The 72,089-nt window shown below is 36.5% G+C and overlaps 6 protein-coding genes, 2 long non-coding RNA genes and 1 pseudogene across 9 annotated transcripts in view; 5 read left to right on the top strand and 4 right to left on the bottom strand.

The window, feature by feature from the left end:
* The first annotated feature begins 7,455 nt into the window (after positions 1 to 7,455).
* On the top strand, positions 7,456 to 23,026 carry LOC135694963 (uncharacterized; annotated as a pseudogene). Its single transcript, XR_016144085.1, has 8 exons — positions 7,456 to 14,263; positions 14,380 to 14,646; positions 15,089 to 15,330; positions 15,567 to 16,108; positions 21,515 to 21,960; positions 22,182 to 22,353; positions 22,462 to 22,610; positions 22,851 to 23,026. The product of XR_016144085.1 is annotated as an uncharacterized LOC135694963 (transcript).
* Positions 20,056 to 21,170, bottom strand: LOC148959636 (uncharacterized). The gene has a single exon (XM_089110209.1). The coding sequence runs from the start codon at positions 21,153 to 21,155 to the stop codon at positions 20,124 to 20,126; it is 1,032 nt and encodes a 343-aa protein (XP_088966335.1). The 5' UTR covers positions 21,156 to 21,170; the 3' UTR covers positions 20,056 to 20,123.
* On the bottom strand, positions 22,531 to 24,199 carry LOC148959635 (uncharacterized). Its single transcript, XR_016144075.1, has 2 exons — positions 24,080 to 24,199; positions 22,531 to 23,831 (listed from the first exon to the last, which is right to left on the bottom strand). It is a non-coding gene; the product is annotated as an uncharacterized LOC148959635 (long non-coding RNA).
* A 13,705-nt stretch (positions 24,200 to 37,904) lies between these two features.
* LOC135687938 (uncharacterized) lies at positions 37,905 to 43,682 on the bottom strand. Its single transcript, XM_065204571.2, has one exon. It carries the CDS (start codon positions 43,680 to 43,682, stop codon positions 42,354 to 42,356), a length of 1,329 nt encoding a protein of 442 aa, XP_065060643.2. The 3' UTR covers positions 37,905 to 42,353.
* On the top strand, positions 39,967 to 40,677 carry LOC135684090 (uncharacterized). Its single transcript, XM_089110227.1, has one exon. The coding sequence runs from the start codon at positions 39,967 to 39,969 to the stop codon at positions 40,675 to 40,677; it is 711 nt and encodes a 236-aa protein (XP_088966353.1).
* A 3,815-nt stretch (positions 43,683 to 47,497) lies between the features above and the next one.
* LOC148959634 (uncharacterized) lies at positions 47,498 to 55,107 on the top strand. Its single transcript, XR_016144068.1, has 5 exons — positions 47,498 to 47,852; positions 48,188 to 48,224; positions 48,940 to 51,618; positions 51,826 to 51,950; positions 52,098 to 55,107. It is a non-coding gene; the product is annotated as an uncharacterized LOC148959634 (long non-coding RNA).
* A 51-nt stretch (positions 55,108 to 55,158) lies between these two features.
* LOC148959633 (uncharacterized) lies at positions 55,159 to 59,106 on the top strand. Its single transcript, XM_089110143.1, has 2 exons — positions 55,159 to 55,780; positions 58,109 to 59,106. The coding sequence occupies exons 1-2, from the start codon at positions 55,159 to 55,161 to the stop codon at positions 59,104 to 59,106; spliced, it is 1,620 nt and encodes a 539-aa protein (XP_088966269.1).
* Positions 59,107 to 69,009: 9,903 nt separating this feature from the next.
* On the top strand, positions 69,010 to 70,714 carry LOC148959632 (uncharacterized). The gene is made up of 3 exons (XM_089110226.1): positions 69,010 to 69,148; positions 69,261 to 69,318; positions 69,940 to 70,714. The coding sequence occupies exons 2-3, from the start codon at positions 69,281 to 69,283 to the stop codon at positions 70,712 to 70,714; spliced, it is 813 nt and encodes a 270-aa protein (XP_088966352.1). The 5' UTR covers positions 69,010 to 69,148; positions 69,261 to 69,280.
* A 1,206-nt stretch (positions 70,715 to 71,920) lies between these two features.
* Positions 71,921 to 72,089, bottom strand: part of LOC148959631 (uncharacterized) — a 1,071-nt gene continuing 902 nt past the window's right edge. The window contains exon 1 of the mRNA XM_089110204.1: positions 71,921 to 72,089. This exon is cut by the window's right edge and continues 902 nt beyond it. Within this exon, the coding sequence (XP_088966330.1) occupies positions 71,921 to 72,089 (169 nt within the window).

Raw genomic sequence — 72,089 nt, 5'->3', positions numbered from 1 at the left:
TAATTTTTTGTTTTCCTAGTGATATTTCCTATGTTTTATGTAAGTTCAAAGGATGTGCTGCAAAGCAATTTTTAAAACGATTTTTTGTCAAAAATGAATGTTTTCTCGAACCTTCCCTAGCATTAGTCACCCCTAATGGGCAGAAAGTCAGTATCAAATTAACGAGAAACCATAAATGTAAGTTTTCAAAAAGGGTCGTTTTCCAACATTTTGTGAAATGAAAAGCTTTCTGGCACGGGATTCGACACAGGTTAGGAAGTAGAGAAAGGGGGGGGGGGGCAAGAGAAAATTTAACATTCACATCAAAAGATTTTGTGAAAAGTTATATTATTCTGCAAATAGTGGTAAGGCCATAGCCCCCTGGCCCCCTTCGTTGGAGGCCCTGTGACACAAAAATTTCCAGAGGAAAAGCCCTATGACCCCCACCTGAAACCCAGGCTCAACTCCCCCTGCCCCCTCCAATCTTGCTTTATTGGCTTTGTAACTATTTCTTGGGTTTGCGATTTTTTGAAGAAGGCCCGTATCCATCAAACTCTCTCGAAGATTGAAGATAGGAAGTTGCCTTTCTCTTTTAGAACAATCCTTGCTATTCGACCAGTCAATGCTATTCGATCAGTCACCGCCATAGAGTTATGGTCACGGCTATTTGATCAGTCACGGTTATTTGAATAGTAAACGCTATTCGATCAGTCACGGTTATTCGAATAGTCCCAGCTATTCGATCAGTCACGCTTATTCGAATAGTCAACGCTATTCGATCAGTCACGGCTATTCAAACAACCATTGTGGACCTCCAGCAGTGAGGTTATTCGCACTATTCGTCTCCAACCGAATAATTGTACTATTCGAACTAATTTCCTTGACAATAAAGGGTGCAAAAGACATAATTTCTACCAAAATTCTGCAGAAATATAAGATGCCTATTATAAATGATTTTTAATTCAATGCTAACCCCTGTTTTGGAAGAGCTTGTAACAACATATGTTGAAAATTTTATCCAATAAGTCTGACAACTTTTCCCTACATGCATTCAGTGGAGGGATCCCAGTTGAACCTCAATAAATCTTTTGTCTTTTTCTGCCAATTAGAGCTGGGTGCTGGCCTCAGAACTACCTGATGGCTCTGTAAGTTTTTACTGTGTTAGAGCTTATGTTCAAAAAGGTTCAGATGGTTCAAAAAGGCCAGTGTTATGCTGGTTTTTGAATATTTCAGTCATTGCTAATGTGAAATGATATCATTTGATTCTGAAATGTTGGATTTCTGGAATATTACATTCAGATCTTGCATATTTGTAATTTTTTCTATAGGTTCATCCAAGTAAGAAAGGGAAGTAGCAGTTTTGCATTGCAGCAGAAGCAAAGAGAGCAAAGGGGCTGCTTGCTTCCAGGCCTAAAAAATGTCATGAAGAAAGCAAAAAGAAGTCTGCTTCTCAAGTTAACATAATTATTAATAAAGATGATCCCAATGAACCCACTATTTATTGGGCAAATATAGGTAACATACAACTCACCTTTGAACTGAAAGGAATTTTGTTGAGCCCAGCAGGATTTTATAGCGCTGCACAGAACTTGACGCCATAGAAAACATGGTTAGAAATGTATTAACTAGGCAAATAAATTTAAAATAAAAACCATGCCTAAAAAGGAAGAGTTAACAAATGAGAAGCGAGTCGCTATAAAATATGTGTGGGAAAGTGGACTGTCTTATTGTAAAATTGCTGAACAAGTTGGATGTAGCCACACAACAGCTGTTAGAATTTTTAAAAGTTTTATTGAGAGTGGTTCAATGGCAAAGAAACCAAGAAGTGGACGGCCAAAAAAATTTGATGGTAAAGGGGAAATAATTATCTGTTTCACTGCATGACAGTTACCTCTTGCGACACTAAAGCCCATAAAATTTGACGTTCAGCAGGGTTTGGCAGGTAAAAATCGGTCCAAACAAATTATAAGAAGGGTTTTACAAAAATATCAAATCAAAAGTTACCTTAGAAAGAGGAAACAATTTGTTTCATTAAAAAACAAAGATGACTTTGGAAGAAGATCACTAGCCTCGTGAGAGAGGGCCATGCAGAACATTGCTTCAAAAGATATAGGAATCTTATTTTTGGCAGCAACAGAGAAAAAGTGTTGATGTAAAGCATAATATTCTGCATTGCAATAGAGGTCAGTAGATGCCAAAGCTCTCAAAAGAGTTTGCATGTTTTCACTTCCTGTAACTGCCAGTGAGCAAGCTGTGTATTCCAGCTTCCATCAGCTTTAACCCTAAACCAAAATAAATATGCCATAATAAACCTAAGCAATTTTGGAAAGTATTAGTCCAAACACAATCAAACAAATTGATTTAGCCAAAACAAGTGTCAGATTCATGTTGATAGGAAAAGTAGCTAGTTCAAGGTAGGCAAAAATTTACAAATGAAGAATATTATATGTTCACTTTGATGTAAGTCACCATACAGAGTTACTACCTTTAATAATTTTTGAAAAATTATGCATCTCCTTGATAATAAGGTGACATCAAATTTAATTGCAAGGGCTTCTTGATAAAAAGGAAGGCTGCTGATCAAGTATTTTCAGTAGAATTTCTGTAGAATCAGTGGTCCCTTACTGACTCAAGTGGAGCGGGTCTAAAAACCAGCAAGGCCTTTTGTTCTGCTGGAAAATTAAACATTGCCATTGTGCATCAGGTCTTCCACGAGTTTTAGGAAATCCATTTTACCAGATTCAATTGCTTGGGTTGAAACTACCATACTCGCTTTTTCTGAGAAGAGCAAGGCTGTTGTTGTCAGATTCTTTTTAAGGATTCCTGCTGCGATGGACAGGGGACAGCCTCTGCGTAGTTACTGACGCACAACTGTCGCACTGTATAGAACAAGTCATGTTTGGCACAGTGCAATGAGCTACCTCTGCGTTGCAAATGGCACACTCAAACAATAGCTGTACTGGTTGGGTCTCAAAAACAATGCAAAAACGATGTCCACGCAGTCCGATAATGTTATGCAACTGGCACACCTTATTTTCTATAATTTATGCAACCAGATAAACAGAGGAGATGACAATAGAGACAGGCAGGAGAATTTACTTTTTAATCAACCTTTACTAAAAATACGGTTTACAGTTGATAACAGGAAAACAGCTGTGAAAGATTGTCTCTACAAGCTTCTGTCAAGCAGTTTGGGCAAATATCTATAAAATACTGAAAATTTTTATTTTTACTGGATTTCGCTAGAAAAAATCTGACCTTGAAATTCTGACTGTCGACTGTACGTCCTGTGCCACAGTCTAAATCCGTGCCTGATCACCTATCTCTTTCATGAAGAACTTTTGGTATTTTGGGACAAGCTGAAGTCTTTCATGCCAGGAACCTCTGAAGCAGCCTTTCTTAAGAGCCTCGAGCACTTGTCTAAGAGAAAAGCAGGGTGAGCTAAACATTTTTTGCATTAATGAAGGGAATGAAAAATTGTCGTTTGTTCAGCCTATGAAAAAAACTATAGGTATGTTGACAACTCACAATAACTCTTGACCATTATATTGGCCATAATCGTTTCATCTGTACATTTCCAATGTCTTCCAAATATAAGACAGTTCCCGACAGTTTAGGAAATTGAAAGCAGCCTGTGTGGATCTACGTTATGGAAAGCTGCTTAGTAACGGTCACACAAGTTTGCCAAATTGGACGAGACAGATATCGTGATGATCTCATGCGGGCATCTCATTGCACAGAAAGCACTAAGCATGTTCAGGGGTGAGCTGTTCGGATACAGTTATTACCTACAAAAGAACTTTATAGTGGAGCGTGGCTTGACAATGCTTTATACCAATGTGGCCTGCAAATATTCCAAGTGGGTGCAAAAAATGACCTGGACCTCTGCCGAAAGACAAATTTCGCCATTGGAATAATGCTTGTTGAGGGACATCCTGCTAATTGTGAGGTGAACTTGATTTCATTCTGAAATTTATTTTTCAAACATATCAAGACAAGACATTAAAGATAGCCAAGAACTATTAGCTCTTGCAAACACCCAAAGAGAAGAGGGCAGGCTTGAACTTGCCAATTTTGTACTGGGCAGATCTGCTAAAGCCTTGAACGAGCTCATAGCTACGACTTGGAAAATGCATGGTGCATCAGCATCGATAGCAAAGGCAAAAATGTCGCGAATGGAAATGGTTAAAGAAGAGGCGGCAAAAGAATGCAAGGGCAGCCGTAATGGGCTCTGGTTTGAAATGTGCTGTGGACGTGTTGCACAACAATAAAGTAAACAAATATGTTTTTGCCGATTCAATGCGTAATCTTTTGGAGAAGGGGAGAGGAAAGTTTAGAAACATAATGATCACTGGCCCTGCAAACTGTGGGAAAACATTTTTATTGAATCCTCTGAATGACCTCTTCGAAACGTTCACAAACCCTGCTAATACTAGCTATGCTTGGTTGGCAGCTGAGAAAGCCCAAGTTATATTGCTCAATGACTTACGTATAGCACCGAAACAATGGCCTGGAATGACTTTCTATGTTTTTTGGAGGGACAAACTGTGCACTTGGCTGCTCCAAAGTCTACATATGCCCAAGACATCCTTTTCGACAAGGGCACTCTGATTTTTGCTACTGGCATATAACGGTAATTATTATTTTAATTATCAATATAATTATCATTATGATTGTTAATTTAATTAATACTAATCAATTTACAATCACATATTGATTGCTCTATGCTGTTATGTTTATTCCCATGGTACAGTTGTATATAGCCAAGTATTGAGGTACACAGGTTCCAACGGGCTCCAACTTATAAAATGAAAATTATACTTTATATTTTTAATTTATCAGTGGGACCTGTTGGAACCCATGCATATCCATACTTAGTCATATGCAGTTGTAGTGGGACCTGTGTGGAACCCGAGTGGGACCCGTCATTTTTTATGCATATGAAAATAAACTCTTATCAGAACTTGAATTTTCTTTAAAACTTTCACATTGTAACTCTTTAATGATTTCGAATGATTGAGAGACTTTGTTATTATATTTTACTTATGTTATTATAACATTACGATAAAGATTTGTTCCCTTTTTACTACCTATGATAAGTCAATACTTTATTTGTTCGCTATTAGAATTGACAATCATCTGCATTCTGTGATTCATCAAATAAATAATTTTGTCAATTTTATCAACTGGAATTCCATGTACTACATTTATTATTCTCTCATGATACTCCTCTATTGTTTCACAGCAAATATTTTTCTCTATGGCCCCATCGTTAAATATTTTCTTTGTGATTGAGAATATATTCTCGATCGGATTCATGTCCGGGCTTCTTGCTGGAATGGAAAATAGCTCTGCATTAACTTGCATCATGGCTTTTTTGCCTTGGCACTGTTTTGAGATGGGTCGCCATCTTGGACCCAAATTCGTGACAACGTTTCTCCTGCTTTCATGATGTTTTCAAAGTTCTCAACTATAAACCCAGCAAATAACTCCCCATTCATTCTCTCGTAGTGTTTGGCACATGTAACCCCTCTTCCATAACTTATGGTACCAATCAGCTTGACATATTTACCTCCTGTACCCAGGGACGTCCCAACTGGAGTGGGGGGGAGGTTGGGGTGTGTGGGGGGACGTGTCACACCCACCTCAACTCTGTTGTCCAGCAATTTTTGAGGTAAAACTTACTCATACATTGGTAAAATTCAAATCAGATAGACTAAGGAGCAAATGAACCAAATTTAAAAGACATGGCAAAGATTTCTTTTTTGCGTAGCAACAAATAGCTCGAAGCTTTGAGGAGCATTCAAATTCAGAAATACAATAGGATTACCATCGACCGGGGCTTTTTTGCTGCAAACAGAAACAACCAAACGGCTTATTACTGTCATTAATGGACGTAACACGATGACACCTTTTAAAGAAAATTTCAAAGGGCACTCTATCTAGCAACTCACCATGTGGGACTATCTTCGGACAGACATGCGGGACTTCATATAGGTTATATAAAAACAGTCGTCATTTGTCACTTGCAGATCCCCCAGTCAAGTGAAGAAAAGTTGAGCGGTCAAATGGGCTTAGGATCAGCAAACAACATTATCAAGTGTCTTAACCTTTCAGATATACCACTGGAAGAAGTAGTGTTTCAAACATATGATTCAGCTACAAATATGTGTGGAAATTCAATGGTGCCATAGGTAATACGTAGGTCATAGGTCAACAATCTGCTTCGAAGGGAAATACAAAGGGAAATACGTAGAAGGGAAATGCACCCCACATGGCGTTAATCTTGTGGTAGAGCATGGCTGTAAGGATTCTTTGCTCATTGGAAAGGTGTTTGCTGTTCTAGAAAGAATATTCGTAATATTTACAAAGAGCACTAATAGAAATGTGTTCTTGAGAGAACATACAAAGGATGTGGAAAACAGCTGAAAATTGAAAAACCCGTCAAAAACAAGATGGTCAGCAAGAGCAGGATTGGTAGCAGCAGTATGGAGGAGCCTAGCGGCAGTTATTTGTCCTCTTGATGACGTAAAAGAGTCCAATGATAAAGAGGCAAAGTTGAGAACATCAGCACTTCTGAATGGCATTGTAAACATTGATTTTGTCTGCGGCTGATGTTCCTCAAGAACATAATGCCGCAAACAAAGACCTTAAGTGATAATTTGCAAAGAAAAAGCGTCAATGTTGCCAGTGCCTTGGTCGTACTGACCTCAACTCAAGACTGCCTGAAGAGGATGCAATCGGAGGATAAAAATGTTAATAACCAAATTGAAGCCGCCATCAGAGTTGCAAAATATCTCGGCACCAACCCTATTGCAGATTTTGCAAGACTCCACAAAAAGAGACGTCGTCCAGAAGAGAATTTCAAACTGCAACAAATTGGCACCTTCTACAGAACAGAGTTCTTTAAGTTTATTGACAGCCTTTCTGCTACTCTTGCTGAAAAGGAAAAGTGTCTCAGAGGTATGTTTGAATCCTTCCTAAAAGTATTGAACCCAGAAATGCCGGGCACTGTGGAGGAAATGCCCAGTCTTTTTTCAATGTTTCCGACAGTGTTCTCTCGTGAAAGCAGGTGTTCACTCTACACAGCGAGCTGGCAGTTTTCTTTGAACACGCAAAGAGAGTGTACAAAGAATGACAAAAGAGGGATCTAGAGAACAGGAAAAAAGTGGCACAGTTGAGCTGCAACGTAGTGGCCTAGATTGCTTTCCAGTCTGAGCAAAGGTACTGAATATTTAAACTGGCAGCAAGACTCTACCAGCTTTTCCTCACTGCTGCTCCATCTGTTGCTACAAATGAACGTTCTTTCAGCTTAATGAAAAGAGTGAAAAGCTATTCCAGAAACAAGCCAGGCGAAGAAAAGTTGAACGACCTAATGGTACTTGCCACAGAGAGAAATTTAATGGACATTATTAAGCTTGATAAAATTGTGAAAAAGTGGTTGCTGCTGAAAACAAGAAGGAAATCAATTATTTAGGACATCAATATTATTAAAACACTTCTTGTGAATATTCAAGAATGAATATAAAATGTTCAGGTAAAAGAGGCTTTTTCAGGTGATTTGACCATACACCCCCCAACCTAAAGGGCCTCGGGACGTCCCTGCCTGTACCATATGCCTGACCCTTTGCCATGCAATCTTCAACAAGTCCCTCGCTTCTCTTTCTCCACACTCATCTATTGGGGGCCAGAGCCTGGTCTTTGGGATTTTGTTTGTATACAAAACCAACTCTGTGAAGATAAAAGTTTATGTTCTTACACCAAAAATCTTTAGGTTTTTCCTTCAATATCCATTTTGCAAATTTCAGTCTTAATTTCTTGTCTTTTTCTGTTAGTAAACCTTTTTTAATAATACCCATTGGCATTCAAAAATCTGGTAATTATCCTCCTATCCTTTCCATCAGTCTTTCTATTGTCCAGTTTGGATTCTGAGAACAGACACATTTCACAAGTCGGAGAATTTGCCTTTTGTGTCTTACACATAGTTCAGATGGTCGCTCCTCAGATGGTATAGAGATAGTTTAGATGGTCGCCCCTCAATTTATCACTTTTTGTTTTTTCAGCTAGTTTTCAAACTCTCACTCCATATTTGATAAATATGAGCTCTACAAATTCCAGTGTTTGCAATCAATTTGGCTACTTTTCTGGTCCTGTTTAGTTTGATATAAGCTCTTGTTTTTGGAGAAATGATTCTTGGATGTACCATCGTTAATAATTTGCATTCATTGAGTGCTTCAGAACAGCCTTAACCCATATTTGATATTACGTCAAATGGCCCGTTTCTTCAAATAATCAAGATAATAGCTATACCCCCTGAAAGGTGCAAATGACGCTTTATCGTGACCCTTCAGTATAAGTGACATATTGTAACAAAAACTTGTAAAACAATTGTTATATCAATAACACACAATAACTTCCAAACACAGACAATCCTGGAGAAAAGTTAGGAGATATTTGCTTTTATAATCATTTATCGCAGAAGCACCCAACCCCCTGCCCCCAATATAAATGTTGATTTTTTACGATTTCTGGCTTCCACAATCAACTGCCATTACCCACCACCAACATTGACATTGAGGGGAGGGGCATACCACTGGTTTTGAGGGCAATTACGCAGAAAATCACTTAAAAAGTAATTGTCTCATAACCTTTTGTCTAGGATTGTAGTCATGCTGTACATGCTTTTGCAAGAAAAGGATCAGCTACCTGATAATTTGGAATACGTATGTGATGCTGAGGTCGTTGTTCCTTTGAAAATTGCAGTGCTTCCACTGAAGCTATTCGCCAAAAGACATGCAGCACTTCAGAAAAAGTATGTCAAGCTAAATGAAAAATTCGCCAGTGGCCAGATCAGTATCCACAGTGGCCTAGATAATACGTACAAGAAGGTATTTTTGTTGCACCAACATCATCTGGAAGTTACAGCCTATAAGATAATTCATTTGACCAACTCTCTTAGTAGAATTGCAGGTTTGTAATTTTTTACATTCTTGTTGAGCCATAATTTGGAATACGTATGTGATCCTGAAGCCGTTGTTCCTTTGAAAATTGCAGTGCTTCCACTGAAGCTATTCGCCAAAAGACATGCAGCACTTCAGAAAAAGTATGTCAAGCTAAATGAAAAATTCGCCAGTAGCCAGATCATTATCCACAATGGCCTAGATAATACGTACAAGAAGGTATTTTTTTACTTGTGGTAAGTCAAATAATTTGTTGTATTTGTCAGGCCAAATCAAACATCCATCCATCCATCAATCCATCCATGCATCTTCCAACCTTTCTTCCATCCACCCATCACTTTAAAAGTTACAAGTTGGTGCTTAAACCCCCAAAATAATTTGGAAACTCAAAAATATTTTTCAGCCAATCAAGTTAATTAAAAGCTATGTCATTTTAAAGCTGTTTAATACAATCAATAATGTAAATGTGAAGGAGAAAACTAATACAAAAAGGTTAAGATCAACAACATTAGATTTACATTTTGCATTTTGTAATCTGCATTTCAGGCTACAATATACAACGTCAAAGAAAACTCATGATGTTTTACAAGGTATAATTGCATTGGTACACCAAGGTTTGCATTATTGTAGGAAGCAGGTTGTATCTGCCTGTAACACATTTAGACAGTACACCGGAAAGACTGCAGCACAGAGGACTGCTGGCAAGGATGACGACAATACCTTACAGGTGGAAGCAAACCTTGGAAATGATTGGTCGGACCTTTCCAGCAATGAAAGTTCTGCAGACTCCTCTGATTCTCCGTCACTATCTGACATCTCGAGTTCTAACAGTGACACTGATGGTTTAGATTAACGTTCTCTTTGTATGGGGAAATTTAACCACGCCTATTTGTCTATTTCTTTAGACAAAACGGTTTATATCTTACATAACATAACATAACATAACAAATGCTGTAATGTAGGCTATATGCCTGTTACAGATCGCTTCTAATCTAATTGTTCTCTAAATTGTAATTGTAATCTAATCTTGTGTTCATATGTATTCTAAGAGATAAAATTCCCACTGATGCAGGGATCCGCTTGAAAAGGCTTATGAATTTAAGTTAGAATGATGGTTTCAGTTAGCTGTAAGTAAGTTACCTTCTTGCACCCTACTTTCAGTGAATTGATAATAATAGAAACAATAATGAAATGCAGTGAATCTTTCATATACCCCCCTGGGAGACTTTTTCCAGCAGAGAGGAGGCTTCCAAAGTGGCACATAAATATTAAAAGGAAATCAAGAGCTTTTTTCTAATTTAAATTACAGAAGACCACTGACACCTCATACAGTGGGCTGTAATCATGTAGTTAAAAGAATGTACGCTTCCTCCTCCATTTTATTCTATCGAAGTAATAGGTTTTAAAAAGAATATTCTCGTTTGCATATTTAGCCTCTAGGTAATTGATGAGAAACTTTATTTTATCAACTGTAATTCAGCAAGAAGTTAATATCATGGCTTTCCATTGTATTCTGAAGCCGAAATTGTAAGCCAATTGGTTTTCTTTCTCATTAATCTTCTAAAAAAAATCTAATTTCATTACGACGTTCCTGTTCTAATACTCGATCAGTCAAAATGTTCACATAGTCTGCACGAAATAAGTAAATTCTCTTCTTTGATCGAAGAACAGATGCATGTTTGTTTATAAAAGGGACAATACATTACACGAATTTTCGTCAACGTTTTCATTGATGAAAGAGGGGCTTTGGATCCCAGAGCCATTTAATATGGGCGGAATTTAATGATTTAATTTGATTTAATATGATATGATTTAATATCTGCAATAATAGCAATTCACTTTGATATGTCGAAAAAAAGAAAATACAAAATATTGTTGCTGAGCACATAAAAAACCATTCATGATAATGTCTTGGTTGAACCCACAAGTATCACAATGATGAATTGTTAAATCAAGTGCCTGAAAGTATCAGTTCAAAAGAGAAAGGTTGAGGATTTCTACTGCTGAAAGATTCTTTATTTATAATTGATTGAATTAGGTCCTCATAGTTTTTCAAAAAAAATTTCACTTTAATTCTTTCTTATCAATATAGGGTATGGTTTTTCAAGACTTTGGGCTCAATCTTGATGGTACAATTTTAAGTTTCTTATTCAGAAATTCACCTTGCCTGTTCAAAATAGTTATATCCAACTGAAATCCTTTCAAAAAGAAAACCATCAGTGCAATGGTGCAATTTGAGATCCAGTGAGATCCAGCCTGAAATATGACATTCGCATACTAAAAAACTTGGTTGGGGGTCCATGGGGCGAGACCCTCTGGAAAACTTGACGCTTTGCAAGATCCAGTAAAATTTGGTCTGGAAATCGTAATATGAGAACTTGGATTTGCTTATAATACATTCAAGACCTTGCATATATCAGTTATAATCTGAATTCTACGGAACAATAACACTTCGTACACTTCAAAATGTAGACTGAGGAAAATATAATACTGGCACAAAAATAATGTCAGCACCTACCTACATATTTATTTTCATTTGGATATCCTTATCTTTATGGATGAAAACAGAAAACCCATCTCAATTGATAATTTTGTAATTCCCGTCTTTCTGAAATCAGCTAAGTTGAGAACAGTATCTTCTGCACTCTAAACGGGGCCAATTATAAAACAAATTTTATAACATACTTTTAATTTCCTTTTGATTATTTGACAGCTCTGTACGCTCTGTACTGAGCCAAGGCGAATTATCAACAGTGAAAGGATGTAAACATTATCCAGCCGCTGATCCAGCAGGGACAAATTTCTTCATTTTGTAACCCAAAGTCTCAGAATTTGCTCATTTTTTGTGGAAAAGTGGATAACAATGAGATAAAGACATATACAAAATTTTACTTCAAAATCTTTTGTTGTTCTAAAAATAGAGCATTTTGAAATTTTGCTGATTCTCAGCATTTTTGTCCAATGTCCGCCATTTTGAATTAAGTCCAGAGGTTGAATATACTAAATAAATGTCTCTACTTAGCATCTTGATGTCAAAATCATGTTTTTGACTGATTTATGTATAAGGATTTCAAATAAAGTTATAAAAAATTTGTGAAAGACACCCACAGTCTGTAATTAACTAATTAATGAGAAGCAGTTGTTGTCATAGCAATGAGTTGTCAAGATGTTATGCAAATTGTTGTCATGTTGCACACCTGTGATAAATTTCAAATTTTCTAAGCACGAAGCTTAAATAACTCTTTCATAAGTAACTCTTTTACAAAGACATAGCAGGGTTATATTTGTCTTTACAAAAATACAGCCCTAGAAATGCTAGGTACTGTAAATGCCTCTTTCGTCTTCTTTGCCCTGTTTAAAATTAGCAAATTGCTAGCTGAAAAAAATTTAAAAAATACGAAAAAGCAGGGACTGATCTTTTAAGGATCTTTTTGTGTTACAATTTATCAGCATACTGCTAGAATAATGCATATAAGTCAGTTTGGGACATGGGTGTGGACATGGGTGTTGGCTAAGGGTGTGGCATGTATGCTGAAAGGTTGTAGGGGGCTTGAGGGCTGTAAAATATAAACTGATAGGGAGCTGAGGCCTGTCCTCTGTAAAATCTCTGTAAAAGTCTGGTAGATGTGTTAGTTTAGTTATCAAGCTGCTGTTTATGATAAACTTGTTGTTTCTAGATTCAATGCATATCAGAATAATCATATTTCGTGGTTACATTTTTCTGAATGAACCCTCTCCTTCACTTATGTCTAAAACGAAAACAAAACATAGCTGAGCAGGATGCAGCAAACTAGTAACCCTGACAGAGACTCCTGACCTCTGTTAACACCAACAAGTCAGATTCCTGATTTCCTGCTTTTCACAGGAAATCAGGAAATATAGTGACTGTCTTATACAGCTTTTCACAGGAAATCTTTCTAAGGGTCAATTCATAAGTTCAACGCAGTTGCGATCCCAGCCGTTTCAGTTGTCATTCATTTCCTTTATTAACATTTTCTTATAGCTGAAAGGGCAGTGGTAGTCAGCTAAAAATTCGTTGGAATGCAAAACTGAATCATGGCAAGCACAAAGATCTGTACTGTAGGAGAATACTTAGGAGATTCTTGTCATCAGTTGAAGTTATGTAGGAAAGTCGGTCTTAAAAGGCTAGATTCATTTGATGTAGATGCAAGAGAAGTTATAAAGTGGAGGACAGGTGTCTCTATTATCAATGTCGATGCAGATATATGCTTTCATCATGAAAAAGTTGTAACACAGAGGTTTTTGCTATACCAAAAGAATTGCTGCAACCCTTTCAAAGCCCATCAAAATGAAGTAGAAGGTGAGTAAAAATAGCATTATGCATCGATTTCTAATTGCATTTTGAATCTGATGGTGACTCTTGGGCCGTTATTCATGATAAGAAGCATTTTTACAAGTAGTTGTCTGAAAAAAGAAATAACGTGGCCCCAGACAAAATATATCGTTATAAGAATAAAATAGAAACGAATACAAAAAGAGATGATTTTGACTTTGAAGTATGTTTTACAATCAACACTCAAATAACGCAATTCTTTTCTTTTCTAAATGAAACCTGTGCTTTTCATTGCAGTTCTTCATGCTAATGTGTGTATTGAACAGCTCTTTCCAACCAAGGAAAAAATCAAATAATAATGTCAAGTGTCCGTATCTTTTTTTTTGATGTCACTGTAACCTTTATATCTTTTAGGTGGGTTAAAGTGGTTATGACATCTCATCGTCATTTCTTAGTCTTCTACCAAAATTGAAACTTTTGTTCATTTGAAATCAAAAGCAAAAAACAGAATTCAAAAATATTAATCCGTTTTGATTTTACGCCATTTCAAAGTTCAGAGTTTTATTGAATGACACACAAACTTTTTCAATTAAGCACGTCGTCTGATGACGCAATAAGTAGGACACAAAAATCAGCTGTAAGTCTTTTCGTAATGGCGACCAAAGGAACATACTCCAAACGTGACACCGGTAAACGATGTGTAGCGGGTGGCCCAGGAGGAGTTAGTTGTGGAAACAGGCAGTAAACACTCGGTCAATCCATACACCATTTCCCCGATAAAAATAAATACCCAGAGAGGTTCAGTAAATGGGTACGCTTCGTTCGCCGGTATCGGCCTAATTGGACTCCCGAGTCAAATCAAGCCGTTTTGTGTGGAGTTCATTTCGAAGATTCTTGCTTCACTACACGACGGGATGTGGCGATATCTTTGGGAATGAAGATAAAATTAAAGCCGGATGCTATTCCAACTGTGGATGCTGCAAATGAAAGCAAAAAAGACGAGAAACTGCCAGACCGCGCGAAAAGACAGGTAAGATGGCCTATTGTTTACATTTCGTACATTAAATAAAATATTTCAAACGTAACTTTCTTAGTCGTTTAAGATAAAAAAGTAAATACAAAATTTCATTTTTCCTCTTATTTTAGATAATTCGAAACATTAATAACGAAGATAGCAGTAAAAACGAAGAGAAAGAGGTCCGTGAGTTTTTGTCAGACTCGTATCAGCCAGATTGCGACTCAGATGATGAACCAGTACCAGTATACAACGCAGAAAATGGTGAACAGGCTTGCATGAAAGATTGCGATAAATGTCATATCAGGCAGAGGAAAATTGTCAAACTTCAAAAACAATTATACTACGCTAAAAAACGAAAATACGATCTCCAAGAACTGTTGGATTTAAGGAGTGGTGTACGTACAACTTCATCTATAACTTAGAAATTTAGAAATTGCACATGCACAAATTACAGTGCAAAAATAAGTTTTAAAAATATGTATTTTTATCATTTTCTACTTTTACTTCTATTAGCTTAAACCGGAAGGAAACTAATTGGGAGGGAGGGGGAGGCAGCAGGGGGATATTTCGGAAAACGCTACCATTTGTGGAGGCAAACGGTATACTGACACTGTATATTTTGGTTTTTTAAATGTGGTCGAGGAAAAAACGTATTTGGAAATCTAGATAATGATCCTCTGGGGAATTAATTTTTAAAAGAGTACCTCCCAGGGAATGCAAGGTCCCCCAAATTACCATTTTTTAGAAATCTCTTCTTGTTTCTACATGATTCTTAATGTATCCACTATTTTTGGGATTATCTTTTTCTGTAAATTGATTCAATTTGATTTAAAATAGGGCTTGCCCAAAGACCAAAGTTTGGAGCAACAGAGCAGTGATGAGAATGAAGACACAACGTTGGCAAGAAAGAGAACATTCTCAGAATTGTCTGTTGGCTGTGATGATGACAATGAGGATGATGATAATGAAGAAGATGAATTTAATGAGAATGACACAGACTGGACAAGTCTGGAGGAGGACGAATTTTCATCAGATGAAGAAACAGATATGTCAAAAGAAAACTCTCAAAATACTGTAAGGTAAGTAAATTGAATTTTAGGCATCAATTTTGGGTGCTAAAGGTCTGCGAAAGAAAATAATTCCTTATTAACCATTAATATAAAATGAGTCCCTCGTATTTGCAAATCTAGATTAGTTTTTGCAAATCCAGACTACTTTTTCTTGGTGTGGCAAGTAAAAACTATGTTGTATTTCTCTATTATCAATTTAAAATACATTAGCGAATTTAAACTAAAAAACTTGATTTGCCTTACAGATGTGAACTTGGCACTAAGGATGTTGACCAACCAAAATTTATTGTGTTTTTTGGAATGCTGATGCAGATCTTCCAACAATTCTGTTTCATTTGGAAAGAAGATAGTCCGGAAGTTATAATCAAACAAACCGGGTCAATGGCTACTGTTATACAGACATGTAAGAAATGTAAAAAAGGAATTTAAGTGGAGAAGTCAGCCACTTGTGCTTGGAAGTATCCCTGCTGGTAATTTAATGATGAGTTTTGGGATTTTAACTTCAGGCGTTAACATCAGCCAAGTGTTCTTGATGTTTAAGCACATGGGGTTGGCAGCAATAACAATCCGCACTTTCTTCAGGCATCAAAGGCAGTTTCTTATTCCATCTGTTTTACTGTAATGGGAAAGAAATCGAGATTCATTGATCGAAAAAATAAAGAGCATTAAGGATGCACAGTGGTCGGGAGACGGACGATTTGACTCCATGGGTCACAGTGCCAAATATGGGTCATACACCATGTTCTGCAATTCAATGTCAAAACTAATTCACTTTGAAGTAGTACAGGTAGTGTTTAATAAAATATACAAATATATTTAAAACTGTAGCTCACATTCAAGGCAACAAAAGTATTTAGTTTTTAAACAACTAATGTGAAATAGAGCCTACCAATATGAAATACCAATACTTTTTTTTTTTTTTTTTTTTTTTTTGCAATTCAAGTATCTAGGCCGAGATGGCCCTTAACTGCTTACAGTACTACAGCGAATTACAATTTTACAATTACATTTTTAACTACGCATTAATAACAAAACAACTACGGCGAATACAAAGCTAAATTTTCAGCAAAAGCTACTAAGCTACAAAATTATTAGCTGTTAATCTAAAATGCTTGTGGGGTCGCTTAAAAATTTTGATCTTTTTTCAAAGGACTTTTTGCAGAAATTTCCTAAAACCTTTGTTGTAATATAATCTTCTTGGCTCATTAACCAAATGTACATATTGAATTCGTTCAACGCGGAAGTATTTGGAAATGTTTTGTGGATTTTTTGTAAAAAAATTTGCCGTTCCTCGTTAAAAAGGGGGCAAGTTAAGAGGAAATGTACTTAATCCTCAACTTTGAAAATATCTAAAGTCTTACAGTACGGACAAAACCTTTCATCTCTTAGAGTTTTGTTTTTACTAAATCGCCCTGTTTCAATTTGAAGATTGTGAGCGCTGATTCTTAGTTTTGCTAATATGCATCTAACAGTGAAATCTTGTATGTAATCAAGATAAGACTCAAATTTGTAAATTGTTTTAAATGAGGCGTATAAATTTAGTTTTTTGTTCTCAGTTATGTGTTCATTCAATCTTCCCAGTACTTCTGACTCGAAATAACTTATAACCTTAGTTTTAATAACTGAACGATTATCCGATTCCTGTATTCCATAGCGTACCCTAAGGTCGCAGGCATGAGATACCCAGTTAGAGTGGCCGTAGTCTGCATCCTTTATAAGCATTGCAAAAGCTTTGCTAGCATAACGTTTTGAATCTAGAGATGATAATCGAGCGAAGAAACTTAGAATACGTATATGTCTATGGGTTTGAAGACTTATTCTTCCCAGTTCAGCGTAAACGGCATCGGTAGTGGTACTAGGTCGAACACCCAAAGCATATTTACAGGCTTTTAGATGAAGAGTTTCTAGCTTAGACCATTCTTCAAAACCCCATATTTCTGATGCATAATTTAGAATAGGAACAATCGTATGATCGAATAGATAGAGAAAAAGACGTGGCTGAAAACCGCCCCATTCTTTGCTTTTAGCTATAAGGGAAAAATAGGCCTTATGAGCTTTCTCTTTCATTCTAACGATGTGTTCTGAGTAAGACCCGTTCGATTTTAACATTACACCTAAATATTTATATGAGACACATTCGCTAACTTCTTTATCGCCAATCTTCCAAGTTTTATTTTTTGTAGATTTAGCACAGGATTTCTGTTTTTGAATTATCATGACTCTAGTTTTGTCCATGTTCACGTCCATTTTTAGAGATTTTGAAAATTTGTCTAATGCATTCAATTGAGACTGAAGGTCTTTTCCAGCTTTGGCTATTAAGACAAGATCGTCGGCATATAAAAGTGAGTGGACAGGTATATCATCCACCATTACCCCCTGTGAAGATGCTCTAATGTGGCGGTTTAAATCGTTCAATTATAAAGCGAATAGGACAGGACTAAGAAGGCACCCTTGCCTCACACCTCTACTGCATGGAAAAATATTTGTAAGGCTATCTTTACCTCTCACGCACGATTTAACTTTATCATAAAGTGATGTGATAACTTTCAGGAAATTACCCTTTATTCCATATGTAACAAGCTGCTGTAACAGCAGCTTATGGTCCACAGAATCGAAAGCTTTTTTAAAATCCACGAAACATACGTACAGGGAACCTTTATTGTTTTTGAAATAATTTTCAATTAGAGCGCAAAGAGTGAAAATATGATCGGATGTCTGGTATCCTTTTCTAAATCCTATCTGGTTTTGTTCAAGAATTTCAAATTGAGTAATAATGTTATTCAATCTCTCCAACAAAACACCCAAGAAAAACTTTCCAAAAATACTTAACAGTGTAATACTCCTGTCTATTAGTTATTCAGGTCTGTTTCATCACCTCCCTTAAAAAGAACTACAATTATCCCTACAGACCACTCCTCAGGGAATTTTCCAGATTTCAATAATTTGTTAAAGAGTTTGGTAAAGACATGCATGAAATTATCATTTGCCTGTTTTAGAAGCTCAGCAGTCAACATATCGAGCCCTGATGCTTTCCCGTTTTTGAGCTTTTCAGCCATCAGTTTGACTTCCTCTAAGGAAATATCACGATTTAAAGTTTCATCAATTAGATTTTGCGTCATGATGTCGATAGAAGGCGCAAGGTTTTCAGGTACACTGTTGTCTCTATTATCTTCAGAGTTTAAAAGAGTACTGAAATAATTCGATAATTGGTTATTAGAAAAGTTTAGACTGGGTCTTTCTTTTCTGTTTTTCAACTTTTTCCAAAATACTTTCGGAGCCTCCCCTTTCAGCTTCCAAAGTTCCTTTTTCTTATTTTCAAGGAAACTGTGGCGTTTGTATCTTATTAGTTTCTTATAAACCCTTCGCTGTTGAAAATAAGCCGACTTAAGATTATTCACGTGATTATCTCTAAAATTGGAGGGAAGTTTCAGTGCAACTTGATATGCTTTTCTTTTGTTGTTTAGTAACTGTTTGTTTTCCTTACATTCATCATCAAACCAAGGGCAATTATTTTTCGACTTGAAATTGTTTTTATTTTTTGTCTTGCGAAAAATATTTCTAGAATTCAAATGAGCTTCAGATAAATCTATCATTTTGGTTCGCAATAATTCTACAATTTCCTCTGTAGGTAGATCATCATTATCCAGTTGGTTTGATATATCTTTAAGAAAATTATTTATCTCGCTACTTTCCATCGCCAAAGATAAAATTTCTAATGTGGATTCATCATTGACGTAATATTGTTTTTTATAATCCTGAAAGTGATTATTTTCGTCAGATGTATCTAGATTCACCCCTGAGAAATCAGACTGAGTTTCATTGGTATTTAAAAGATTCGAGCTTTTTATAGAAATTTCAATTGGACTATGATCTGAGAGCTCACACAGCTGACCGACACTCAATTTTTCAACCATTTGAAAGTTTTCTTGACGTGGAAGGGCATAATCAACTACACTGTTACCCTTATTGGCAAAACAGGTGAAATTGCTAGAGTTATCCTTGTCAACCCTGCCATTCATAATTCTATAGCCAGACGCTTTACAAAATTCAATAAAAGCGGTTCCATTAGCATTAATGGGATAGACGTCTCTATTTACCCTTTTATCTAAATGTTGATCTGGCAAGTAATTATCGTCAATTGGCAAATAGTCATCAACTTCGTCATCCTCGATAAAATCATTTACGTCATTCGTTCTAGCATTGAAGTCGCCGCATAATAGAACCCACCCTTTTCGTTCGTAACAAGCACACTCTGATTGTAGAGTCTCAAAAGATAAAGCTTGCCCTGTTCTCAACATAGTTGAACTACTTGGGGAATATAAATAAAACAAATATATAAATCTTGTTTCCAACCAAATCCATCTTTGTCAATTTTGCACCAAAAATGGTAACTATCAGAAAGGACAATGGAAACGTGTTTAAGGATTGATTTGCGAACTAGAAGGGACATGCCCCCGGACGGTCTACCCCCTAAATGAATCTTACAACCAGGCTCGTGGAATTCGGTAAAGTTATCATTTAAATAAAGTAAAGACGTATCAACAGGATCTCTCCATGTTTTGGAAAAGCAAATTAAATCAGAATTTTCTAAAATTGTGTCAAATAAATCACAGCCTGTCTGTTTGATGTTTTGGGCTTTCTAGCTTCCAAGACCATTGATATTTCCACACAGAAAAGTTTAGGTAATTTTTATTAGATAGACAGGATTTTTGTTGCACATTCTGATGAATTTCTTTAGGTAAACTAGACGTTGAATTTTGGTCTTGATATTTTATGTTAGCTTTTCCATCTCGGCCAAGATCCTATTGCTTTAAATTAACTACGCTATGGTAATCTGCATAGGACCTGATCTCGAAGGTGTTAGGATTATTGACGTATCTCAGCTTTATTCTACCATCAATCGTCCATACACTGTCGATATTTAAAAATCTGCGGTTCGAGCTTACCTCGTCAAAAATACGCTTAATTCCTGGTGCCAAATCCTCACTTACTTTTACATTTTTTGCATTTTTTTTCGCTCTCATGACCTTCTCCTTTGTCTTATGACTCAGAAATTTAACTAGAATCGAACGGGGTTTGTTGTCCTGACGGCGCCCTACACGATGAACTATGTCAATTTCTGGTTTTTCAGTACAAACACCAAGTTCTTTTTTCAAGGTTTCAATCGTTACCATTTCAATGTCCTCTCCATTTTGCTCCGACACTCCTCTTATCCTGACAGAATTTTTCCGCGAATATTGTTCATGGCGATCCATTAGAAATTGTAGGTCTCGGCCATGGTCATAATTTATAGCAATATTCTCTGACATCGACTTAACTCTTTCTTCTAAGGCCAATTGCTTTGTTTTAATCTCGTCAATTTCGACTTTGAAATACTCGATATCCTTCTCAATGCCTGAAAGTCGTAGTAACATCTGATTTTGGTTTTCAATAATGCTTTCTTGGCCATCGTCAATTTTCTTCTCAAGTCGAAGTAAAATTTCAGAGAAATCGGGAGTCTCATCCCTTGCGACATATTTGGTACTTTTAGAAGAATTTGTCGGCCCAGGATTTAATTCGACATCACCACAAAGCAGCAAACTAAAGTAAGGGTCCATACATTCCAAACCAACCGAATAGGCCCTCTTTTGACGAATTCGCTTCCGTGAAGATTTTGAAGACTTAAAGTTTCTCCAAGCCTTTCCATATAGAACTTTCTTTCCAATCGAACAGCCATTCATAAGAAATTTCTCCTTGTTATCATTTCTATTAGAAACATTCGATCTGCTGTCATAATACTCGAAAGCATAGAATAAAACGAAAACCGCGAAGAGAACACGTGCTGTCACCGCCATGATATGCTTTTTTCAGCAGTAAATATGAAACTCAGTTTTGTTGAAAATATTTGACATTGTTTTAATACTTCAAGAAACTGAGCCCATATATTTAGTCCCAAGCACTTTCCAGATTCAGAGGCCTTAGTGTACACATTTTAAACTCAAAACCATTTTCAAAATGTCATAGTGGACATTGAAAAGATTGCTATATCCAGTAAGGGAAGGCTGTATAATCTTATTCATACATGTTGCAACTTAACCATTGGAAAAAATTATCTTCAATTTACAAAAATTGATATTGTGTACAGTGGCATAATGTCTTTGGGTATTCAAATCCTTGGCAAAGTAAATATAATAAAAAACTTTCTAATTATCAGGCAAATGAGGCTGGTGGCAGCAGTAAAATGGAACTATTGGGTGGACAAAAATGTTTCCATTTCATACAAAATACGGGCCTTACCATAAAAAACTTCATAAGTGATCGTCACACAGGCATTGCAAAGTGGATCAGAACATCACAGCCTGAAACAAATCATTATCACGACCTGTGGCATGTATCAAAAAGTATCACCAAACAGCTTCTGAAGGCCAGCAAGGAGAAGGGCAATGAACCTATCACAGCATGGATAAAAGGTATCAAAAAGCATCTCTACTGGTGTGCCACATCGACAAAACAAGGATTTGGTGAGCTAATTCTGGCAAAATGGAAGTCATTTGCACGTCACGTCACAGACAAGCACTCAGATCATCCAGATCTGCTTTTACAAAGAATGTGCACATGCTGAAATTGAACCCCGTGATTGGATATAAAAGGTAAAAAGTGGTCTTCAATGGCATCAACTTTGTAGGTTAAGACTTAGCTATCAAGTTGTTAATCTGTTAGTGATTTTCAGGTAAAGGGTGACTGTCTGGAGACTCATTAGCAATATTAAGGAATTGATGCTTTTGCAGCTGATGCTTGTATTCTAAAAATCTGTTTATGCCTTGTAAATCAAAGTTCTTGTAATTCAGGACACAAATTCATTCTTCCATTCTTTTCCAAAGGTACAGCAGTTTATGATCGATTAAATCTGATACTGATGAACAGGAGAATCTTGGGTGACATAAAGAAGTTGTCATCAGATGCCCAGACAAGCTGTCTCGAGGGGTTCCATTCCCTACTGAATCACTGGCATCCAAAAATGACACACTTCTCATGGCTTGGCACAAAATGCAGGTAACCATCTACCAAACACAAAACTATGACTGCAACTTCTCTGTTAAGTGATGGAGGGGAAAAGTTTAATTTTCATGACTTAGCATGACATTATTTCTTTTATTATAGACATGCACTGGTCATGCTGCACTTCAACGAAAATGTAAATAGAGCAAAACGTAGAAATGAAACTGGAGATGTATACTATAATGTAATATATCCGAAATATAAACTTGGTGATGAGGTAGTTCGCGAAGTAGCAATTCCTCCAACGTATGGTAAGTTATTCAAATTTGAAGCTGCAAGGTTCATTTTCTTCTCCTTTGTTGAATAGCTTCTTTAATGACCATTGTTCATTGTCTCACAACTTTCACTCAATCTTGTATATTTTCTTTTACCCCTGCATTCCTGATCTTTGTAAGCATATTATATAATTAATCATAAGCCAAGCAGACAGGAAGATATATCTGTTCATATGAAGGAAAGTCAGACATATCAAACTTGCATGTTTTTTTTAGATTATGTAAATAGTATAAAGGAAGTTATGATTGGAACCCAAAAACATGAACTGGCTGCAACATTTGCAAAATATAAACAAGATGCCCCAGAGTCACTGACAAGCCAGTTTGAAAATAGACGAAGCAGAGAAGAGGCAATTAGTCACCAAATGCAAAGGAAATCAACTGTCACTTAACTTTTCCCAAGTGGTATGTCTATTATAAGGAATAATCAGTTACAACATCTCTATCTAGAAGAACCAGATATTGTTGATTAAACATTGAGACAGATATAGATATAAATACTTATTCCAATAGTCATAATACTTGTTTGGCTCAGTGGAATAATGATTGGCTTTTTGTTTCATAAACTGAAGCCTAATCTGATCAAGAGCAATATTTACATTCCCTCTGACAGCCTATGACATATTGTTTTATCATCAACAGAGACGGAAGAACATCAACTCATAGAGTCTTTGGACACAAATGAAAGTGCCAACCCAAAGCAAACAAGGGCAAAACCAAAGTGCAAGAAATGCAAACGATTGAAAGAAGGGCATCCTCGTGATCATTGTCCTGATGAGCAGTAATTCAATGGATGTCGCCGTCATTATGAACATAAAGATTTTTGATGAAAATGTTCAACTCATACAAATTATAACCCTGTGACAGTCTGTATATGATCAAAAAGTAATAAAATTTTTTTTAATGCTTTGTTAAACAAAATTGTAATTTTATTTACTGGTATCATATAGACTTAGTTTTTCAAGAACAGAAACAGCATAAAATTTGGGAAAAAGCATCTTGAAATGGCAAAAGAAGATACCAACCTTTCCATCTCATTGTTGCCCCAGTGCTTGGGCAAACCCTGTATTTTGGTGCGATGGAAATTTAGAGCGAATATGCTCATAAACACAAGCAGGAAGGGCTCTTCGGTTGTCCCATCCAATGTAACCAAATAGCCACCTGGCAATCCAGCGGTATGCAACTGCCCTTAGATACCTGAAATAATAATAAAAACTGTCTATTTATGATCATTTTGGCCCCTTGCAAAATATTCCTGAAAGAATCAGGCTAGATAAGTATTACTCAGTTTCGAATTTTTGTCTTTATTGGCAAAATTTCAACAAAGGGCAATTATTATTCAGAGGTGGATCATTTTCCCATACTTGAAGTAATTAGAAGTTTGAAATGCATTCCTTTAATATGCTTTTGATTGTTATAACTGAATAATGTTCGATGGATCTTACTCATTCTTGCTTTGCCCTGTGCGTTGTTTATAAGAACGGCCACTGCTATCCTTCAACAATGGTCCAACTTGAGTCAGCACAAGAGCATTTGTCATTGCAAGGAAGTCTTCATGTCGAGTGAAACAGCTGATAGACAGGTCATCTGTTGGAAAAATTAGGCCTTTTTTCCTGTCAAGGTTTTCTCTTCGGATTCCTTGCCAAGAAACATGCTGGAATAGATTAAGACTTTGGGCATCTTGAAATTTGCCAAAATTTCAAAATGGCGGAATTTTTCTAAATGGCGAATTTTTTACAATGTTTTGGCTACAATGTATCGATATGGTCTTCTAAAACGAGCATCACTTGGCACCAAAGTGACCTACTATGTTAAAAGCATGTTTGTTGTCATGACTGATCATCAAAAATTCAAAATGGTGTTCTTAAAGTGGCAGAACTAAACAAATCAACAATTTTGGCGCTTCGCTCCATAAAACAAAGTAACTGTGGCCAGAAACCATATAAAAGTTAAACAAACGCAACGAAAAAGGTTCTATTATGGTCCAACTCCATCATAAATTTCAATACTGAAAACTAAAAGTCATCCTCACTTCCATCTGAGTCAGCATCAAAATCATAGTCACTATCATCTGTGCCTTCTGCTTCACTGTTTTCACCAACAACTTCTGCTCCATTATCAGTGTCAGACTGGTTGTTATTTGGGGAAACTGGTTGCAGGTATACTTCTTTCCATCCCCATGTTTCAGTTAACAGAGGAAAGTTAATCATCTGCTTTGTGCATTGATGCCATATGTGAGCCTGGAGCCATTTTCGCTTTAAATGTTGGGTTGTACTATTCGCATCAGGAATCATTCCCAAACTTGACTTAACTTTCTGCCTTTCGTACATTCGAATTATTGTGTCAACATGGCATTCATCTTTGTTGCCTCCGTACATGACAATTCGAAAGAGCTCTTTATCAAGAGACAAAATCCGATGGAAGGCAGAGTGGAACCAAAGTTGTTCAGCAGGCTATAGCATTCAATTTGACCATCTTTTTCCATGATGTTAATTTTCCAATTCCAAATGGAAAAGACGTCGTATCACAACCAGTGATGCTGTAGTATGCTGCCAAAATACTACAGGCTTTTATGGCGATATTTGAACAAATTGACTCGATATTTACAAATCTTTCATGTCCTATCTTCATTTGCCACTTCTGAAGATCTTAGGCTGCAGGTGTGCAGAATCTGAAGTATGCCCTTGCATACTCTTCCCAAGTCGGTTCACTTTTGATTGACCTTACTGCAGCCATGCCGTCAATTATCCACGCTGCTTTAGACAAAGGTGTTTGCACTTCTGCTAAAGATTCTTCTATCAGAGAATTTCATAATGCAACTTTCCAGCCTTGTCTGAGATCACTGTCAGGTGATGCTAAAGCTAGTGGAACAGTTGTAAGAGGATAAGAGTGTGCGTCTCTTGGACTTGTAGCCTTTACCAAAAAGTGCTCCAAATGTTTGCCTGTCCTCCTTGAGAATGCTTATGGCTTTGGAAACCTTTTTGCCTGCACCATGCCAGTTTTGATCCAAGGATTTTTATTGATGCAAATTTACTAACCCTACTTTCTTTGGCTTTGAGTCTTTCGTCAATAAATTCAGCATACATTGCTTCTCCTACTGCAGATGAATTCAGAAGTCCCTCAATGACAGAGGGCTCGATCTCGGCTCCAGTTTTGAAATGTCTTGCAGGACCCTCCAGGAATGGATCATAATACTTATCAAGCTGCAAAACAAGATCTTCGGTCATTGCCTCGTGCTTCTTTATCGCACAAACAGTTGTTTCTTTGTGAACGGACTGCGTCAAAACATTCAATTGTTCTTTCAGTATGGCTCAAACAGTAGCCATGAAATGACTGGTCTTTACAAAGGTATCAACAGCCTTCTCATCGGTGCTAAATCCACCTTGCATGGGGCTCCCTCTGACCGTTACCTTTTTGTTAATGGTTGTTTCGGTTATCAAGTCACGTATGGTCAAGTATTAGTCAACTATGGTTTTTGCCAGAGACTGAACCTCCAAAGCCATTAACCAGAAGGTCATTCCATGCTCGCTCTTGCTTTGATCTAATATCCTGCAGCTTGACATGTTGAAATGTCAGGTAACGGGTATAGTTTTGATGCCCAAATGATGCCCAAAACACTCTGGCAACAAAACATGCTCTGCTGCTAAATGGCACTCAATTGTTTTTTCACTTTTACAGCACTGACGAAGCATAACATAGCCGAGACATCACAAATGTATTGCATCATCATTTGATCCTGTGTGTCAAAGGCATCTGTTAAATTGTTCATAATCTGTTTGAATTCTTGTGAATTAGTTATGGACTTCAAATTGGCGGTTGATTGGACAAGCCTCAAATTCACAATTTTCCTTTTGAATCTTGGACTGAATTCACCTTTGTTCAGGACACCCTACATTTGATAGCAAAGCAAGACTTCAAAAGCCTGTTTTTGTAGCCTTATGCTTCTATGGCAATGCCTTCCCTTCATCGCTTGACCAGCAGACCCTTGAGCTATTACATCGGCATTCATCCACCATTCCTTAAGTCTGAGGCAAGAATACTTTTTTCCAAGGATATTCAAATTGACCATTATGGGATGGAAGCCGCCCAAGTAGGTGATGATTTCATCGTACTTTGACCCTTGGTTTAGCCATTAAATAATAAGAACTTTTGAATAAATTGCTTGATCTGCATGAAGAAAAATATGATCTATTTCTAGCTGATCAAGCATATCTTGAATCATGTCCATATACCATTTGACGACGTTATCATCTGGAGGATTAACAGGAAGATATTCTAGTTTGCACCTTCATGTAGTACAATCTGTTGAAGCTTTCATGAAGTTTGTCCATGATCCAACTAGCTGGAGAGCATCAGTGTCTAACTCAGGCTGTGTTTCTAGAAGCATCTCTTTACTTACAGCTCCACACAATACCCAAACTACATCACGATGAAATGCCTCTTCAATCAGTGGTGAATCTTTGATTTTGTCTTCAAAATCAGGCATTGCTGGAAGGCCTGCCCGTTTCTTTGGAATAACATATGAGCCATAATCTTTCTTTCCGTGGTGCAATAGATCTACGAATGATTCATATAAGCGTGTCACCAGGAATTATGGCTGGAAAATCGTTCCCATGGTGTAGTGTGTCGTCTGTGACCCAGTCAAAGTTTGTTGTCGGCCATCAGAATTATCAAAAGTATACCATTTTGATTTCTTTAAGATCAGTCATGACAACAAACATGCTTTTAACATTTTAAGACACTTTGGTGCCAAGTAATGCTCGTCTTAGAAGACCATATCGATACATTGTAGCCAAAACATTGTAAAAAATTCGCCATTTTGAAAAATTCCGCCATTTTGAAATTTTCGGCAAATTTCAACATGCCCCAAGTCTTAATCTATTCCAGCATGTCTCTTGGCAAGGAATCCAAAGAGAAAACCTTGACAGGAAAAAAGGCCTAATTTTTCCAGCAAATGACCTGTCTATGATGTCCTCTCGACCCTCAAACACCAACTTTCCACCTGCTTCATTCACTTCTTGGCAGCAACGAAATTCTAGAGCCCCAACCAAGTGCTCAGTTTTGCAACCGTTACAATTACACTATGCAGCCTTTAAAGCTAGGCATAGTTTTTTGCAGAGGATGTTTTGCAATGGTGGAGAATTTGAAGATGGTGATAGCAGTGACCATAAACCTGATGAAAATGAGGAAGAAGAGGCTTCTATGATGCATGAGACCATTACCTTTCAACACTAGTACTGATCGTACAGATCTGGTGACACAAACATCAACTGTAGAAGAATTCCTTGCTGTCTTGTGCGAAAAACTTTATGCAATTACATCACATTCGTTTATAGCAAAATCGCAGGCAAGTTATCTGAAAAATTTGAAAAATGAGGTAAAAAAAGATGAGGTTATTGTTCTTGAAATGAAATGAATGAGAAAATTGATGAAGGATTTATTCCTTTTATAACAATTTCAAGGTCACTTATCTCTTGCATCTTCAAATGTAAACTTTTTCAGCTTAGAATCTCTGTTTTCATTTGTTAATTGACAATTTATCATTTCTTTCTCTCTCTCTTTCAGAAAATTACACGAAAACATCCTTATTGCATCAGATAGCCAAGTAAATGTTTTTGCTTTTTCAACATCTCTTCCAAAAACTACAAAAAAATGTTTAAGGATTTGCCAAAGTTGTGAATGGTCAAGGAAGAAAATGATGGTGAGGAATCTTTGGTGCAGGATTATCTTCAAGAAAACGATCGAAAGCTGCCCTTTCAAATCATTAGCCAAAAGGAGGAGGCAATGTTATGCCAAGCAAGCAATTAAAAAATATGATCGGAAATTCTGGACAGTTGACGTCCTTCTCTATTTGGATGGTGTTTCTTTCGTTCACAAACGTAAACCCTATAGAGACGCTTTGACGCCAAGAGAGAGAATTTGGAGAAGATCCAATGAAGGTCTCAAGCACACCAAAAAGGGGTCCAAAAGCTTACCTGAAGGGCAGAGACTCCATCTTCTAGTAGGTGTTGGGTTCACAAACAGCGTTGTCATTGCAGAAGAATATCAAAAATTCAATGCAGAATGGTTTGCAAGATTTGTCCACAAAACTTGACAGGCTACACTAATTGATTGTGTCATATCAAAGGAGAAAGAGACGCTTATTTTTTTAATGGACAATGTCAGTGGAGCAAACTCGCTACCGATGCGTTACACGATGTAGGGGCAGAGCTCATAGAAATACCCCGAAGATCACCCGATTTGAATCCGATTGAAAATATTTTCAACAATGTTAAATCTCAGTTGGTAAAAGAAGCATTATATTTGAAGATCGAAAAAGAGAGTTTCGAAGAATTCCGTGCTAGGGTTTTGCAGACACTTTTCAATTTTGATTCCTCCATCATTGATCGTACGGTAGCAATGATGCATGATCGTCTTAAAATTATAGCCAAAAATGGAGGGTATCGAATCAAGTATTGACTGCTGTAACAGTGACTAGTAATTAAAGAAATTTTTTTTAATGCTGTTTATTACCATAACTTTCACTGGATTATGTGCCCTATTTTGTAGTTATAGTTAATAAATGTTTTGCTAAGTATATTAGTAAATATAAATTTACATATGAATATAAATTTACATGTGTCTTCTTTGTACCTAATAATTCTACTGTTACTTGCTATATTGTAGAAATATGCTATTCGTATAAAAGGTTATGCAATGAGAATGCCTCTTCCTAGCAACGAGGCTACCAATTACAACAAAGACAAGACAACATCTTGGCGGTTGGATTGACGGTCTACACAAGGGTCCACAAACTTGCAGGGAATCAAAATAATTTCATTTGAGATAATGTGGAGATAATAAATACACAAAGGATAGCTTTCTGTAAAGGAAGTTTGCCTGCAAAAAATTGAAAACATTTAGCGACAAACCTGGAAATAAAGGAAAATGTTCACGATTTACGCTGTTTATGAAAAGGATTTGATCTTGGCTCATATTTCTCATTCAATATGTGTAGACCGTGGAAAGATTTGTTAAATTTGCTAAATATATTGGCTGTTGGACAGAAAACGCACAACCAACGTACATAGGCAAACATTCCACGAATTTTGGTTACCTTTACTAGGAAAATGCTTCATAGAATATGGAGTATTCTGAATAAAAGAAAGTGTAGAACGTTGTGTAGATCGTTGCGAGTTGTTATTATTTACGAAGTTTATTTACAGAGCACAAATCTGCAAAGGATAGTCATGTGATGATCGATGCTGTCAATGAAGGAACATTGTTGCAAAACAATGTCCACAGGAAGGAATAGTTTTCTGGCATTCCAAATCAAATTGATGCCTGAAAGAAAATATACGCCATCGAACATTCATCATCTCCGTTTCTCGGTCGTCTATAATGGAACCCTTGACAAAAGATATTGGGGCTTTTGCATTGACAAAGATTGGCGTGTCTCTGCAGAATTCAATGTCCTGGTTGTACGTTGTTTTTGGTGCAGCAAAATGGACAACATGGCCTTCCAACAATAACAACATGTCATGCCATGGCAGTATGACAGGCGACCACCTGAAGTCATTTAAAAAGATCACTTCTTTATTCTCAACATAGGAGCAAGTTGCAGGCGAGAGAAAAGTGTCGAAAATGACTCGTAAGGGGTCAAGGATGAAATTTTTCCCGCAGTTGGCCGGGCCACAAATGTAAATGTTACGGCCCTTGCCACGACCCATTACAAGGAGCTTGATAATGGCATCGGAGAATACAGCTCTTTTGATTGAATTTTTGTTCAAAATTTCGAGGGCACATTGCAGCCATTCGCTGCTACAAATACATGGAGTGGTTATTTGCTGTTGGAGGATTTGTAGTCTGGACAATTTAGAATGCTGAATTTTTCGGCAGCTGCCTCAACCTCCCAAACTGTGTCGACAAGCTACTTCAGCTTTTTCTCACTCCTGTTCAAAACAAAACCATACAACAAGGTATCCCCATGTTGTGACTGATGTTTTGCAAGGGCCAGAAGATCAATTCGCGCACTGATTTTATTTTGCAAAACAATCTTTTCGACTTCACTATTGGAAAGGCGTTTAGCCTTTTTGACACTTTTACAGCCCTTCCCTGCCCTTGTGGCATTAGCAGTTCTGGGTTGAATTGTAACAGTGGGGTGATTTTGACTTTTAAGGACAGCCACATCTTCCTTCATCACATATGCGTAAGCTGAATGATAGCCTGCATGGTCAGAAAAATTCACTACAATACCATGTTGCTGTTGGATATGCTGCTTAATTCTGATCTACCTTTGGGCTTTGTCCAGAAGCACTGCCATATGGAAATGGTAGCTCCCGTTTTTGTGTTGCTCCATGCAACAGGCCCATAACTGACGATGTTGAAGCTGACTGAAAGGATTCAACTATCGCCGAAGAGAACTTTTCTCTGTCAAATACTTTCGTATCAGCATCGCTGTATGTATACCTTTTTCACGCTGTTAATGGAGAGTTCTGAGGAGCTCTCCTTTTCCTGGCAACTTGACATCTTGTTATTTGAATTTTAAACGAAACTTTCAAACTTCTTTCAAAAGGAATATACTTAACAATTTGAATTTGGAAACTTACCCACCCCATTTCTGGCCTCCATCTCATAGAGGTGAGAAAGATTGGCCTCCATATCACGTTGCACTGTTTAAAACTGGCGTTTTTCCCTTTGAATTCAAAGAAACTGATGAAGTTATGAGACAGAAATGATATATACTTATAAATTCCAATTATGGATAAAGATTGAGTTATATTTCTTATCACTAACAAGCATTCAATACCTGCAGCAATAATTTCTAAAATGGTAAATAATAGCATACACCTTAATAATGGAAACATTGTCCTCTTTCATTTCTAGTTCCTGCCTTTCCTATTTAATGACATCCAATGTTGTTGATATGTGGAAAATATCCTAGGTCTGTGTAGAGTGAAGGTTTTTAGGGCAATTCTCGACATATTTGGCATTGAGTGATTTATAATAATGGCGTTGAGTGATTTATTATCAATATAATAGTTACCAGAAAATGCAAACAAACATTGTAGCGCTTCAATTAATGAAGATATGGCCTTGAAACTTCTGAAAATGAAATCAGCGCCCTGGAAAACCTAGGGCAAGAAACTATTTCCAAATTGATATCCCCCCTCTTTAAAAATAAAATTCAGACAATGCCTGCCAAAAATCCTTGGAACACCCTGAGATTTCTGTGAATTCGCGTGTTCCTTTCTATTTCCATGTCAATAAGGAGGGTGTTGCCCCCCTTCCCCCTCATACAAAGTTGATTCGCTAGCTGAATACCATAGCTATGTAAAAAATGTATCAATTGTACATGTAGGATTATTCATATTCCGTGGCACAACATTGTACAAGGGGGGAGGGGATGTTGCAGCTCGTGCACAACGTAAATCATAGCAAGTGTTCGAAGACTTTTGGCAGGCATTGTACCTGCTAGTGGTCTATTGCAAACCTCTATAGCCTGTAGGTAAGTAGAAAGTGTTCATTATATTTCATAAAAATTTTTGTGTTTAGACATTACTTGTTTAGACATCATAAGGAATTGGCTGTTCTTAATATGTCCCAAATTTCGAGGCTGAATTGTTCAAAAATTAGCAGGGTGTTGAGAGTCTAGAAATTAGATAGTATAAAAGAAATATTAAGAGCCATTAGCCAAATGTTACATCTGAGGTGCTCCCTTTTGCTTACTAATGTTTTTTATGAAGAAAGTTAGATTGACGTATCTTGTTAAATACAGCCAGGCAGATTTGAAACAATTTCCTTGCCGGCAGTCTTTTGCTGATGGACAGTTTTACATCAGATAGAGTACATGTAGAGCTAGGGGTATGCTGCCTGGAAAATCATCACCAAAGAAGACAGAAACTACGAGGAGAGCACAGAACATCCGGATATGGATGCTGGCCCGAGAACACAAGCAGCAACAAGCGTTCGAAATGTAAACCAGGAGATAGATGAGACTGAAGATCACTGGTCAGAAGAGGAAGGTCAAGAAAGAAAATCTGATTGACGAATTATGAACTTGGGGAAATCGTAATAAGTAGAGGTTGTTCAAAAATTGAAAAACAAACTGGAAAGAGATTTTACAGAAAAAGTGTTCACTAGTAATGGTAATACTATGTTACTACCTCAACAGAAGTGCTTGTTCGGCAGAAAACACTGGGTATGCATGTCAGACCTCAAATTAACTAAGTGCTCAAACTCCCTGTCAACAAGTTTAAGGAGGCTGCTAACAAAAATTAGAAGTATCTGCAACCATCTTCAGAATAAATTGCTTCTAGAAGGCAATATAAGTGCTGAACTATAAGTCTAGAATTTCTGAAGACATGAGCATATCTTTGGAAAAAAGGCAAAAGGCAAGCCTTTAGATTATAAGCTTAAAGTCTTGGGTACTAAATTTATATCATATAAGTGGTAAGGCATACAGATTCTTAGCTAAGCTATTATCTAATTAGAAACAGCCAGTGTCATATTATCAGGAATGTCTGCATATCTGTCTGTTTTTTGCCAGAAAGACCCAGCTTAGGCTGCAGGCACAGTAGATTTCATAAAAATGATGGTAGACATTTTTGACAGTGTCGACTCTCATAGCTTCAACACACTAAAGAAACATTTGTCAATACATCTGCATCTAGAACAACAATAAGATCAGGTATTGAGCTCTTCAAAAATGAACTTATAGGAGTGCTAATATAACTGGTGTGGAACTTATAGGAACATATAACTGGTGTGGATAAGACACATTCGCTGAAATGGCTTAGAGGTTGGGAGCTCACTTTAAATTCTATACTCCAGCAATGGAAGAAGCTCTACAATGATGGCCAAGCTTCCTATCTTCTAAAGAGACAGCTAAACCAAGATCCTTTCAAGAATTTTTTGGCTCAATTCGTCAGCAGGGAGGGAACTCTGACAACCCAAGTCCTGTACAATTTGAAGTGAACATCACCTCAATTTCAAACTTTGATCCCTTACTATACTTGATGCCCTGTTTACGAAATTCGAATTGATAATTTGTTACCTGTTGAATGCCTGCAAAAGTGGCATTTTGCCCTGTTTGGCTAGGGAACTGGATCATAGTCTTTTTGTGACATAGAAACCAGAACCAAAGTAAAACGTACTGAGAATATTCAATGGCATATTTAGAGATGTGGATGGACATAATAAGCACACAAGGATCGTCAATGGAGTTTATGTGATTTATTCATTCATCAATTTGCTTTCTTTGTAATCAGCCTTCAATATTTTCCTCCCTCCGCAGAGCAATTTGTCAGGCCTACTCTGATCTGAGTCACAAAAATATAAATCATCCGGAATGAATATACTTAAGTTCCTAAAAACGGACATTGTAGAAGACAAAGTCCTAGACAGGTCTAAATAAGCAAGTGAAAATGCCAGAACGCCGTTTTGTGTTTTGCTGTAGCAATGTTAAGGATACCGAAAAGGCATATAATTGCATAGGATACCTTATTTTGGTGATGAAAATCAACAAGCGAAGAGAAGGAGAAAAATATGGTTTCAATTCGTTTTGAAGAAGCATGCAAACTGGGAATTGTTGAAGTCCTCTGTAATTTGTTAGCAACACTTCATACCAGAGGTATTTGAGAGAAGATTTTTAAGCATTCCAGGGTTTGCAGACTCTCTCAAACTAAGACTTAAAGAAGATGAATTTGGAATCTCTGTGTATCCCACACAATATTTGCAATTGGTAGAACCCTCATTGGACGAAAAAGGATTTGGTCCTCCATCTAGCAAAGGAATGAAGACAAGTTAAAGAGAACAAAGAATGGAAGGTTTCAATTCAAAGGTTTATTCCATATAATCTATTGAGTTGTACCCAAAAGTTGTCATTTTCATTGTTCTTCTTTTTTCGTTATTTTAGCTTCTAAGAACCGATGAGGACACATTGGGGCAACCTCTAATGGCTATAAGCCTGATTGGCAACTTACTTCACAAAAAAAGAAAGCCAGCGCTGAACATTCGAGTCTAGTATCAGCCCAGTTAAAAGTAAACTTTTTTATCAAATGTATTTACTTTTCCTATTGACTATCAAGTCTCAAGATAAATCTTTTCACAGGTGATTCCCCTCCTATGAGCAAAGCGATGGAAATATCCAAAAAGCTATCACTGGAAACATTTCAATTTAGTCTCAAATTAAGGAATCCTTGATTGTGAGCTATCAAAAAAAGAAAATGCTTTCTTTTTGCCCCCTATAAATCCAAGGTGAAATAAAAGTAGCACAAACTTTGGAAAGTGGCCAATGGGGCTGATGATGGATATCATCCCAGGAGTAAATTATGTATTACTAAAATATATTGAGCTTTTTTTCATTTTCTTATTAACTAACTTGTATTTTACTATATTATGATATAATTCAGCTATAATTTCATATTTAACCTATGCCCACTGTAAATCAGTGTAACTTAGACTAAAGGACTACCATTCCAGAAGTCTATATTTTTAAAGTCAAAAGATGCTTCCTGTGAGACTCAGATCCCTTGTCATTCATGCCAAAAACCACAGTTAGAATTAGAGTCTGCAAGACAACAGTTGAAAGTCAAGCAAAGTAAGCTGAGAAAGGCACAGTGGAAGATTCGTCGACTGCAGCAAAAAATAAAGATGATGATGACGATATTATGGATTCTTATTTATGAGAAGATGATTGGGACGGAGTAAGGTGGGGTTGATGCTATATCTGCTGAGGCTGAGGATACAGATGAAAATCAAAATTATGATTCTGACAATGACTCTGAGTTCTTGGCAGATGATATCCGTAATGATTGTGTGATTCTGATGAATCCTCATGGAGACAAGGTAGATATCTCTTAATCTGTACTTCTCCTTAAAATTGTAATTTTGTATTGATTCAGACCATTCATCTTTTACAAATGTCTTTTTCATATTTGGAAACCCCGAGTTTAATCAATTTCAAATAATATTTTTCAGGCTTTCTTACCAACAGCTAAATGTTATGGTGTAACAAAATTGTATAGTATGTATGCAAGCTATATCTACAGATCATTTGTGTATCATATCATTAATCCCTCTGCATCTAAAGTGTTTAATTTGATGGGTTCACAAAGTTATTGATTGCTAAACATTAAATGGTTCAAACAAGCATGTAGGAATGGGTAATACATGTTTAAATAAAACTATGTTTAAAACAGTCTCAATATTGAAATTTTGCTTGTAGGAAAAGTTATTCCCATCAATTCTATTGTTCTGGAGCAACTATCAGAGCCAAATGATCACTGAGATACAGAACACAGGTGAACAACACATTATTGGTGGAGATAGGAGACATGACAGCATGGGCCATAGTGCCAAGTACGGTGACTACACAATTATGTGCTTCAACAAGTCAAAGATTATCCACTTTGAACTGGTGCAAGTGAAAACATATTTGGTGCAGCTGTTTTTAGAGTAGACTGGATTTACCATTTATATATATACCAATAGATCTACATATTTGATATCTGAATATCAATATATTTATATATACTGCATGCCGTTTCGCATCAGAATGTATCACCTTATCTAAACAAAGAAGGACTACCCTTCCTGCAGGCAAGAAAGAAAGGACTGATGACAGAGCTTGACAAGTCAAAGAGACAATAGTTCACAAAAACGATGCAAAAAACGGCCCTAATGAATTTTTGTCAAAAGACATAGCCTTCTATTTTGATAGGTGTGACTTTGTTTTGTTTGTAGTGATCAACAAATTGGCCGAGCGACATGGGCGGACACTTGATCAAATTTTGGGGGGCAAGCCATCCTCCCTCGCCCCCTGGTGTCCGCCACTGCTGATCGATTTTTAGTTGATCATTAAAATGTTTCATGCACGTGCTCTAGAGTTCTTGCTGTCTGAGTCCAAGGAACTTTTGCAGGAATTTTGACTAAAAACCAAAGTAAACAATTAGTTAAGGTTTATGTCTGCTCACGAAGGCAGGCCTATGGCACGGGGCAAATACATGAAAATGATTGTTGTTATTAGCTATGGCAAGGGGGTTATTTGTTGCCAGAGGTATGGAAAAATCAATGTTTTTTTGCATCGTTTTTGCAATGAAGCTTTGAAATTATGTTCAAAAAAGCATACAAAAATACTAGGATCTGGATTCAAGATAATGGCCCTTCTTAACATAGTAAGCAAGCCAAAGAGATCATGAAGAAATTAGATTCAGAACTACTGTCAATTCCATGTCAAAGTCCTGATCTGAATTTTTCTTGGTATAAAAATCAAGATTTGCAATTTGGAATTATTTAAAGTGCCTATCAGGTCAGCTCAAAAATTTCCATAAGCATTAACTGACTTAAATTAAGGCCAAGTATTAATTTTGGCAACTTTAAGCATTTTTAACCATAACAGTCTTGATATACTCTCAAGAAAGGGGTTTGAAAATGTAACATTCTGTGTAATGTTGCGCAAAACGGAGACTGGGTCTGGAATGATGCTGACTTCTGCCTCGTTTTGCAAGAACTCCCTAAAGCTGATGTGTCGTTGCGCGTCGCGTCACGGCGCATTGCGGTATGTAGCGTTTCAATGAAAAGCACATTGATGTGTTCACATCTGATGCGTCACATATGGTCACATTGCTTTGCGTTTTCATGACAGAATTAAAATGGCGTCCAGCAAGAATGACATGCTGCTTGCTTTAGCATTACAGACTCAAGCTATTGCCGCAACTTTGCTGAAAAGAAAGGAAAAGAAACGCACTCAGTTTGGGTAAGAATACTATGGAAAAATCGAGAGCAGCAAGGTCATTACAACAATCTGATAGCTGAGATGACTGGTGAGTCACAGGCATCTCTTTCGTACAACTATAGGATTGGGAGGTCTACAGTATGTGACATTTTAAACGAAGTGCCAGAGAAAATTTGGTGTGCATTGAGCCTCATTGCAGTGGCTGCACCAAGATCTCAAGATGACTGGAGACAACTTGCAAATGATATTTGGAATTTATGGGGGTTTCTTTTGTGTCTTGGAGCCATCGATGGAAAGCACTGTGTCATCAATTGCCCTCCAAATTCAGGCAGCTCCATTTACAATTATAAAGGAACTTTCAGCATCGTATTGATGGCAGTATCTGATGCCAGCTACATTTTTACTTACGTTGATATTGGCGTCGAATGGGGTCGAACAACTACCCAAAAACAGCAGAGAAATTTTGTGCTTTGATGGCCGACTTTTTTGTATCTCCACAAGGCGAACTTCTGTGGCAGTACACTTATGTTAGAAGGACTTCATATGAGCCAGTACATTAGGCTACAGTTATATCTTGATAATTTTTCATTTTATTTTATTTCTACTTATTTAAAAATTAAAATATATATATGTATATATATTTTAGAATTGGTTGTCCTTTTTACGTTAGAAAGAATTTTTATTGCGTGAGAAAATTCACCAGATTTTCTCAGCCACTCCATTATTGCACGTTCAAATAGCACAAAGAGCATTAAAACACCTCATTAACGAGGTCATTAGTGACAGATCCATACAAACATTACACAAATAGCATGTTCGTATGAAATTACACATCCTACAAGTCATGAATGTTATTTGCACGCGAGAAAAACCTGTATGATGACAATATGAAAAGGGGTGAGCATTGAAAAAGTTAATTTTTTTGATTAATTTTTAATTAAAAAGTTAAATAATTTCATTTTCCATTGGATTGGCTTTGTTGAGCGCTTCACAGATTAGAATAAAAACAATTCTTCCCCAAAAGATCTTTTTTACTTGAGGAACTTAATTTTCATCATTTGTCATGGAATGGATTACTCAAAAATTCTTAATTTTTAGTGTCGTCCAAAAAACATGAGTGTTATCTATTATTCAGTGCAATTCAACTTCAAATCTATAAAATAGCACCTCACCAACCATGTTGATATACCGACTGAGTTTGAAGGAAACCATTCAAAGAAAATGATTTGAAGAAGTATTACCATCCAGTTTGTAGTCTATTTAACAGGAGCACTGCCCAATCTTTTTCTTTAAATTTAAAAATTGCCTGTTTTTGTCAGAAAAATGACCTTTTTTGATAGAAAACTTACTCTTTCTTCAGGACAAGTTACATTTTTTTTCTGAAAAAAAACCCGTTTTGGAAAATGATCTTTAAACAAAAAAAATTAGCAAGACCGATGTACAGAGAAGGAAAAAAACAACTTCATACTGTCTGTAAAATAATGACAAATCAAGATCTGGCAGCTATGAACATCTCTTAAAATCTTTTAATGCGTCATGAAATGTGTTTCTTCAAAATTTCTGTTTCCCATAAATTCTATCTTTAATATGTGTCTAGAAAATCAAGCTGTTTATAGCTCTTATGCAGGTATTTTTCTGCCATTTTTCCTAAAAAGCCTATGATATCTATTCCGTTAAAAAATGCACTTAGAAACCGTTGTGTAATAAGACTTTTTCAATACGCATAAAAATTAATTCTCTATTTTATATACACTCTATTTTTTATAACAACACAAGCCTCAAAACTGGTCAAAAGTTAAGAACAAATTAAGAACAAGCTGAGGCTGAGATTCTGCAAAATGCAATTTTGAACAACGTTTTTTCTCAAAATCAAGGATTTTTAGCGATGTGTGGGTGCATTTTCGGTGAATATTCAAATTTGTCAGCAAATTAAGGCTGTCTCACTCACTTTCTTGGCAAATGTGGCCTGAACACCTCCTTAGGCCAGCCTCAGATTTTCGAAAAAATTAAGAACAGTCAGCCTGAACTTAAATTTACTGGTTCTTATAAAAAACAGTGTAATACAGAAGAAAGGTAACACAGTATTAATTGTAACAAAAAGACACTTGAAACAAAAAGACGCAACTTTTTCAATACGCGCTTTCGATAAAACAGTGCATCATGGGTAATCAGGATATCTGCGAGGGATTGTTTGCGTTGCTAGTAAACAGAGCCCAGAGACTACGCTTACCATACTTTCGCTATTTGGAAACTTCGAATTGAGTCCGACACGCATCGATTCACGAATAAGGTAAGAATCCTTCGTTTGGACTTTGTTTAGCTAACTTTTTTCCAACAATCCCTTTGAACATTGATTGTCATAAAACAGAGGAACTCATGGTTATTTCGATGTTGTTAGGCCCCCGAAGATTTTTACCAATTTTTGTTTTGGTTATTTATTTGTGTAGGTTAACCGCTTCGCTTTGCTTGTGGACATAACACTTCTGTCAAATTACTTAAGCTCGGCTTTTTTCTTGATTCAAGTAAACCAGACAATCTAAATTGCAGAAGATCATAAGTCATTCTCTACCGATGGAAAAGAATTCAGCCAAATGTTTGAATTGATTTTTAGGGAAGATGGCAACGGCTGATGCTAAAAGTCGAGACTTTGGTATGGACTTCAATGATTTTCTGGAGTGGAACCAAGAAAGGCTGAAAAATTTTTTAAAAGTGCGGGGCAAGTCAACAACTGGCAATAAAAAGGATTTGGCTGCAAGAGCATTAGTTGCATTTGAAAATGGTGAGCCTGTTACACAAAGTGCAGAAGATAGCGCACAGAAGTTGGAAAAAGAGTACAACGAGTTACTAGAGAAGTTTACCATACAAGACCCACTGAAAATTCCAAACCATTTATGGTCCACTGATGTTAAAAAATGGCCTAATCTAAATCTTGGGCAAATTTTTCAATATGTTATTGACAATAAAGCCTTCGAAGGCAACTATATTGGCCAATACAAAGCACGAAAGGCCTATTCATATTTCCAGAGTGGACACGTGCAGCAAATATATCAATATATGATAAATGATGAACAAATGTTCTTCAAGGCATGTGTTGTCCCATCAATGAGGGTGAATGAGAGACCAAGAGAAGGCTGGATTCTCTTTTCAAAACACAATGGTGTTTTAACAGCTCACTGTACGTGCATAGCTAGTTACTCTAAATCTTGCAACCATATTATATCCATTCTGTATAAGGTGAATTTTGCATGCGAGAATGGCTTAAACAGTCCACCAATGATAAAACGAGGTATGATATTGAGCCAAAGAAGGTTGTTGATCTACCAATAGTCAAACATGACATAATGAACAAGGATCCAAAATAATGATGAATCAAGAGAAGTCAAATTTTGATCCAAGTCTTTGTCATCAAACCATAGAAGAGTCTGACAGTGCAGTTAGAATTCAAACATTTTTAGAAAAAATTCGAAAATGTGCACCAAATGCTGCAGTTTTGCTGAACTTTCCAGTTGATGAAGAAAATGACTGCCCTCCACCAATCACTGAAATTGCAGAGCAAGTTAAATCAACAGCCGGTCTGTCAGAAGTTGCCATGCTAGAAGACTTTATGAATAAGATCTCATTCAGGGATAGTCAGTTAGGTGAACTTGAAAAGCTCACAAAGGGGCAAGCAGATAACAAAATGTGGACAGTTCAAAGAACAGGACGAATTACTGCTTCAAACTTTCATGATGTGAAGACCAAGATGAAAGAAATACTTGCATCAAGAAGCTCTGTTAAGCCAGCTACAACTCCTCTTTTGGTAAAACTGACTCAAGCCACAAAAATTGACAACATTGTTGCGATAAAATGGGGGAAGCAAAACAAGAACAATGCCAGAGAGGCATTTTTCCAAGCCATTGCAGCAGAGAACAAATCCCCAAAGTTAAGAATGTGTGGACTCAAAGCTTTTAAGAGTGCACCTTTCCTTGCTGCCAGTGCTGACAACATATTTTCTTGTGCCTGTTGTGAAGTGGCATGTGTGGAGTACAAATGTCCATATTCTATAAGAAACTACTGCGTTAGTGATAAGTGGCAAGATCTACCATACTTGAAGCAAGAGGCTGGAATTTTGCACTTAAACAAGAGTCATAAGTACTACACTCAGGTACAAGGTCAGATGGCTGCAAATGATTGCAAACATTCATATTTTGTTGTATTTACAACAGTTGGCAGACCCCTTGTACTCAATGTGGTATTTGATCCTAGTTTCTGGAATTTACTCTACCCAGACCTTGTTTTGTTTTTCAAACTTTATGTTGCAAAGGTTTTGCTGGGGATTAGAGAAATTAAGTTTTGTGCTGTATGTCATAAACACATTCTTGAGCAAAATGAGATTGCTCAAAGTGGTTGCCAGAGCAATGATCAGGTACACTGCAGCAAATGTTCCTTGACATTTCACAAAAGCTGCTGTAAAAATTACAGTCTGATGTCCTTTTGGGTTTGTGACGACTGTGGTGTTTAAAGAAACAGGCAAAGAGAACACTCAGTGTTAGAAGAAACAATTAAAAAACCTAATGACACAAAATGATTATTAATTATTTGATATGATAATGTTAAGTGAAGCATTAAAAAAGTCAAACATTCTTTTGTCTTAAACCTTCACAGAAACCCTTTGACCATGAACTGTGATAGAATGATTGTATTTATAAATAATAAACTTTTCACAAATGCAATGAATAACTTTTTCAATGAATTTCAAGTGGTCTTAATGGCACTCAAATGCACTTAGAATATCAACAAAACCAAAAACAAACAATTAATATTCATGGGCACATTACTCCTTTAAAAATTCAAAACTCAAAATTATAATTTTGCTTTTAAAAAGGGAAGTATGGGAAGTTATTTGTTGGAAGGTTTTAGCATGTGTTTGGACAAGGTTATTTTTAATGAAATTGAAGGTGCATCTTAAAAAACTACGTTTTTATATAGGAATCCTTTTAAGATGTGAAAATAAACTTAAAAGTTTAAGATACAAGAGGTTTTTGGAAGTTTACAAGTGCTGCAGATACTTTTACAATATCATTAACAACAGGAAGTAAGGAAATTGGCAGTTCATTTTTTAAAATTTGGAACTCCTTTAGTTTACGGATAGCTTGTTCAACATATATTCTTGCATTTGCAACCCTGGATGTCTTAGCTACATCTATCTCATTCAGTTGTAAGTTCTTCTGGGTTGATGGTGGTCTTGCAAGGGTGCACTGGTAAAAAGCTAATAAATCCTCTATTTTGAAGCCTCTGTCAGCCATCACTGCATCACCTGGTTGAAGTAGTTGTAAAAAGTCTGAACTTTCTACTATGCACTTATCACTAGCTCTGCCACCATATGCATCTGAAACATAACTGAATGCTGCATTGGGCGCTATTCCCAACAACACCTTCACTGTTGAATGGTGCTTGTATTCACTCCAGCAAAGGGCTTGTGCTTTGAGGCTTGAAGGGGTCTCAATAAAAAGCTCTGTGCAATCAATAATTACTCTGCACTTCTTATAATATCGCCGAAATACATCAGGCAAATTTCGTTGAATTTGAAATCTGTCAGGCCATGCTATGAATGGTTTCAGCTCTAAGGACATCAGGCGAAACCAGGTAAACAGTATAGAGCTGACTTGGCTTGTGCTAATACTAAATGTATGAGCAAGGTACTCGGTCAGCAAACCAAGTCTCAGCCTTTGCATGACCATGAACAATTCTTCCTCAAGGAGAAGTTTCCTATTTCCATGGATACTATGTCTTTTGAAGAGGCTGACTGAAGTATTCTTTGGGCCTCTCCAATAGACCATTGTCACAGCCTGTGGCTGAAGGTACTCAAAAACAGCTTGAAAAACTTCAGCATTCTCCAAACCTGTAAACAATTTGACATCACTGTCCCTTGTAAGTTTTTCAAATTTTATGCATGGACTTGCAAACGGTCTCTCTGTCTGATAATCATTGACCCCTGAAGTCCCTTGAGAAGATGTCTGAATATCGTTGACAGAAGAATGTTTTACAATCTTTCTTCTTTTTCTAGGAGACTTTTTTGTACCATCACTCACTTTAAGATACAATGTTGGGATTGGATATGAAAATGTTGGCTTTCCAAACTGAAAATGATTGGAGCAGACCACTTGATGATCAGTAGCCTTAAAATCTTTTCGTCCTTTGCCAATATTGTTCTCCCAAATGACACGTTTTGCAGGATCTTTTGTCATGTAGTGCCATTTGAGCTCTCCCTCTACATGACTCCTCTTGACTATCTTATCTGGATATTTGTTGTCATTGTCGCATCCACCAACACAGCACCTGTAGTGAGGCATTCTGAGCTAGAAGGGGAATATTTACTATCTGTGATAACTGTTTAATTCAACAAATTTTTTTGAAACAACTCCGACCAAATAATACTATAACTTATAGGGAAGTTGAAAACTATTAAAACTGAAATAATTTGCAACACCTCTGTATGGAAATTGGCTACTAGCGTTGATAATATTCTTTATGAACTTATTTGCTTTGAAGCAGCAGAATTAATGATGAGTATTTTGCATTAAGAAAACCTTTAGATGTCATGCGATGCCGGCCAAAATCTTCGGTGGGCCTAACAACATCGACATAAACACGAGTTCCTCTGTTTTACGACAATCAATATTCAAAGGGATTGTTGGAAAAAATAGCTAAACAAAGTCTAAACGAAGAATTCTTACCTTATTCGTAAATGGACGCGTGTCTGATTCAATTCGAAGTTTCCAAATAGCGAAAGAAGTATGGTAAGCGTGGTCTCTGGGCTCTGTTTACTAGCAATGCAAACAATCCCTCGCGGAGATCCTGATTACCCATGATGCACTGTTTTATCGAAAGCGCGTATTAGAGCAGTTTCTATGCATTACTTTGGCTCTTCCTGCCACCTAACTTCATGCAAAACTTGCTGTATCTTTATTTTGGCAAGGCTCTTCTGATACTCACTTAATTTTTTTAGCTCTTTTCCGATGCTTTGACCGAACAAATTGTCTTTGTCTGCTTCTCCTTTTTTACTGGCAGTGTTTATAAAATCACTTGTACTGCCTTTTTTGGGAACGACTGAGTCATTCAGTGCAGCAGGAACAGGAGAATTTGGCTTTGATGATTGCGTCTGTTCCAAAATAAGGAACGTATCGGACGAAAGAGTGCTCAGCTGCTGCTCCGTCTCATCGTCCTCCAAAGCATTAGAATAACTGCTTTCTGCAGAGGCTTGTACAGTATCATCGCTGACCATCTGTAGATTTCCCCGCGTCTGTCTGTGCTTCAGAAAGGGAGCCAAAAATTCAAGCAGTCTAAAGTACGGCCACGAAGGCTCCAATGGTACACCTCCAGCACTTCCAGACTCTCAGGTTTTTGAAAACTTTTTTAAGGGCATTTGTATCTACATGAAAGAGCAAATAGACTCGAGTTAAATATTGTAGCATAAAAACTTTTCATAGGCTGGGTTGTTCTTAATTTGTTCATCAAGAAATCTACACATGAACAATATACAACTGATGAAAACATTTGGTGGCTCGTGTTCTTATAAAGTACTCTTATCAAAAGAGTTTAAACTTCGATCTTATCCGACGTTTTTCATTCAAAATATCACGCTTGTCATGTAAAGTCATGCTTACAATTCAGGACTATTTTTGTGTCCCCCTTATGATACGAAAAATTCAATGAAAGAATCAGGCATTATTGAAAGGTGCCAAGTTATCCTACATTAAAAAAAATTACCTGTTCCCATTCTGCTTTAATTGTAGAATCGACACTCCTTCTTTGATAAATCAAGAACATGCATGATATTTCATAACAGGAATGCAAAAGATTTAGGACACATACCTTCAATGAGTTCTTTTTCGTTTTGGTACGTCTTCTCAAGTACTTCATTGCAAACATTTCGCCAAGCGTTCTCCCTAATTGACTCATCTTTATACTCCTTTTTCGTCGTATCGTACAAACAAGGGTATCTTCTCACTGCTTCGATTAAACGTTCCTTGTCGAAGATAGCTGCTGCCATTATCAAAATTTGAACTTGTCTGCAAGGCTTGCACTATTGTTCTGACGCGGCGTGTCGCGGCAAAGTGGGATTTATCCAACTTTGCCGCATTATGAAGCATTGCTAAAACAAACGTGATGCGCACGCAATGCCTCTAAAAACGCTAACCTTATATGGGCAGTGGCAAAAAAACGACTCTAGTGTGAATTCAGCTCAACTGGGCTAAAGATCAACAGGTAGACGTTTACACACTGTTGTCTTTAAACATGAGTTCCGACTCTGAGACCGACCAAGCCGTTCTGAAAACATGAGTTAAAGTAACTTTGAGGAAGAAGATGAGGAACCTGAATTTGTTGTAAGGGAAGGAAGGGCACATAGCAACGATGATGATATCAATAGGACTTATACCGGAGATCCTATGGTGGACGCGAACTGGGTGCCACAGTATTATAACAGGAGAGAAGAGGAGAGACAGAGAAACGAAATTCTTTTGATGCGACTTAGCTGTTATTTAACAATTCAGTCATGGTGAGTAGCATATTATAATCTGTAAACCTTTGGCTAATTAGGCCTCACTTGCCAACGTTGCAACCGTGAGGTTGATTATTGTTGTTAGGTGACGCATTTATAATTATATCTTTAAGTTATCAATACACAAATAAATTTGATATTAAATAGACTATATCATCAATTCCAACTGTTTAAGGGCACAGAGGGCAAAGTTCGTTATTAGTGGCTTCAAATTTTCTACCCTCGAGGATTGTTTTTATCACTGGGATGTGTTGATTCATTCCACATGGCATTAACACGAACCATATACAATTTCGCTTGAATTTTTTTAATTGAAAATAAATAAAAGTATGTTTTTTCCTTTATGTTAAGAGATAACCATCTTGCAATGTTTCACACGAAATAGCCTGTTATTCTCTATTTTTATCTATCTGCTTTTTTGATTTTGTTTTTCATCTTATACCAAATTGATACCTTTTTGAACATCTAGGTGTACATGTGGCCACTGCCATATAGAAAAGCTTTCAACTGCAAAGGAGTGCCAGTGCTGCAGAAAGCTAGAAGCTGTTGCCACGTGTTTGAGTGATGAAAGGGTGTTTGATGATGTTGATGAAGTCCCTCAATGCATCATTCAACATCCAGGATTTTCAGAAGTTTGTCTGGCAAAATGTTCATTAAGACACTTGGCAGACAAATATAGAACAAAAGAAAATGTCAAATACAGGAAAACTGGTTTATTGATCACTTTCTTTATCTTGGACAAATCTTATATTGTTCAATTTGCTATTGGATTAAGATTTAAAATTTACCAAAACATTTGCTGCTAATTTAGAAAAAAAACTATAAAATCATATGCAGTTTCTGAAACAAAGTACTTACATCTTGGCGTGACCCTGTGATGTCTAATGTTAAGGTGTGGTGTCGGTGATAGGAAACAATTTGTAAATATGTTCACATGTCGAATGTCGTCATTTCTGTTGATGATTTCGATTGGATGACATCGAAGGTACGTATTTTTCGATTCCCAATGCTGATTGGACAATATATTTGTATTTCCTTTTCAAAATATATAATAATGCGAGATTTTACAATAGAAATTCAAACATCTATTCACTGGTGTGCAATTTGTTATCATTCTGTTTCTACTAATACTAATACTAATTTCCTCTATTCTCCTCAAACAACAAAAGCCAAACACAATGCTCCAGCGGATCCATGGGTCAAAATCGCATAGCGGTTCAAACGACACCGCCTGATCTTGGAGACGCTTACCAGCCAAAACCGCTCGGCTGATTTTCCAAATTCTTTTTTCCACTTCATCCTCAAACTTTTGCTCGTGGGGTTTCTTTCTTTCGTTTTTCCTCCCTTTTTTATAGATATTTGTACGTTTTCTCCCGGGTTCGTTCCAAAATCGCTCCAATTCTCTCGATCTCGATTAGTGCTCTCCGAGGTCTTTGTCCCGCCTTTCTAAAGGTCCTTTCTCTCTCATTTCTCTTGCTCTCTACAAAAGATTTCAAAACTTCTTCCTCCAGCAACCCTTCAATTTGAACGGAGGCTTTTCAAATCCGTTTCGTTTTTAACACAACGGTGATTTGATTGATTTGGAATTGGATGATAAATCTACGTGCACTGCTGTTTGGCATTCCTTTTTGAACTCGAAGCGGTTGTCGACGGTCCTGTTCTGTGCTACAGTACTACAGTGCTACAGCTACAGGTGAGTCTCGCTAGCTTTTTATTATAAACATTCTTGCTAGCTATTTTTCTTTCCTTTTTATCGATCGATCGATCGATAGATTGAAACCCCGTTTGTTATTATTTTGTTTGCAATAGCCATATAATTCGTGGTTTTGACGATCTTCCTTTTCTTCGTTTTAGTAGCTACGTACGGTACGCACGCTGCTGCCTGCTTTTTGGGTTTTGCGATGGCTGCTGGCTGTTCCCCTTCTTCACTGGCATCAGAATCAATGGCATGCGAATACAAGTAAGCGTTGTTGTTCTTACATGTTTTCGAAATTTATTATTTGACATGATTTTCTATTTATTTGGATGAAATTGCACTAAAAAGCGGCTGCTAGACCCCCAGCGCGAACGAAAAATTTTTACCTCTTCGCGTGGTTTTGTGCTAAAAGGAAACTGGATCTGCTTTATTGCAATCAAAGTATGAAGAATTGTGGTATTTATACTTGATGCAAGAAGATTGATTTTCATAGGAAACCCGTTGTAATGTGAATTATGTAATCCCGCCAGCCCCCAACCTTTTATGCCTATCGAGAATCCTTTGCAGCAACTTTTCCTAACCACCTTCTTTTTTTGTAGATAAACGATCGGATTCTTTGACTTTTTGGTACCACAAGTGAGTATTTTTCGATTAAAATTTCACTTTTTGTGCGATTTTCCCGCTGAGACTGAGATGGGATTTGCCTGCCTCTCGAGTGAAAATTATTTCTAGTTTTTTGAGAGCATTTTTTCGGAATTATCAATAAATCATTCTAGAAACCATTTCAAATGACTTTTTGCTTATTTGGGTGAAATTACACTAAAAACCGGTTGCCAAAGGGGTCCCTAGACCCGCCACGAACGTGTTTCTCTTAATGTTTTACCTCTTCGCAGTTTTGTCCTTCAAGGAAAATGGATTTGCTGTATTGCTCGCTTAACAAGAACAAATTCAAATGATTTTATGCATAATTTGATGAAATTACACTAAAAACCGGTCGCTTACTGCTAGCCCCCGCCGCAAACGGCGAATTTCCACCTCTTTTCATAGTTTTGTACTGAAAGAAAGCTGGATCGCTACGGTAGATTGTGCCTGCATCATTTTGGGAATTGAAAATTTATCATTCTAGAAACCATTTCAAATGACTTTATGCTTATTTGGGTGAAATTACACTAAAAACCGGTTGCTGAAAGGAGTCGCTAGACCCGCCACGAACGCGTTTCTCTGAATTTTTTACCTCTTGCATAGTTTTGTGCTTAAAAGAATATGGATTGGCTGTATATCGATTTCTTTAAAACGTGCTTTCATTAACCATGGAATAACATTTTCATTATTTTGTTTGTTCTTCATCTAGATCAAAGATCGTTTCAAGAAATAGTTATGTCGCAGACGTGATTCTCGGACCTTCGAAACGAAATTCATGGCATTGATGCTGTCGTTAAATCAAACAAAGAAACAAGAAAAAACCATGACTATGGAGAAGAGGACTTAAGTTATATAGATAGCTGTTGTCTGTAAATTGTATTTTGTTAATTTGTTGTTGGAGTAAGATTTCTTTCTGATTCTCTAAATTTTGGCTGTTTTCTATCGCTCAATTTCTTGCGTTCTTTGTTGCTGCATTGTTTTAAAGACTCATCATCACGAATAGTTTATTTTTTTGATATTTTCACAACGAGCATCATGGACCAACGAGGGCTAACAGAAATTTATTGTTAGATTAAACACGAGAGCTCTAAGTAAGGCCCTAGAAAATATAAAGAAGATTCCCATAAGTCAACGAGGGCTAAAAGTGTATGGTTAAAGAACTCACAATTTTTTTTTTAATAAGTAAGCCCCCTGTTTTTCCTCTTTCTGCAACTCTCCCTCGCCGCCTTAAGTGTTTGCGATTTTTCCACTGACAAATTTTTGTGAAGAAGGCCTTTTACAGGATATACACTGTCCTCGAAGTTAAACTAAATGCATTTACGAAAAAGCATGTTGGCTATAGATTTCCTTTAGTGTGCTTTTTGTTTGTTATAAAGTAGTTTCACATTCCTGGGTTTATTTGACAAGATATAAACATGGGACAAAAGTAAGATCTGATAATCTTTTTCTAAGAGTTGTTGTAAAAGCATGTTGAAGTTTGTGAAAAATCAGACAAAAAAAATTATGCATCAATCTTGTACAAAGAATGCATCTCGATAAAGGGGACTATATCTGCAAATTACCAGCCTAAAGAAAAATTAAAGATAGTTAATCAGTTGATATTGCGAGATATCAAATTAATTACTAGGTACACTGTCTTCCAGAGACAATGAGGAGAAAATCCACCTTGCTATTTTACTAAGAAGTCCCATCTTGAGTTTCTCTGGACTTGCAAGCACCTTTGTTGAAGCTAGCAACAATAAATTTAAAAAAAATATAACTTGGCAGGCTGACGTGCCAAAAAGTTTGAATCTTGGCACGTTGAACTAAATGCTGGGATTTTGAAACCATCTTCTTGTGGCGACTCCATCTCAGGTTTTTTCTTGCAAACACATTTGAAGAAGGGTAGCGATGCGCACCATAATTTATACTTGCCGCTTTAAATTGGGGTGAACTTTTTATATTTGCTTGATGTGTTAAGTGCCAGCAATTTTAAACTGTCTTTCATGTCAAGAAAGGGGGGTACAGCCCGCCATGCTGTTTTTATTCTTATCATGGATCCCGAGTTTCTTTCGGCTTCCAAACATTGTAACCGAAGGTAGTAGTAATACACAATATGAATTATACCTGACTCCATTAACTGGGGGTAAACTTTTAACTTTGTTTTTTGAAATAGTGAACAGCCCTCTCTCACGGCAAGTGCTATCAGGAAAGAGAAACATATTTCGTGAATTTGATATTTAAGGAAAACCCCCTCTCGAAAGTGCCCGCAAATTTCGCTCTTTGATTATAAAAATTTGATGCAAGGATGCAACATCTAAAGCTAATTCATAAAACATGTCATTTTCGTTTTCTCTACTTGTTCAAGATGACAGTTTCAGATATGCTGTTTGTATTACCGACTTTGTACAGCTAAAACGTTTTAAATCTGAGTTTGATTAAAAATAAGCAGTGGCAACAAAACCTATATTAGCCATTTTGTTAATGCATATTATAGTCAGTGTAACTGTGTGTGAATGACACGTTCTTTATATAGATTAACTTTACTTTTTTTCATGAAGCACAGACATGCTTTATCTTGCATGATTGCGATGAGAGCTATGATATTGCTAATGGTAATAATGATAATGAATTTCTCAAGTATCAAGAGTCAACAAGTAATTAAGCCAGGGTTTAATTTTCTAGAAGGATTTACTGAATTACAATCAAGGTAATAGAACATTCCCGTCCCACACGAAAATAGCTCATATCTTAATAGGATTTTTGCTGCAAGTAAATACTTTTTCCTCTGTCAATAGTAAATGCTACTCACAGGAGGCGTGACTATTAATTGGATTAATCATGTTTGGCTGACGCCACATTGAAAGTACGCTTGCGTGCTTGCTGTATGATATTACATTAGGTGCAGATCCCTTATGAAATTGTAAGCGTGTAGGAGGGCATTATTTATAGGAACTTTTCTGATTTTTAGAAAGAACCAATTTTGATTTGATTTGTCAAGTCAGGAGAGTAAACAGGTTAATAATGTGGGGCAATCTTAACATGAAAGGCACAATATCCAACAATTACAAGTATTTACTAAAAATACAAAGGCTGATCAATCTAATTTGAAGAATAGATGGTTTTGGCATCTCCATTGCTTTTTAAAAGGAAATGCTCACAACTTTACTACAATCATATGACTACCAGAAGTATTTTCCCATGAACTGAAAACAAACAAAAATCACTCCGAATCACTACGAAATTTTTTTTATATTCTTTTCAACCCTTTTTTGTATATGGGTGCCTATTGTCCTCTACCTCTATTTAAGAAATACTCTTCCCTTCCCTAAACCAACGAACTAAAAACGAAATAAAAATGAGCAACGAAGAAAAAACAGTCATCCTGCATTTCAGAGGAGAGGTGAAAGTAAGTACTCTTCCTATCTCGAATACTATCTTCAGGAATTCGAACCTATTCGCTTTGCAAAGAACAACACCTCTATTTTGTTTTCTTATACGACTCATTGCTACTTCTATCTATGACACTAGGCAAAAGGATTCTCTAAACGTTACCAAAATTGAATTCTTGTAACCCTTTCCATGTTCACAATTTTTTTAATAATTTTTTTAACAGAATCTACCCTACAATGATGGCAGCATACGACGCCTGAAAATTGAAGCTGCCAGGGCATTTGCCCTGAGCAAAAAAACAAAATTCGGTTTCCTTGATCATCATTGGCGTCCCGTAAGAGAATTAAGGTACCTTCCCTCGGATCTTTTCGTCTTATTACATTTATTCTTTAGCTGTTTCTTTGACTTTATTTTCTCTATTTTTAACAAATGTTCAATTAAAAGTTACATCATTTATATTTCAAGACAGGTTTCCTTAAACAATTTTTTTTGCAGGGCAGGGGATGAGGTATTCCTGCATCTCTACAGGAAACCAAGGAACAAAAGGGGCGGTAAAGTTAGAGAAACAGTAACTTTCAATTTTTTCATTTTCATAACTACCTTTTAATTTCAATCTTCGTGTTAAGTTTCATAATCTTAACGCTTTTTAAATTGAACGTATAATTTTAATTAGTAGATTGGCTGATTAGTTAATTTTGTCAATTAATCATCGTTTCCCAATAATTCTCCCTGTATGTAATTGACATCCAAATAAAGGCAAGTGTCCTTCCATAATCACATAGTCTAAATATGGGCTAGCGTCTTTCAATGATCACATGACCATTTCGCCTCATAAAACTTGGCTGTTGAATGACAACCATTTGCACTTAGACTTCAACGCATTCAAAGTTGTAAGTACCTTTAATTCAATGATTTGCAACTCCATCTTATATTCAAATTTCGTATCCAAAGTCATCAAAATTATGTCATATATAGTAACCTGAGGCAGCGAATGTTGCTATGTCCAATATTTTACAAATGTTATGCAAAATTAAAACATCCCTTTCATCAAGATTTTACCGTTGATATTGCATATGATCGTTTTTAAGGTTTTATTTTCTTTATTGATGCAATTTCATATAAACTTCATAATTTTCTTGCGTTTCCTCTATGTATTTATCAATGGCGTAACGAAAGACTGCGTAGGTGCGAAACCACCCCTCCCCTACTAAGAATCATTGACTCAACAGTGAAGTTCAGCAAAAGCATTTATAAGAATGCCTTACTTTCATCTTAATACAGTGCAAATCACCTTTGACATAAAACCATTCAGTTTCGCACCCCCTAGAGAAACTCCAGCCTATGCCATTGGAAATCTTCTATATAATTGTAGATACAACGTCTTTCCATTAAAAATGCTATCTGTAGTTAATTCTTTAATTCCAGTTTTGACCTTGTGCTATTAAGTGATAATTTTAAATGACCACGACTTCTACTCATTGATTCTATCTTTAATCGTTGCATTCGTTGTATTCGTAGAAGTTTATGAAACGAACCAATTCAAAAAATTTAACTGTATCACAGTAGCCTATAACATTTATAACGCATTTCAGGGGCAAATATTTACCTGTTTCATCGGTTCTCTCCACCCATCATGTTGTATTAAAAAAAACCCTTTTTCCAAAACTGGTTATAAAATCTGTGAAAATTATTAACTGCAATATATACCATCCAATGCCATCGAAGTAATCACTATGCACTATATTTCTCTTGGTTTCATACAGTTTGACCTTTCTTTTACCCAAAATTTCTCCCTTCATATAGCATACGAAATGGCTCAATGTAATATTGAAACTAAATTGAAGGAGCTGGCATCTTTGCTTGATGTATGCAAAACGTCTCTTTCTGAAAGCGAAAAGGGGGACGACCAACAAAGGGCTATAAGAATATGCAGAGCCAAATTGCAAAGTGCTTGCAGCCGCCTTGAGGTCATTAGAAAAAAACTTCGATGATTTGCTTTACGAACAAAATATTTCAAAAGACATGGACGATTCAGACTTTTTATTGCAAGTTAAAAACATTAATTAGTTGTAGATCCGCATTTCACGTTTAGATTATGTAGAAATATACACCTCTATTTTGTTTCATCGTTTTCTGTCTCTGTTCTCAACATCTAGATACCTGTCAGAGATCAATACCACTTATTTAAACCGAATCAATCCATACAAAATTCCTACAAAATCCATACAATTTTTCACACAGTTTTGACAGGAACAGTTCTAAATCCAGTACAGGTTTTATCATATTTCAATTTATTTTCGAAAACCCTTTATTTGTACATTCGTTATCGTAAACCTTTAAGCAAATAAGGGCAAAGTGAGAAGACCTGTATCAGTTAACGATATCTATTCAAACAACGATCTATTTGCCAAAAAGGATAGGACAGGAAAGCAGGAACGAGGCTTATTTTACCATGCCAAATGTCCTCCTTGCCTGATAGTAATTACTGTAATATGTGCAGTGCATAGGAAGAACACAACAGAACTACTGTATATGGTAGTACCATTGTTTTGGAACGATACAAACAAAATAAATTCTTCATTGGAAACAAAGCCTTTTTATAATTTTTTGGTGCATGAGCACCCAAGAACAATAAATATTTCTGGGTTTCGGATGTGTAATTTATTGATTAAGAGGCTAAAACTTAGACGAAATGTTGAAAATTGCTGCCTTTTCTTTGCACCTTTAAAAAAAGATGAAATTTTTGGATTTTTTTCACAAATTTGATCTGACAACACACGTTCGTTTTTATCATGTATGAAGAACTTCTGAGTATATCATTTAGGGAGGCGGCGGAAAAGGTATCCATAATGGCGGTTTAGAACAAATTGTCTGCGTTCGGCTTACAGTTGAAACGAAACAACAAGTTACAGGAGACGCTTTCTTCCATTTAGGAATATAAGGAATAAGTCCAAATATTCAATTTTCTATTATTGACCCTACTTTAAAGCAGGGAAGTATGTGATTTTCTACCTTATTTTTTGTTTCTTTTCGTTAAATCACAAATTTTACATTATTTACGTTGCTTCTAAGGTACAATAAACTTACGAAAATTCTTGCGGAAAAAAATTTAAATATAGCTTTCAATCCTATATGCATTTTTCCTGTTTTCCGGCTTTTCATGTCTTGAAATTTTCGATTACGGGTAAGTGAATCTATGTGTGGCACTTAAACTTTTTTTTGTTACATTGGCCTACCTCACAGTCATTGACCATCTGCAAAAAGGTCATTTGCTAACTTTTAGGTGAGGCCACTAACTTGATTATTAGACAAACAGGGCCCTGGGTAACCTACAATATATATTCATTAATCGCAATATGAAAATTTACAAACAATACCCTTAAAGTTTTTTATTAATTTTAGGCAAGTCTGTGCAACATTGCTTTCCAATTGATTGTTTTCTTTCTTTGAGGTCATAAATGGAACCTTACCCCTTCATCTTCAGTTTCAAATTTTTTCAGGATTCTCATACCCTTTTGGTTGAATTGGGTAATTTTGTAATCCCCAGCTTTAAAGTATGCCACGTCGCTGGCGGCAAAACTTTGATCGGCGAAGAGCAAGAGAAAGGCAAAGACAATATAATCAGAACCGTCGTAACAACAACAGACCACCAAATGCAGAGGAGCAACAAGTTGCTGATGCAGTAAATGAATTAGCTGCAATGGAACTTCAAATTGCACAAAATGAGCTTCCAGATCAACAGGGCAATGATGAAAATAATCTTGACCAACAGCCCCCACAACAGTTTCAACCTAACCAACCTGCTGAGCAACTGAATGCTGATCAGCATCCACAGCTGTTTTTCAACCTACCACAACCACATTACCTTGGCATGATGGAAAATTCATGTCAACATTGTCATGGCAAATTTTTCATTGGTGAGCGGAATGCACATAATGTATTCACCAAGTGTTGCTTTCAAGGCAAAATCACTCTACCACCAATTACACTACCTTCAGCAAATATTATTGACTTATTCAGTGCAGAAACACCACAATCAAGCCATTTTTTGGAAAACATTCGTCATTACAATGCTGCTTTAGCAATGGCTTCCTGGAATGCCACTGTAAAGCCTGGTTTCCATATAGCCGTAAGGTGCTGTAAGGTGCCGGTACCACTTGCCTGTACTGTCGGTAACGGTATGCCTCAGCCATTTCAATTTATATGGAAACCACTTTTCAAATTGCCTGAACCATCGGCAACGGCAGCCTCAGCCACCCCAATTTATATGGAAACGTTTTTTCTAAGTGCCGCCGGCAGTCTCAGCCATGGTAATTGAGGTGCCGGAACGACCTTGAAAAGTTGAATTATTTCAACTTATTCCGATCCTTACGGCATGGCACCGGCAGCCGCTACCATGAAATTTCATATGGAAACGCATACCTTGCCGGTAACTATGCCAGTATCTAAGTAGAACCTCGGCAAGCTATTGTTCTCATGTTCTCTTTTGTTAATGTTAACCAATCAAGATAGGCTTATGTCAGCCTCAGTTTCGAGTTAAAAAATTTTTTTCGAAAAGTATTTGCGAAGTTACCACTTTTGCTCAAGAAGAGAGATTAAAAGCACTACAGCAAAATATCTAGTGTATTTTCATAGGTAAGAAATGGCAAGCCAAAAGGAAGGGGATAATCTGGAAAGTATTTATATTGATAATGAAGCATTAAAGGGGAAGTTCGGTCTAAAATGAAATTTGGCTATATTGCTGTAAATATAACAGAAGGCTTTGTTGTGAATTGTTTTTGCTCTTACCTCTCATTTTACTCTGTTATTCCACGAAAACTGTCTCCCAAAATCGCCTCGCGATAGGCCGCCATCTTCAACTCTCACGAGGATAATGTTGTTGTTGCCTTTGACGTCATCACGTTCAGAAGATGAGAGTGACTCAAGTGTAAGCTATGGTGAAAGTTAATTGATTCGGAAGGTTTCGGATTGAGAAACAACTTTTCTCGAAATCGGACAGTATTTAAAGATTTTTCGTTCAAAATGCCGAACTGTGGTGCATTTGGGTGCACAAATCGCTCGAGTCATAATAAAGAATTGACGTTTCATCAGATACCAGGGGAAGGTCGCAACAAGCAACTCAGAAAAATGTGGCTAAAGAACATACGTCGTGCCGGTGAATTACCGAAAGACAAGAGTTTTTATATTTGCTCGGAACACTTTGCCAAAGTTACTTTGCCGAAGTCAATTAACTTGCTATGAAAGAGATTTTAAGGTAACTAAATTTTTAATTAATACGCTAATGCTATTTTCTACGGGTTTTAGTAATCGTCAGAAGTTTCGTCAGAAATTCTGCAAAAATAATTTGGGTACCTCAAAGTAGCTGTATCATTGAGTATGAAATAAACGATTTGTTAGATAAAAATAAGATGAAAACGGCTTATCAATGCCTCAAACGAGCAAAAATAAAACCACTAATTCTAATCTATTTTCTCAGTTAGTTTTATTCCAGAAAGCTTACTTGAATGCGCGAGATTTTTCTCTAGGGCTGAAAATATTGTATTACAAAATAAAAGGGGTAAAGCATTTACAGGAGTGACAGAAAACATATCTAATACAAACAAAAACAGCACATATAACATGTTTTGCCATAACCACTGCCAACTTCGTGTTAGCGATGACGACTATTATGAGTAATTCTTCTATTGATATTGAGTCATGATGAATTTCCTTTTTGCTCTGCCTGCTGCATGGGCGTCGTGAACGCCTTGTCTGTTTGGTAAGCCGAACACAAATTGCAAGAGGTGTATCCAATTTTGGGCATGAGGGATTAAAATCTGAAATATCTCATGCAGTGAAATAAATGAAATACAAGCACGTGATAGGGCTGCGCTTAATAGAAGGAGAAGAAGATGAATTTTGAATTGCTTAAATTCAAATTTTTCTTTAAATTCGAATTGAATAATATTTTGTTTTATGAAAAATTACTTTCCAGAAAGAACTGATGGAAAACAAGCCAGGTGCAAAAAAACTAAAGGCAGATGCAATCCCTACAATCTTTGTATTTAGGGAATCGACACAAAAAAGGAAAAATTCCATAGAGCGGGCTGCAAGGGAAGAAAAACGCAGAGTTTGTATTGTTTTATTCGTATTAAGACTTTCATAAAACATCCAGTGTTGTGGGGGGTTGAATAACAGACTGTTTCTATATACCGTCACGATATAGTTGGGCTATCTCGGGGGGCTGGGGGGGCTCGGGGGCTCAGCCCCCTTTTAATTAATAGAATTAAATTCAGAAAAATTTTGGGGTCTCAGGTCCCTCTCAACAAATCAGTTCATGTTTGTTTTACAGTGTCGCTTAATAGTTTGAATGTTTTGAATATACATAACGAAGAGTCTTTAACAGAAATGCAAGTATATTGTGTGTGGTCTCTTGAAGTTTCCTATTGCACAGCCCTTCTTCTTTAGTTCTTAGGACGGCATCCCGGGTCTACATACTTGACAATAGTTTTCATGTAATTTTTCAGCTTCTGGATGTGCTTCAACGTCCCCCAATGACCTTGATGAAACGATTGCCAAAAGCGTCTCCATTCAAACGGAGCCTAAAAAATTTCTGGAAAAAAGCATCGGTTGTACAGTAAATATGGTACACAAGAAAGTTGGTACCTTCACCACAATGGTAAGCGTGGGAACCCAGTGTTGTGACCGTCAAAGTTCAACTGGCCCCGAAATGAGAGATGTGGCAGTAAACACAGAAGAAATGGCAGGATTTGATGATTCTACCGCTTATGTCCCATCCTGCAGTGAGTCAGAGGGTGAGACCAATTCCTTCAAAGATGCCGATTTTTCTTTCCACAGCGACGAAAATGCATCATCTACGGAGGCTAGTGACGAAACTGATGACGAGGAGCTAGGCAACGAGCAACCGAGCCACGACACAAAATTTGTTGTGTTTTGGTCATGCTTGCTTCCATTGCTGCAAATTTGCTCAACTTGCTTTACGACTACGACTTTACGGAAAATTATACGCAGTGGGGTCATGGTAAAAGTTGAACGAATTTGCAGCAATAGCCACAAAACATCATGGTACTCCACTCCGAGAATACGTGGGATGTCTCTGGGGAATCTTGAATTGTCAGCTTCCATACTTTATACCGGCAGTACTTTCACAAGAATCCAAGAGATGATGTCACTATGCAACATATCGTTTTTAGGTCGAACAAGCTATCACGCTATACAAAAACAAATACTTTTCCCAACTGTCAATGACTTTTACGAAAACGCTAGAAAACAGCTTATTTCCTTAGTGGATGGTCCTGTAGCCTTAGCAGGGGACGGTAGATGTGATTTGCCAGGTTTTTCTGCAAAGTATGGTACATATACTGTGATGGACACAAACACCATGAAAATTTTAGACTTTTCCGTTGTCCATGTAGGAACTGTCTCGAGTTCTAACGCAATGGAAAAGCAGGGTTTGAAATATTGCCTTCAATCGCTAGAGAATCAAGGGATGAGTGTGGCATGACTGATCGTCATCAGCAAATCAAGGCATACATGAAAAACGAAAAGAGTAACATTAATCATCAGTTTGATATTTGGCACGTAAGTAAAAATATTAAAAAGAAATTAGTTTTGCTAGCAAAAAAGAAAGGCGCTTCAGATTTGAATGGTTGGATGAAATCAATTATAAATCACTTTTGGTGGTCTTGTACGACATGCAACAAAGATCCTTATATTCTTCGCGAAAAATGGTTAAGTATCTTATACCATATAAGGAACATACACAGATGGGAAGATGCAACCATTTATAAACGGTGTGCACATGCAAAGCTATCCAAAAGAGACAGATTGGAAAAAATTTGGTTAATAGAAGGTTCGCCTGCTTATGTCGCTCTCGAATCGGTCATTAAGGACAAATTCCTGTTAAGAGATTTAAGGTATTTAACCGAATTTAGTCACACGGGGCAAATCGAGGTATATCATTCCCTTTACAATAAATATTGTCCCAAAAGGCTGCATTTTTAGTTACCTGTTATTTATAACAAGCTTGTCTCCTCTCAAGTTGTTCATAGCAGACAGGGCATTTTCGAGTACAGCTCTGGTCAAACAAACAATCTTGAAATCTGCAGACAAAGATATGCAACTTTGGCCTTAAGAAAATGAACACAGTGTAATAAGCAATTGTAATAGTGACTGACTAAGTAATTTTATTTTTCTCTATTATTATGGGCTCCGACACAGGATGGATAGTGAGGGGCTCAAAGGAACATTTAGCACCCATTAAAAGATTTTGAAAAAGCTCTATTGTCTTGCAAAAAGCCTCTGCGAGCATCGAAATAAGTTTATTATTTTCTTTAATTCTTTAGATCTTGCTAGTATTCTTAAGAAAATACTTTGTTGCACTTATATATAATAAGTTACTATTTTTTGTATTTTTACTGCAAACTCAAATATTTTACTACAAATGTGTATAGTTCACAATGTTATACGGCGTTTTTTCAATTAAAAGCAAAAACGTTTACCTTGGAAGTAATTTTCTGGAATATCGTTAGTTTCTTGGCAGCAAAGACTTTCGGCGTATGTTTCCATTGCCTTACATTTACCCCCACAAACGCACCAGTTGGCATTTCCGATTCTCTCTCTATCAGATTCACTCTCAGTAGAATCATCTGATTCTCCATCCAAATCGTCCAGTTCCCAGTCTTCAAGTTTCCGCCTAGGTTCCATATCAAAAGGCTTTAAACGATTTATTTCAGGAACCGCATTATCCTCCGATTCACAGTTTCCATCTGTGCTCTCTTCTGATGACAAGACTTCGTCAATGAATTTTTCAGCCATTTTGCGGTAAAAACGAAATCTTGCAGTTGAAAAATATGTCTGTTCTCTATACTTTTACATAAATCTGTGAATATTATGTGGGTTGAGCAATAAATACAATGGGGTTGAATGATAAAAATACTATTGACTGCGTAAGCAGCGTTCATTCAGTGACTCACTGCGATCTTCTGAACGTGATGATGTCAAAGGCAACAACAACATTATCCTCGTGAGAGTTGAAGATGGCGGCCTATCGCGGAAAAAGACTTGTGTGGGAAAAAGACTATAGAAACTGGAGTTGCATTGGCATTATCGCAGTTTTTGATGAGAGCATCGTATAAACACATCATATTTCAAATCATGGGACTTGAACCTGGCAAATTTTTAGAAAGATGAGGAATCGCAATGGATGCTAATAGGATAAAAAGAGCAGAGAAGGCTATGACACCCACTGCAAAGAAGAGGAGAAAAGACTTGGAAATTTAAGAAGTATAAGGATATGATCTAATAGATCTAATAACGATATGAGCAAGGGTCTAACAAAGAATGAGTAAATCACGTTGGTTCAGTAACACTATCTTAGTTTTCTTATTTGACCTTGATTTAACTAGATCATTCTGGTCATCTGCTAAAACACCAGTACAAGGCCCACCTTCTGCACTTACATTTTATGAATTTTCCTGTCAATCATAAACAGGATAAAACTTAACTCAAGCTCCAAAAGCTCTCTGCAGTTTCCCTTGCTCAAACTGGCACTAGATTTGTCCTTTCTCCTGAATGCTCATTCTTGTTTGCTAAGATAAGCTCAATTTCAGAAATAATATTTGCCATACTCCTATTCTGTCTAACTTTCTCATTGAAAGGCTCCACTCCCTCTCTTTTTTTCTAAAGAGAAATGTCAACTGTCTCAAAAACATGAATGTTTTCCACATTTTATAGGCCACTATAAGAGACCTGCCTTTTCATGCTCCTAAAAATCTGACAGGAAACCCTGTATGTTATTGCAGCCTGTCACAGTCCATGCTGTTAAGTGTTCTTACCTTGAGCTAAATGTTCTTACCTTTCTACCACAGAACCAGTTTTTCATATTTCATTTTTAAAACAGTGCATAAATATAAATTGCATAAATATGAATATTTCAATTGGGTAAACCTTGATAGAATGACAATAAGATTTTCCTAACTACGGTATTAAAGAAAAACAAAATGATTAACATGCAATGTAAAGGCTTTCATTGTCTTTCAATATTTATCCCAAAGAGAACAGCCATCTCGGTCTTGCAAATCTAAAATTACAACTAAAACCTGCGATTCTGCTATCAGGCAGCATATACTAGAAAACCCAGAAACAAAAACTATAATGGCGACATGTTTCGGATTATTGGTAAAGCACGATTGTTGTTCTACCTAGCAGCTTTGGAATCTATCTACATAAGCACAAAAAACCGCTTCTGTGTAGAAAAAAGGAGTTCGTTTTCACCTTCAGACTCCATTGGTAACATTCTCAATCAGCAAGCAGCACTGATTGGTCAACCTATACAGTCATGTGCTCCTGTTTCTGATTGGCCTATTTCGATCAACAACTGGGTATATATATATCCTAGCGTAGAGTTTACGATTTATGTCAGATGTCAGATTTATGTCAGATGAAAAGCTTTAGTTTGCTAAATGTTTGCTTTTTTCAAAGCCATTTTCAACTTTGGTACTACCAAAAGATTGTTTACAACTTTAAATGTTTATTAGCCGTATTATATAGCCTTTTCACATAATCTTTTTTAAGCTTTTAAAGCAAATCTATGTGCGCAGCAGATTTTACTCATTCAGAATTCCGCCGTATGATATCAACCTTCGAAATCAGTATTTAGAAATTGATGAGAATAAAAAATTTACAAACTTTTTTTCAACGTTCAAATTTTGATGAAAACGAGGTTTGGACATGAAATAGAGGCTTCCTGGTACTGAATTTTCATTTATAGAATAACTTTTTGAAATCAGCACATCGAAATTGATAAAAATCGATTCATTTACAAACTTTTTTTCAACGTTCAAATTTGGACGAAAACAAGGTTTGAACGTGAAATAGAGGCTTCTTGGTACCGAATTTCTCCGTATAACATCGATTTTCGTAATCAGTGTATCCAAATTGACCAAATAAAGTTGGTCTTGCAAATTCCCTTGATAGGTGGCGATACCCCCCTTCCTCGCCTGGTCTATATATATAAATGTTGGTATTGTATGAGAGCTAAATGTCCCAGCATATTGAATAAGAAATGGATTGCATTTGGGAAGCTTGCCAGTCATTCCAGAATATCCTATGGAAAGTGAAAGATTTCTCTGCTGCAATAAAGGTTTGATGAAAATCCCAATTCCTCTTTTCATTTGAGAAGTTTTTGGATAGAGGATTCTCTGAACAAATATTTCGACCCTCATTTTTTATTATATTCTTAGAAATATTGTTAATTTTAAGATTGAAGAAATATTATATTTTTCTGGAGGTGTGATGAGCAATATCCTGATGACATTATTCGCTGGCAGTCTGCTCCTACTTCCTCTCAAACGACGATTTCAATTTCCTTATGCATGCATTGTGTTTATCAACTGATGGCAATTGGAAGCAACATCAATGCAATGACCTTAATCCAAAAAATTGCTCCAATTATATTTAATACTCTGGCGACAATTCAATTGTCACCATTACTAAATGTTTGGAAGGAATTGTTTCTTCTCTTCTGGGAGAATATCGAAAAAATTATGCAATAAAGAGCCCCATATACTGCCGGAAGCCAGAGTTGCTGAAATAGAGCACATATTTTCAAAACTGTCTGGTACAATGCTCTCGTGACAGTTATTACCAGAACAAGTCAAAGAAAAACGAAGGTCCACACTACAAAAAGGACAAAAAGAAAACTATCCGCTGCGGCCCCAATTACAAGCACCATTTATTGGGGCACAACTAACAACAGAGCAGCAGCTGTGAGACAAGAGAATGAGCTCAGTAAGAGTTAGCGTTGAATGGCTCTTTGGAGACATCATAAACTATTTTCGTTTGATTGACTTTAAAAGAAATTTAAAGTACAATTAAGTTCTCTTGGCAAAATGTACAGAGTATGCACACTGCTTAAAAACGCAAGATGCTGCTTATATGGAAGTATTTTGTTTAAGATCCTCCTAAAATTGAGGACTACTTTGATATTCCTTGAACAATAGATAAAATTTTCACAGACAACGGTTTTTTTCTGACATAATCTAGTTAAATTTTGAAGAATTTTGGCATAGATATGACAGTGAAACTGAATACAGAATATAGAATGAATATTAAAACTTTTGATTCACAACTGTAGATAGCTAAGAATGACACGACACAATAATTATCATTACAAACATTAAAACCATTGACAGAACTGTTACTCACACAAGGTTCAGCTAGCACTGTCGCGTTATGCCATTCTTGTATCCAAGTTAACACACTTGTCATGCGTTTGGATGCTGTTCTACTTTCAAATGCCTTAAATTAAGCGTATTTGCAATTTCACCAAATGTTTTAGAAAATTTGAGTTCTTTGTGTGCAAAGTTGTATAAATAGTTGAAAAATTTGACTCCTTGTAATACATTGTAGCGAAATTTCAAAAAGAAGATATTTGCAAGTCATGGAAGTTGGAAGTCAAGAAGAACGGCCAGAAACCGTGACAGTATCTTTTAAAAATGAAAAAAAGGTTATTATTGGCTTACTTCATAATACTAACTATATACAAGTATTTTCCTTTCAAATATTTGTAACTTACATTAAAAATTAATGACTTATATACAGACTTTGCTTACAATAAATTTCATGTAGTTGATGGTCAATCTTTGCATTGGGAATTTCGTTTCAAATTTTACAGTATTTATTAGATAAAAAATTTTTTACTGTTGTATTGTAAAACTTAATAGTCACATTCTTATTCTCTTAGGAAATACCATTCGAAAAAAAAATTGTTAACGTGAGAAGAACTAATGCTTGACAAATCCTGTTTATCGATTAAATCATCCCTAGAAAAAACTGCACCAATGTTTTCTCGGTTCCCATCCAACACTTTTTCTTTTGATACTCCTTGCCTCAATTTTGCTGCGATTTTTTCTTTCTTTTCTTTGACAGCCAAAGGCACTGCACAGATCTCTGATGACCAAAGTGAGATAAGCAGAACTCAACAATTGCGTGTTTTGATGGATCTTCTATTGCTCTCATCGTACAGGTGCAGTTTCTGTCCATTCTATAAGAACCTAAAAGTAGAAACGAATCTTGAGAACCTCAGCTTCAAATTTTGCTTTTATGTCGTAAAGGGTATGCTTTACTGAACATTGACATATTTAATGAACTCATTAGAACATCATTCATGTCACAATATCATTAGAACTGATGATTCCAAAAGCAATTAAATTGGTCACTTCACCTTCTGCCTTTGAATTTCTGCACCTCTTCTCCTTGTCGACTTGCGATTTGAAAACTCCAGAACGATTACACTGGAAGTGTTTGACCGTCTGGCCTAGCTTGTTCTTTGCACGTCTGGATGCTCTGAGCTATATCTGTTCCTCTTCTTCTTTTTTGGATTTCCACTCATGGAATTCTTAGGTAAAAATATCAAAATATGACACTTCTACAGTACCGTTTTGCTAAAAGAATCGAGTACAGACATTAATGCTGTTATACAATGAAATATTACCGATCAGAAATCCTCTGTTGATATGGGTTAAAGGTAAAAGCATAGACATTCTTGTATAGCACTGACCTAGGAATCGAGATGTGTACCCAACGAAAATTCTCAATGAAGATTGAACAGAAAAGGTAGAATTCAAATATAGACAACCAGAAAAAGGACACAAAAGTGAATACTTTCTTACCTTCGAATGACTGAAACTATTTTATTGTTATTCTGAAAGTGAAGCCATTTTTTTCTGTTAAGTGTGTACAAAGATCTTTTATCAGAAAATGTCCACACTCTAAGCAAAGGCAGGCACCATTCTCAACTGATCTGACTGCTGCTTTGCCATGTTTCCTGTGCACATGTCTTCTAAGGTTACCCCGCCTGTTGGTTTAAAACATTCAAAGTCTACATTCTACTTTGGCTTGGGAATTGCCACTTTTTGATGCTTCTCTTTTACTCACATGTAAACTTGACTTGATTGCAGCTGCCAATAGATTTGCCATTGGTAGAAAAGACGATTGGTCTGTGTGAGTTAAATCTGTCTGATGCAAGGAAAGCCTGTCAAAAGAAATGCCACGTCTACATCTACCTTTGCACCCCCTCCTGCAAAAACCACGAAGTCTGCCAAAGAGAAGGCTGATCTTACACTCGCTGCAGATACAATGCTAATACAAAAGTTACAAAGCTTGGAAATAACGAATGAGGAAAAAACTGAAGAAACAGGCGGAGATATTTGTTTTTGTCAAGGTCTTTTTCCAATTTTAAAAGGACTTGAAAAAATAGATGTGCTAAAATGAAAATACAGCAATTGCTTTTTGAAATAGAATTTGATGATTCGATGTAAGCTTATCCTCATGGAAAAAAATACAGTTAATCTCAATTATCTTGTCTTAATTTAGTTTCTTATAACTTAAGTTTGGCACGAACATTTCAAAAGAACTTTGAAGGGTGGAAAGCTTGTTATCAGTTATTATGTTAATGCAAGCTAACTCAAGCTTTCATTTGAAAGAATACGTTTTAATATAAGCTGTTGTAACAGTAAATCACTCTAGTACTAACACTTGGCTTCTCGACATGCACCTGGCACTTGGTGGCTCGTGTGCTATCTCATGTGACTTCTATGCTGCGTGGACCAATCACGAAGTACAACTCTAGATTCTATGCATCAGCTTAAGGGAATTTGAAGGTAATTCAAATACAGGTTTTACATATTTGTATCCATAAATTAGGGAAATGATTGCTTAAGATTGACTATTTGGGATTAGGAAAACAGGAAGGGTTGGTATGAGAAAATATTGCAAAAAATACGAGTCAGGCTCTAATAGCATATACCGAAAAGATCAAGGAAAGGCAAATACGTAAATGATCACGAAAAAGAGATTGATAATGAGTAATAGGAAGAGGGTTCACTATTCAAAGGGATTAAGTAAACAGTGATGATAAATAGCAATCAAGATGGAATGGAAATAGCATCGTGTGAAAGTATAGATATAACTTTATTGAAAGTTGATCACAAAAGCTGATTTATTAGCATTATTCTTCACCAGGATTTGAAACATGATTAACTAAACCAATTTGCCCAGTAACACTGCCTCCGCCAAATTTAAAACTTTAAATCGGTTTCCTATTTCCTTTGCACTGATTCATAGGTAACATTCCCAAAATGTCTGAGTCTTTTCTCCATTCACATTACTTGAATTTATCTTTTACCTCTTGATCGACATAGTCATAGGGACAGTAATTGTATGGTTCTTCTTGTACTCTATTAGCTATTAAAAATCTGTAAAGAGCCTTCGTTATCGCTTTAACGGTGAAAACTTTGTCTATAATTGTCCTGCGAAAAAAATCTGAACCTCGCAGCTGCAATGCCAAAAGGTGCTCAATTATTGTCCGAGCCCTTGAAAGTCGATAGTTGAAGATTCGTTCCTGGATTTGCAAGTTTTGCCCGGGGTATGGCTTCAAAAGATTTGATTCTAGGACAAAGGCATCATCACTTAGAAACACGTAGGGGGGGGGTACTTCTTTAGAATTGGTTACCTTCTCAGTGGAGGGAAAGTTTAGAATATTATTATCAATACAGTAGCCAATTCTTCTGTTGTTGTAAACGCTTCAATCGTTTGCCTCCCAGAATCAACGATGTCAACCAGGTTGAATCCATACTTTCCATTACAGACTCCCAAAAAAGCAATGCTGTTTTTAGTAATTAAAGAGGTCCGACCCCCCTTTAGCAGGACACTGCATCACAATGTGTTTGTCATCAATGGCATCAAGGGCATGAGGAAAATTCCACTTCTCTTCAAAGACCTTCGCAACCTTTTTCCATTCTTCAATGGTATTTGGGACTCGTAGGAAGTCTCTGTTTTAAAGTCCATTCCATAGAATCCTGCATGCTTCGTTTATGGCACGACTAACCACAACAGCACTTATTTTATAACTTGTGGCAGTACTTCTTTGTGTATTGCCAGTTGCAAGGTACTTTGAAGTCAAACAAAGTCTTTCGCTAGCCCCAATAGACTCCAAAATATTTGTGTCTTGCTTAGTGAAAAAAGGCCCTACCCAGAAAAGCAATTTCTCGCGGGTACAAGGACCCATCCAAAAATACTTTGAAGTCAAACAAAGTCTTTCGCTAGCCCCAATAGACTCCAAAATATTTGTGTCTTGCTTAGTGAAAAAAGGCCCTACCCAGAAAAGCAATTTCTCGCGGGTACAAGGACCCATCCAAAAATACTTTGAAGTCAAACAAAGTCTTTCGCTAGCCCCAATAGACTCCAAAATATTTGTGTCTTGCTTAGTGAAAAAAGGCCCTACCCAGAAAAGCAATTTCTCGCGGGTACAAGGACCCATCCAAAAATACTTATAGAAAAACAAGTGATCAATCAGTCTGAGATCTTTCACCAGCAAATGAAACTGTTCTTTTTCATTACACTCCTGGTTTATCTTTCTCGCCCAAAACAACCTTTTACATTCACGTCATCTTCTCTCAAGTCGTTGCTGTAATATTTGAATGATTATAAACTTTTTCAGCAGAAAACGAATATTGTGAGCCGCAATCTTGAAGTAATTCGATTTGCCTTTTGCACACAAAACAAAAGCGCCGTGGAAATGGTTTCAGTATTCTGGTCACAAAATTTTGAGCAGAATTTTGAAGTTGGAGCGAAAAATTCTCACTTGTGGAAATCTGCCTTCAGACTCTTTGGCAGTTTCTACTGCTCGTTTAGCTTATGCTTTAATTTTCAGTGATCTCCTCAATAACTCTGTCACTCAGTATCAGGGGCGCGAATGCAAACTCTTTTTAGGGAGTGTTTTTTGAAGGGATCGAGTTTTCGCCACAACAGACCAATTTTTGCGAAAAAGATGTCAGGGCAGCTATAAACCCCTTTCACAGCCAGAGGATACAAATATGGGCGCGCCAACCAAGAGGCAAAACATTCAGCCTGTTTATGTTGTTATGTCGACAGTGATCACAGTTCTTGAACTTATTTTTACAAATGGAGAATGGCATCTGCTAACAATGAAAAGTAAGTGAACTAGGCCCTAGACAAAATAAGTATCATTCTTTTGTATTTCTTAATCCGAAACAACTATTTTTACCAGCATACACAAGGAAGATCTAGATATACAGAAATTATAAAAAAAATGGTGTGGCAGTGATACAGATAGTGCTGACAGTGATGCTGAGTGTAATTAATAACTTTCTTCCAGATTGTGCTAATAACTTTCTTCCAGAGCCACTAGTGAATCTTTCCACTAGTGAGATATGATTATGATGCTTTTCATTTTCAGCTTTTCATTCAAATTTTTTTTGCACGCAATTTGAAGGTATGTTTATTTTTTCTAATAAATTTGTTCTCTGAGCTATTATAGAGCATTCATTTTATTCCTACTTTGGAAAGGTGTGTGATTTATATTAGAGAGTTTACGAAACACGACGCGACAGGTCCAGACGAGCTGGAGGAGTCTAGGAACTAGCGCGGTCTTCTCATGATTTTCCAATCCAGCGCGTGGAGGCCAATTTCGCAACTCAGATTTTGGAATTTTACGTTGTGAGGAAAACGTGGACATTTTCATCGTAAGTATATGATTAAGACTCATCGATTTTGTTAAATTTGAAGATTTCATTCTTTTTCCAATCTGAGTGATCTATTTTTGTCAGATTTTGAACAATCTTCCACCTTTTATAGGCTCATATACGAAGTGCAGAATGGCTGATCAGGGGCTCAAAGAGACAAAGAACCAAAAGTTGGTGAACATTGTAGTATATTTATCGTCCCAACTGTATAACACTTAAAGCGAACGTTAAACTCACTTCTAGGTCAATAGGCCAGCACCAAATGAATATTATGTGTAATACAAGCTGTTGGAAACGTGTGTTGATTTTTGTTAGCCTTATTTCATATTTTTAACGGTAGAAGGTGTTAATTTATATTCAAAATTTCTTATCTTTTTGTGCAATGCCAAATTAAAAATGGCTACAAAGAATTAAAACACCCCACCTGTTAGGATCCAGAAACCTGAATCCAGAAGGTTAGGGCTCGTGTTTTCAGCATTGATTTTTTGTCTTACCCTTTTAGCCAACCCCAAGATCTTTGTTGTAGTGAGACTATACATTATGAGAATTACAAGTAAAACTCGGTATAAGATTGAACTGTAAAAGTATTTTGGCTTAAGCAGAATTAATTTGTTATGATAAAATTCTATAACACTGCTATAGTTTTTAAATTTATCTAATATGATTGTACAGATTGCTTGTTAAGATTTCAGTGTATATTGCTTTGAATGTTTTCTATAACAGTTTTCTTGATTTGGGTCAGATATGTGTCTTTATTGAGTTTTTTCCTATTTCAATGTTCTATTAATTAGGCCAAAAATGACATGGACCCTTGAGCATGACACACTGCTCTGTAGAGAGATCCTTGTCGAGGAGCCTTATCTATTCAAAATGGGTACTCGGGAGCGTGGTCACAGTTGGGATAACGTGGCCAATAATTTAAATAGAATTGGCCAACCACATTTTATGGTAGACCAAAGAGCAGTCCGAGACCGTTTTTTGAAGTTGGAGAGGAGCTTCAAGAGAAAGATGGCAGAGGAAGAGCGTGCTAGTGGTATCAGTCCACCAGAACCCACTGAATTAGAGCAAGCAATCCAAGATATAATTGAAAGGGGGACTGAGGCACAGGCTGTAATGTTAAGGGTTGGGGGGAAAGTTGATGAAAAGGAGAAGGAAACTGCTGAATCTATTAGAAAGCGATCCATGGAAAGATTGGCAGAGACAAGAGAGAGGGAGAGTCAGGAAGGAGGAAAGAAAAGAAAAAAGACTGTTTGGGACAAGGACACAGAGGTGATGCATTACATGAGAGAAAAGACTGAGAGAGAGGCTGAACTAAAAAGAGAAGAGTTTGAATTAAGAAGAAGAGAGATTGAGATTAAAGAAAAGGAAATTAAGATAAAAGAGAGGGAAATGGAGAGAGAGTGGGAAATTAAGCATCGGGAGCTAGAGATTAAGGAGAAAAATTATGAGGCAAGGGTAAAGAGAGACACAGAAATGATGGCAATGTTTCAGCAGCAGCAAGGGCAAATGCAACATCAGAACCAGCTGCTGCTTGATGTTGTTAATAAATTGTTGGAAAAATCTTAATATGTTAACTGTCATAACAGCAAATACAAAAAGGATTTAATTAAGGTCCCCTTTCTACTATCAACTTTTGAATAAGCCTCTTGTTATAAATTGTTGAATTTTACAAAAACAGATTCCAACTTTTTCAGAAACACATTAGAGCATATATAGTTAAATAACTGTTTACTGTTCTGTCATAGAGTGCCAGCTGTACACTCTTTGATTTATAGATTCTAAGTTGCAATTTAAGTGCATCATGCTCTAGGCTTTATATTAGGCAATGGTCCTTCCCATAAAAATAACATTCAAATTTGTCGCTTTAAGTAATAAAATTTGCTCCACTCCTTTTCTATTTTGTTTTTTTTAATTCCTAAGCAAAAATTGTGATCCCAATGTGATTAAGTTATAGAGGCTTTGTTGTCAGCCACTAAACAGTTCCAGCATCTTTATATTTATTAATACCATAACAGTTATGCAATTGGTTACATCTGTTCTTTTTAACTATAGTTTTACAGTTGATCATATTTAACTGTAAACTGTAGTTAAGTTTGTTTTTAAAATGGTTTCAAATTATCTGTATTTCCTCTTCATTAGCTTCGCAATGATTACATTTTTTGTTGTAGTTATTCCATTTTGCTTTATTAATTGAAGTAACACTCTTTAGTGAACACTTAATTGATTTTTTTTATTAAATGCTGCTGCACATAGACATTTTACTGCATCTATTTTCGAAAATGGCACACATCTTTTCCAGTTGAGAAATAATTTGTACCATATTAATGATCCAGCTATTGATGATTAGATTATAAACAATATTGATTTAGCTATTATTTCAAACACTGTTTATTTCTCAATGTGAGAGGATTTCATCAAAAAGCTATATATACTGATTTCTTTTGGAAACGGGATCCTGGTTGACCTGCATGTTGGCCTGACGGTGGCATTTGTTTTTTTAACATAAGTATAATTTACACAGGTGTAGATTATTTTTCTCTCTAAGCTTAATTTTGAGCAGCTATCATCAAGGGGGCATTTATAAACAGATGTGGCTAATAAACAGAACAGCAAACTATAATAGAGAAGGTTTGTTGAATTCTAATGCAACATGTGTGGCAAAATTGAGTGTGGTGTTACTGGGATGCCATAATAACCCTGGCAATGTGGTAGTTTTTAAAAAAACTGTTTATTGTGCCTTTCTGGTTTTCAAGTCTGTGGAATCAAGTATATCTACAAGAAATACTCATTTAGTGTTGGGGGCTCGACTTCAAAGAATTTTGCAGTGCTGTTGCCATACAAGCAGGTTAAAGCATTTCTTAACAATGCACTGACAGCATAAAATTTCCCAACAGAACTGAGGCCAATCTTGAGATTTTTCTTGAAATCCACAAACTTGAAG

This window comes from Rhopilema esculentum, chromosome 9 (assembly GCF_057945365.1).
Source record: "Rhopilema esculentum isolate cy_ngs chromosome 9, ASM5794536v1, whole genome shotgun sequence".
Lineage (NCBI taxonomy): Eukaryota > Metazoa > Cnidaria > Scyphozoa > Rhizostomeae > Rhizostomatidae > Rhopilema > Rhopilema esculentum.
The sequence above is the reverse complement of the archived record's forward strand: the minus strand, read 5'-3'. Positions and strand labels throughout refer to the sequence as shown.

What these genes read in the sequence shown, in the direction of transcription:
- LOC148959636 (XM_089110209.1), bottom strand. Translation starts at nt 21,155, where the DNA reads ATGGCGGTGACAGCACGTGTTCTCTTCGCGGTTTTCGTTTTATTCTAT.
- LOC135684090 (XM_089110227.1), top strand. Translation starts at nt 39,967, where the DNA reads ATGGCAACGGCTGATGCTAAAAGTCGAGACTTTGGTATGGACTTCAAT.
- LOC135687938 (XM_065204571.2), bottom strand. Translation starts at nt 43,682, where the DNA reads ATGCCTCACTACAGGTGCTGTGTTGGTGGATGCGACAATGACAACAAA.
- LOC148959633 (XM_089110143.1), top strand. Translation starts at nt 55,159, where the DNA reads ATGCCACGTCGCTGGCGGCAAAACTTTGATCGGCGAAGAGCAAGAGAA. An exon ending in TGCCTGTACTGTCGGTAACG is followed by an intron (nt 55,781 to 58,108) that starts GTATGCCTCAGC and finishes GTAATTTTTCAG; the next exon opens with CTTCTGGATGTGCTTCAACG.
- LOC148959632 (XM_089110226.1), top strand. Translation starts at nt 69,281, where the DNA reads ATGGCTGATCAGGGGCTCAAAGAGACAAAGAACCAAAA. An exon ending in AAAGAGACAAAGAACCAAAA is followed by an intron (nt 69,319 to 69,939) that starts GTTGGTGAACAT and finishes TCTATTAATTAG; the next exon opens with GCCAAAAATGACATGGACCC.